The 72,089-nt window shown below is 45.4% G+C and overlaps 1 protein-coding gene across 2 annotated transcripts; it reads right to left on the reverse strand.

Annotated features, from left to right (window-relative positions):
* Positions 1–16,510: 16,510 nt before the first annotated feature.
* LOC123054983 (DNA-directed RNA polymerases IV and V subunit 2) lies at positions 16,511–28,032 on the reverse strand. Of its 2 annotated transcripts, XM_044478868.1 has the most exons (9): positions 27,832–28,032; positions 25,774–26,401; positions 24,965–25,171; positions 23,229–24,109; positions 22,816–23,107; positions 21,157–22,107; positions 18,359–18,630; positions 16,843–17,335; positions 16,511–16,792 (listed from the first exon to the last, which is right to left on the reverse strand). In XM_044478868.1, exons 2-9 carry the CDS (start codon positions 26,374–26,376, stop codon positions 16,676–16,678), a joined length of 3,816 nt encoding a protein of 1,271 aa, XP_044334803.1. In that variant the 5' UTR covers positions 26,377–26,401; positions 27,832–28,032; the 3' UTR covers positions 16,511–16,675. The 2 variants fall into 2 exon arrangements, with proteins under 2 accessions (XP_044334803.1, XP_044334802.1); XM_044478867.1 differs by having other exon boundaries at positions 16,511–17,335.
* Between the last annotated feature and the right edge of the window lie 44,057 nt (positions 28,033–72,089).

Raw genomic sequence — 72,089 nt, forward strand, 5'->3', positions numbered from 1 at the left:
AGCACGGATTGCAACAAGGAAATACAATCTATAAAAGAGCAATTATCATAATTAAATTCCTTGAAATCCAAAATAGTGGGTTCATTAATATCTAGAGTTTTGATCTCTTCAATCCCACTTTTACCAATTTTTGCATCAAGATCTAAAGACTCCGAATTTTTGGAACGCCTTCTAGGTAAAGGTGGATCATATTCAGTCCCTTCATTATCAAGATTCATATTGCAAAACAAACATTTAATAGGGGACACATCAATAACTTTTAGATCTTCATCTTTATTTTCATAGAAATTAGAAGAACACGCTTTCATAAAGCAATCTTTCTTAGCACGCATCCTAGCGGTTCTTTCTTTGCACTCATCAATTGAAATTATCATGGCTTTGAGAGACTCATTGATATCATGCTTAGGTGGAATAGATCTAAGTTTCAAAGAATCAACATCAAGAGAAATTATATCAACGTTCCTAACCAATTCATCAACTTTAAGCAATTTTTCTTCAAGCAAGGCATTGAAATTCTTTTGTGAATTCATAAACTCCTTAACACTAGTCTCAAATTCAGAGGGCATCTTATTAAAATTTCCATAAGCATTGTTGTAGGAATTACCATAATTATTAGAGGAATTACTAGGTTACGGCCTAGGATTAAAGTTTCCTCTATACGCATTGTTACCAAAATTATTCCTACCAACAAAATTCACATCCATAGATTCATTATTATTCTCAATCAAAGTAGACAAAGGCATATCATTAGGATCAGAAGAAACACTTTTAGTAGCAAATAATTTCATAAGTTCATCCATCTTTCCACTCAAAATATTAATTTGTTCTATCACATGCACTTTTTTATTAGTAGATCTTTCAGTGTGCCATTCAGAATAATTAACCATAATATTATCTAGGAGTTTAGTAGCTTCTCCTAGAGTGATTTCCATAAAAGTGCCTCCCGCGGCCGAATCTAAAAGATTTCTAGAAGCAAAATTCAATCCGGCATAAAAAAATTGTATAATCATCCAAAGATTTAAACCATGTGTAGGGCGATTATGTATCATTAATTTCGTCCTCTCCCAAGCTTGTGCAACATTTTCATGATCAAGTTGCTTAAAATTCATAATATCGTTTGTAAGAGACATGATCTTAGCGGGAGGAAAATACTTAGAGATAAAAGCATCTTTGCACTTATTCCAAGAATCAATACTATTTTTAGGCAAAGACGAAAACCAAGCTTTAGCACAATCTCTAAGCGAAAAAGGAAATGGCTTCAATTTAACAATATCATTATCCACATCTTTCTTCTTTTGCATATCACACAAATCAACGAAGCTATTTAGATGGGTAGCGGCATCTTCACTAGGAAGGCCGGCGAATTGATCTTTCATGACAAGATTCAGCAAAGCAGCATTGATTTCACAAGATTCAGTATCGGTAAGAGGAGCAATCGGAGCGCTAAGAAAATCATTATTGTTGGTATTGGTAAAGTCACACAACTTAGTATTATCTTGAGCCATTGTGACAAGCAAGCAATCCAACACACGAGCAAACAAGAAGCAAGCGAGAAAAAAGCGAACGGAAAGGAGAGGGCGAATAAAACGGCAAGGGTGAAGTGGGGGAGAGGAAAAAGAGAGGCAAATGGAAAATAATGTAATGCGGGAGATAAGGGTTTGTGATGGGTACTTGGTATGTTGACTTTTGCGTAGACTCCCCGGCAAAGACGCCAGAAATCCTTCTTGCTACCTCTTGAGCACCGCGTTGGTTTTCCCTTGAAGAGGAAAGGGTGATGCAGCAAAGTAGCGTAAGTATTTCCCTCAGTTTTTGAGAACCAAGGTATCAATCCAGTAGGAGGCCACGCACGAGTCCCTCGCACCTACACAAACAAATATATCCTCGCAACCAACGCAATAAAGGGGTTGTCAATCCCTTCACGGTCACTTGCGAGAGTGAGATCTGATAGATATGATAAGATGATATTTTTGGTATTTTTATGATAAAGATGCAAAGTGAAGAAAGCAAAAATAAAACGGCGCCAGAAATAGCTTGTTGTCGCGAGATTAAATATGATGGAAAATAGACCCGGGGGGCATAGGTTTCACTAGTGGCTTCTCTCAAGAGCATAAGTATTACGGTGGGTGAACAAATTACTGTTGAGCAATTGACAGAATTGAGCATAGTTATGAGAATATCTAGGTATGATCATGTATATAGGCATCATGTCTGAGACAAGTAGACCGACTCCTCCCTGCATCTACTACTATTACTCCACACATCGACCGCTATCCAGCATGCATCTAGAGTATTAAGTTCATAAGAACAGAGTAATGCTTTAAGTAAGCTGACATGATGTAGAGGGATAAACTCATGCAATATGATATAAACCCCATCTTGTTATCCTCGATGGCAACAATACAATACGTGCCTTGCTGCCCCTACTGTCACTGGGAAAGGACACCGCAAGATTGAACCCAAAGCTAAGCACTTCTCCCATTGCAAGAAAGATCAATCTAGTAGGCCAAACCAAACTAATAATTCAAAGAGACTTGCAAAGATAACCAATCATACATAAAAGAATTCAGAGAAGATTCAAATATTGTTCATAGATAAACTTGATCACAAACCCACAATTCATCGGTCTCAACAAACACACCGCAAAAAAAGATTACATCGAATAGATCTCCACAAGAGAGGGGGGGACTTTGTATTGAGATCCAAAAAGAGAGAAGAAGCCATCTAGCTAATAACTATGGACCCGAAGGTCTGAAGTAAACTACTCACACATCATCGGAGAGGCTATGGTGTTGATGTTGAAGCCTCCGTGATCGATGCCCCCTCCGGCGGAGCTCCAGAAAAGGCCCCAAGATGGGATCTCACGGGTACAGAAGGTTGTGGCGGTGGAATTAGGTTTTTGGCTCCGTATCTGGTAGGTTGGGGTACGTAGGTATATATAGGAGGAAGTAGTACGTCGGTGGAGCAACATGGGGCCCACGAGGGTGGAGGGCGCGCCCAGGGGGTAGGCGCGCCCCCCTACCTCGTGCCTTCTTGGTTGATGTCTTGACGTAGGGTCCAAGACCTCTGGATCACGTTCGTTCCAAAAATCACGTTCCCGAAGGTTTCATTCTGTTTGGACTCCATTTGATATTTTTTTCTGCGAATTCTGAAATGGGCAAAAACAGCAATTCTTGGCTGGGCCTCCGGTTAATAGGTTAGTCCCAAAAATAATATAAAAGTGTATAATAAAGCCCATTAATGTCCAAAACAGAATATAATATAGCATGGAACAATCAAAAATTATAGATACGTTGGAGACGTATCAGTACACCTTCTACCACAGATCCGAAGGCAAGATCTTTTTTGCCAAGAATGGAACCTTTCTAGAGAAGAAGTTTCTCTCGAAAGAAGTGAGTGGGAGGAAACTAGAACTTGATGAGGTAATTGTACCTTCTCTCGAATTGGAAAGTAGCACATCAGTGAAATCTGTTCCTGTGATGCCTACACCAACTAGAAAGGAAGCTAATGATGATGATCATGAAACTTCGGATCAAGTTACTACTGGACCTCATAGGTCGAACAGAGCACGTTCTGCACCAGAATGGTACGGTAATCCTGTCCTGGAAGTCATGTTATTAGACCATGGCGAACCTACGAACTATGAAGAAGCTATGATGAGCCCAGATTCCGACAGATGGCTTGAGGCCATGAAATCTGAGATAGGATCCATGTATGAGAACAAAGTGTGTACTTTGGTGGACTTGCCCAATGATCGGCAAGCCATTGAGAATAAATGGATCTTCAACAGGAAGACGGACACTGATGGTAGTGTTACTATCTACAAAGCTCGGCTTGTCGCAAAAGGTTTTCGACAAGTTAAAGGTGTTGACTACGATGAGATTTTCTCACTCGTAGCGATGCTTAAGTCTGTCTGAATCATGTTAGAAATTGCCGCATTTTTTATTATGAAATGTGGCAAATGGACGTCGAAACTGCATTCGTTAATGGATTTCTTAAGGAAGAGTTGTATATGATGCAACCCGAAGGTTTTTGTCGATCCTAAAGGTGCTAACAAAGCGTGCAAGCTCCAGCGATCCATCTATGGACTGGTGCAAGCATCTCGGAGTTGGAATATACGCTTTGATGAGGTGATCAAAGCATATGGTTTTATACAGACTTTTGAAGAAGCCGGTATTTACAAGAAAGTGAGTGGGAGCTCTGCAGCATTTCTAATATTATATGTGGATGACATATTGTTGATTGGAAATGATATAGAATTTCTGGATAGCATAAAAGGATACTTGAATAAAAGTTTTTCAATGAAAGACCTCGGTGAAGCTGCTTATATATTAGGCATCAAGATCTATAGAGATAGATCAAGACGCTTAATTGGACTTTCACAAAGCACATACCTTGATAAAGTTTTGAAGAAGTTCAAAATGGATCAGTCAAAGAAAGGGTTCTTGCCTGTGTTACAAGGTGTGAAGTTGAGTCAGAATCAATGCCCGACCACTACAGAAGATACAGAGAGAATGAAAGTCATTCCTATGCCTCAGCCATAGGTTCTATAAAGTATGCCATGCTATGTACCAGACCTATTGTATACCTTGCCATGAGTTTGGCAAGGGGGTACAATAGTGATCTAGGAGTAGATCACTGGACAGCGGTCAAAATTATCCTTAGGTTCCTAAAGAGGACTAAGGAAATGTTTCTCGGTTATGGAGGTGATAAAGAGTTCATCGTAAAGAGTTACGTCGATGCAAGCTTTGACACTGATCTAGATGACTCTAAGTCTCAAACTAGATATTGAACATGGGAGCAATTAGCTAGAGTAGCTCCATGCAAAGCATTGTAGACATAGAAATTTGCAAAATATATATGGATCTGAATGTAGCAGACCCGTTGACTAAACTTCTCTCAAGCAAAACATGATCACACCTTAGTACTCTTTGGGTGTTAATCACATATTGATGTGAACTAGATTATTGACTCTAGTAAACCCTTTGGGTGTTGGTCACATGGTGATGTGAACTATGGGTGTTAATCACATAAAGATGTGAACTATTGGTCTTAAATCACATGGCGATGTGAACTAGATTATTGACTCTAGTGCAAGTGGGAGACTGAAGGAAATATGCCCTAGAGGCAATAATAAAGTTGTTATTTTATATTTCCTTATTCATGATAAATGTTTATTATTCATGCTAGAATTGTATTAACCAGAAACTTGATACATGTGTGGATACATAGACAAAACACCGTGTCCCTAGTAAGCCTCTACTAGACTAGCTCGTTAATCAAAGATGGTTAAGTTTCCTAACCATAGACATGTGTTGTCATTTGATGAACGGGATCACGTCATTAGGAGAATGATGTGATGGACAAGACCCATCCGTTAGCTTAGCATATTGATCGTTCAGTTTTATTGCTATTGCTTTTTTCATGTCAAATACATATTCCTTCGACTATGAGATTATGCAACTCCCGAATACCGGAGGAATACCTTGTGTGATATCAAACGTCACAACATAACTGGGTGATTATAAAGATGCTCTACAGGTATCTCTGAAGGTGTTTGTTGGGTTGGCATAGATCGAGATTAGGATTTGTCACTCCGAGTATCGGAGAGGTATCTCTGGGCCCTCTCGGTAATGCACATCATAAGAATCCTTGCAAGCAAAGTGACTAATGAGTTAGTTGCGGGATGATGTATTACGGAACGAGTAAAGAGACTTGCCGGTAATGAGATTGAACTAGGTATGAAGATATCGACGATCGAATATCGGGCAAGTAACATACCGATGACAAAGGGAATAACGTATGTTGTCATTACGGTTCGACCGATAAAGATCTTTGTAGAATATGTAGGAGCCAATATGAGCATCCAGGTTCCGCTATTGGTTATTGACTGGAGAGGTGTCTCGGTCATGTCTACATAGTTCTCGAACCCGTAGGGTCCACACGCTTAACGTTCGATGACGATTTAGTATTATATGAATTATGTGATTTGGTGACCGAATGTTGTTCGGAGTCCCGGATGAGATCACGGACATGACGAGGAGTCTCGAAATGGTCGAGAGGTAAAGATTGATATATAGGATGATAGTATTCGGACACCGAAAGTGTTTCGAAGTGTATCGGGTATTTATCGGACTACGGGGGGTTACCGGAACCCCCGGGGGAAAGATATGGGCCACATGGGCCATAGGAGGGGAGCACATTAGCCCACAAGGGTGGAAACCCCCCCCCCCACCACCCCCCAAAGGAAGGAGGCAAAGTGGGGAAAGGAAAAGGAGGGAGTTCGCCCCCCCCCCCTTTCCTTCTCCCCTTCCTCTTCCCTTTTCCCTCTCTGGAAAAGGGGGGCGAATTGGAATAGGGCCCCAAGTAGGATTCCTCCTACTTGGGGCGCCACATGGAAGCTCCCCTCCCCCTCCCACCTATATATACATGGGGAGGGGGCGCCTAGAACACACACCAACAATGTTAGCCGTGTGCGGCGCCCCCCTCCATAGTTTACGCCTCCGGTCATATCTTCGTAGTGCTTAGGCGAAGCCCTGCGTGGATCACTTCACCATCACTGCCACCACGCCATCGTGCTAACGGAACTCATCTTCTTCCTCGACACCTTTGCTGGATCAAGAGGACGAGGGACGTCATCGAGCTGAATGTGTGCAGAACTCGGAGGTGTCGTACGCTCGGTGCTTGATCGGTCGCATCTAGAAGAAGTTCGACTACATCAACCACGTTGTCAAACGCTTCCGCTTTCGGTCTACAAGGGTACGTGGACACACTCTCCCCCTCTCATTTCTATGCATCTCCTAGATAGATCTTGCATGAGCGTAGGAAATTTTTTGAAATTGCATGCTATGTTTCCCAACACTCCCCACCGAGTGTCGCACAGATCCACCACGAGAGCACCACCAGATTTGGGCAACCCGACCACCGCGCGATAGGTGCGAGATTTGGACTGCTCGGAGACCCAGCACACCAGCATGTCGTATCCTGCTCCAGATCCACACTCCCTTGCCATAGCCAACGCAGGCCCGCCCCGCTGGTTGCCACGCGCAGGCTGGCAAGGGCCGTCACCCATCAGATTTCGCTGGGGATGCCTGACAGCCCAACATGCGTGCACACCCGTCGCCGCGGGTGTACCTATCGCCCTCGCGTCGTGCAAACTCGTGCCCGGCTCTGCCTGGTCGCGTCGCGCAAGCTCACGCACGGTCGCGTCTGGATGCGCTGGGCCTGACCACATCATGACCCCTGGTTGCGCACGCTCGTGTGTTGTAGTGCACCGACGCCACACCCATTATCCTCTGTGCACACCTTGCCACGATGTCGCGCCCTCCTGCCAGCCCCGCATCTCCAAGGTGAGTCGTCCTCACGCTGCTCGAGCTCCTCGTGAGATGGGAAAGGCCCCTCCATCACCAACGGCGCCGCGCGGGCTTTGCCCAGCGATGTGTGGCGACGGCGAGGAGGGTTCATCTGCAGTGGGACTGGTGGTGGTGATTTAGGGTTTCTCCCGGGCCACTGCGGGTAGCAACATGGGAGACCAGAGGTGGAAATTTGGTGTATGCTTCCTTTTCTCTCTAGTTTTCTTGCCCTGCAAGTCCTTCATTTTTTTCTCCAGTTTCATCTGGTTCTTTTTGGGTTGGAAACTAGGGACTCATTTTAGTTCCTTTTCAGGTCATTTTTTAGTCTTGCAAGCCCGTTTAATGGAACAGAAGGCGGGTGGGACAAGCACAGTGACATTCAGGGGACAGGAACAAAACAGAGGACATGTGACAGTTGTCAAACTCGATGTGGGCGAAACATCTAACTGAAAGCGAATTGGATTTCAGACGAATGTCAAACAGACAATCCTAATCGATATTAGGACACTTGGCGAGATAATGTCTCACTTTAAGAAATGAAAATAATGCTAAATAGTGGATTTAAGGATAGCATAATATATATTAGAGCACCTTGCGAGATTGAAGGAACCAATAGGTATAGAGTTTTCTTTGGACTCCTTGGCCCCTTAGAGCATCTCCACTCGTTCGGCCCCCAGGGGCTAGAAATAGCGCAGCCCTGGGGGCGCGCCGGCTGAAATTTCAGCTTGGGGCAATCGGGTTCCCAGCCGCTGCCCCAGGTCGCCCTCAGGCGCCGATTTCGGCCCATTTCCGGCGCAAATTGGCCCACTTTCCAGTCCATTTTCGGCACAAAATGGCTAACTATCGACGCAAATTGACCAATTTCAGCCCATATCCGGCGTGATTCAGCGTGCTTCGACATAGTTCATTATAGAAAATCAATAGAAATAAAATAGTTCAATACAAATTATATAGTTCAACAAATAGTTTAACAAATAAAAACTCATATTTCATCACACGTCGAGCTAGGCGTTGCCCTTGAGCCTCCATAGGTGCTCCACCAGATCCTGCTGCAGTTGTTGATGCACCTGTGGGTCTCGGATCTCCTGACGCATATTGAGGAAGGCAGTCCAGGTTGCCGGTAGCTAGTGATCAACTTGGGCAAGAGGACCCTGCCTGTAATATGGTTCAGTGTCAAACACTGGCTCTTCCTGCTCGCTCTCAGTGATCATGTTGTGCAAGATGACACAGCAAGTCATGATCTCCCACATTTGATCTTTCAACCAGGTCTGAGCGGGGTATTGGACAACGGCAAATCGAGATTGGAGCACACCAAATACCCGCTCGACATCCTTCCTGCAAGCCTCCTGAACCTTCGCAAGTGGGAGTTCTTGCCTCTTGGCACAGGGTTTGAGATAGTCTTCACAAATGTGGACCATCTCAGATAGATGCCATCTGCTAGGTAGTATCCCTTATTGTAGTGCCGCCCATTGACCTCGAAGTTCACCGGAGGAGAATAATCAACAAGCTTGGCAAAAGACAGGAGAGCACTGCATTACGTTGATGTCATTGTGAGTTCCTGGCATACCAAAGAAGGAGTGCCAAATCCAAAGGTCCTGTGTGGCCACTGCCTCAAAAACCACACTGCAGCCGCTTTTGGCGCCTTTGTACATCCCCTGCCAAGCAAATGGACAGTTTTTCCATTTCCAATGCATGCAGTCGATGCTTCCAAGCATCCCATGAAATCCTCTTGCTGTATTCTGTGCTAGAATCCGAGCAGTGTCTTCAGCATTAGGTGATCGCAAGTACTGCGGTCCAAACACTGCCACTGCTGTCTTGCAGAACTTGTGGAAACAATCAATGGTCGTGGACTCGGCCATGCGCCCATAGTCGTCGAGTGAATCACCGGGAGCTCTGTATGCAAGCATCCTCATAGATATCGTGTACTTTTGGATTGAGGTGAATCCAAGTGTGCCGGTGCAATCCTTCTTGCACTTGAAGTGGTTGTCGAACTCCCGGATGGAATCCACAATCCTGAGGAAAAGCTTTCAGCTCATCCGATAACGGCGCCGAAATACTTTGTCGCCATGCAGTGGAGCATCGGCGAAGTAGTCGGAGTAGAGCATGCAATAGCCTTCCAGCCGATGCTGGTTATTTGCTTTCAGCTGCCACGGCTTTACATTGCTCGTGAGCAGGCCGGCCAGGGCGGCAAGGACCATGATATGCTCTTCATCCTGGACGTCGGCATCGGCTTCCTCCTCCAGTAGCGCCGCGAGCGCCTCCTCATCGTTCGAGTCCATCACCGAGCAGGCAAATCGTCGAACACCTGGCGGGCGTGGTGGGCGCACAGTCGCCGGTATCCCGCCCTGCGAGGCCAGAGCGCCGGAAAACTCGTCCAGGAAGGTGGTGGATAAGTTGCCGCGGCGAAAGCCTCTCTCTTTTCCAGCGGGGAATGGCCTATCTAGCGGTGGTGGGGGGGTGGGCGGCGCCAGGATCGGCAAGGCGGCGGGAGGACGTGCGCACGGAGGGGGGATCTGGATGTGCAAGATGACTTTTTGCTTGACAGTGTGTCCCAGACGCGGTTTTTCCCTTCCGCCGAAGCCCCCAAGCGTCCCCCTGATACGTCTCCAACGTATCTACAATTTTTTATTGTTCCATGTTTTTATATTATCATTCTTGGATGTTTTACAATCATTTTATAGCAACTTTATATCATTTTTTTGGACTAACCTATTGACATAGTGCCCAGTGTCAGTTGTTGTGTTTGCTTGCTTTTTTACTTCGCAGAAAATCAATACCAAACGGAGTCCAAACGCAGCGAAACTTTTGGAGATTTTTTCTGTACCAGAAGACACCTGTTGGGCCAAATAAGTACCAGAGGGGGGCTCCGAGGGGAGCACAACCCACCAGGGCGCGCCTGGGGGCCCAGGCGCGCCCAGGTGGGTTGTGCCCACCTCGGTGGCCTCCCGCACCGCCTCTTTGCTCTATAAATATCCCAATATTCCAGAAACCCTAGGGGAGTCGGCGAAAATCAATTCCAGCCGCCGCAAGTTCTAGAACCACCAGATCCAATCTAGATACCATCACGGAGCGGTTCATCATCCTCATTGGTGCCTCTCCGATGATGTGTGAGTAGTTCATTGTATACCTACGGGTCCGTAGTTACTAGCTAGATGGCTTCCTCTCTCTCTCTCTTTTGATTCTCAATACAATGGTCTCTTGGAGATCTATTTGATGTAACTCTTTTTGCGGTGTGTTTGTTGGGATCCGATGAATTTTGAGTTTATGATCAGATCTATGTTTTTATCCATGAAAATTATTTGAGTTTCTTTGATCTCTTATATGCATGATTACTTATAGCCTCGTATTTCTTCTTTGAATCTTTGGTTTAGTTAGGCCAACTAGATCGATTTGTCTTGCCATGGGAAGAGGTGCTTTGTGATGGGTTCGATCTTACGGTCCTTGATCCCAGTGACAGAAGGGGAACCAATACGTATGTATCGTTACTATTAAGGATAACAAGATGGGGTCTCTACATAAATAGATCTTGTCTACATCATATCATCGTTCTTATTGCATTACTCCGTTTCTCCATGAACTTAATACACTAGATGCATGCTGGATAGCGGTCGATGTGTGGAGTAATAGTAGTAGATGCAGGCAGGAGTCGGCCTACTAATCTTGGACATGATGCCTATATAATGATCATTGCCTCGATATAGTCATAATTATTTTAAGTTCTATCGATTGCCCAACAGTAATTTGTTTACCCGCTGTATGCTATTTTTCTCGAGAGAAGCCACTAGTGAAATCTACGGCCCCCGGGTCTCTTCTTTATTATATTTGCCTTCGCGATCTATTTTTATTTGCTTTTATTTTCAGATCTATTAATCTAAAAATACAAAAATACCTTACTGCAATTTATTACTATTTATTTTATATCGCGTTCCCGCGAGATCTATTTATCCAATCTACTACAATTTTACCTATCCTTTTACCCGTGAGGGATTGACAACCCCTCTCTTACGTCGGGTTGCAAGTACTTGTTCTTTGTGGGCAAGAGCTGTTTACGTGGTGTTGCGTGGTTCTCCTACTGGTTCGATAACCTTGGTCTCATCACTGAGGAAAATACCTACCGTAGGTGTGCTGCATCATCCCTTCCTCTTTGGGGAAATACCGACGTAGTTCGGCCTGGGATTGCCGGGCCCAAAAATGGGCCGAGCCGGCGGATTTCGGCGTCTTGGGGGCGCGACTGGGGGGGGGGGTAATTTTGGCGTCGGCGTGAAAAAAGTCACCTTGGGGGCCTCTTGGGGCCGCGGCTGGAGATGCTCTTAGTAGCTTTATCCATAGTCTGCCCTTCATCCCTTTATTGTGCATACCACTCCTTCTTGTTGCTTCATCTAGGGTAGCTTTTCCTTGGCCATTTGAACTCTTGCAGCAACATCAACTAACTTCATTTTATTAGCATCATCTCCCACCCCAATATGATCTTGTTGATTATCATGTAAAGAAGCTTTAGTCCCTTTAGCATTGGAGAGATTTTTCTGTCAAATGTCACTCCCTAGGGTGTAGCAACTATACAGGAATTCATAGACACATGAATTTAATTTTCTTTATCAAGGTCAATTTGTATTTCATGAGATTCTGCAACAACCGTTTCTTTATCAACTTCTTCATTGATTTCATTAATCCTCTGTGCACCAACGCTCAGCCTATAACTACACTGAACTTGAAATGTTGCAATTGAAACTATTAGCACAAAGAAAAGGTTGCTATCAACTGTATGCAAAGCACCGACCTGCATGCATTGTCATGAAGGTCCCACATATATACTAGCAAGTTCTCAAGCCTCTCCTTCATTTGTGACTAAAACATGTGAGTGACAAAGAAGAAACAAACAGAAAATAGGATCGCACCCACTCACTAATGCACTTCAACCAGGAGGTGTGCACGGATGTTAAAAAATTATCTCTCCCTAACCCCTCTCATATTCGACAAAAGCAACTTCTCACATTGCGCCAAAAAAATTATTGAGAGCGACATTTTTATGATGCGATGTAAAGTTGTTGGAAGCAGCTCATGATGATACCTAACTGCTATTTCGATGGAACATCTCGTTTGATCATCTCAAACAACGCCCACCACTTGCTTTGTGATACCGAGAGTCCCCCCCCCCCCCCCCCAAACATTTCATAGTGGTCTTTCAAATGATGAGTCATGAAGTGCTTGTTTCGAACCTATGGTAAGACCAAACTTGCTTCCTATTGAGCATATCACTTGGTTCTTGCCCAACATTTATAAAAGCTTGGTGCCACCAAGAGTTCCCCCAAACACTTCACATTGGCATTTCAAATAATGCCTCGTGAAGTTCTTGTAGGGAACCCATGGTAAAACCAAACATACTTTGTATTGATCATTGTTCCTAATTCTTGAGTAAAGCTTGGCATCACCAAAACTTCCCCCAATCACTTCATAGTGGCATTTGGAGTAATCCATCGTGAAGTGCTTGCAGGGAACCCACGGTAAGACAAAACATGCTTCGTATTGACCATCTCAGCTAATTCTTAGAGCTTGGCATCACCAAGAGTTCCCGCAAACACTTCGCATGGTGTTTCAAATAATGCTTCGTCAAGTGCTTGCAGGGAACCCACGGTAGCACCAAACATGCTTCATATTGATAGTCCCTCCTAGTTCTTGGCCGACATTAAGTATTGGCATCACCAAGGGTTCCCCCAAACACTTCACAATGGCGTTTGAAATAAAGCCTCCTGAAGTGCTAGAAGGAAAACCCACGGTAAGACTAAACATGCCTCGTACTGATCATCTCCTCTAGTTCTTGGACAACATTGAATAAAGCTTGGCATCACCATGCTTTGTGATGATCATCCCCTTTGGTTCTTGACTGGCACTAAATAGAGCTTAGCATCACCAAGAGTTCCCCCAAACACTTCACAGTGGCGTTTGAAATAATGCCTAGTGAAGTGCTTGCAAGGAACCCACGGTGAGACCAAACATGATTCACCACTAGCACAACTCTTGTGATTCGCGCCGGTATCTAGTAAATTCTTGATTACACCGGGAGTCCCCCCCCCCAAACACTTCACATAAGCTCTTAGAAAGGTGCTTCATAAAGTGTTTGAAGGGAACTCTTGTGGTTTATGACCTGCAATATCTGTTAAGTGCTTGGTTTCACCAAGAGTTCCCCCAAATACTTTACATAATACCTGAAAGATGTGCTTTGTAAAGTGCTTTAAGGGAGCTCCCGGTAATACCAAACGTGGTTCTCGGATCTTGGTGACATTTTTGAATAATGCGTCGTGAAGTGCTTGCAGGGAACTCGTGGTAATACCAAACATGTCTTGTGTTGATCAGCTCTTTGGGTTCTTGTCCGGCATTGAGTAAAGCTGGTGGCACCAAGAGTTCCCCCAAACACTTCACGGTGGCATTTGAAATAGTGCCTCATGAAGTGCCTACAGGGAACTCATGGTAATACCAAACGTGATTCTCCATTGGTACAACTCTTGTAGTTTGTGGCCACTATCTAGCAAATGCTTGGTTACACTGAGAGCCCCCCCCCCCCCCCCCCCCCAAAAAAAACACTTCACGTAAGCCCTCGGAAAGGTGCTTAGTGAAGTGTTTGAAAGGAACTCCTGGTAATCCCCAAACGTGATTTGTAGTACATCTTGGTGTGGTTTATGACTTGCAATATCCGCTAAGTGCTTGGTTGCACCAAGAGTTCCCCCAAACACTTCACATAATACCTTTTAAAAGTGCTACGTAAAGTGCTTGAAGGGAACTCCCAGTAATATCAAACGTGGTTCTTAGCTCATTGGTGCATTTCTCTGGTGATATGTGGCCAATGTCTACTAAATGCTTGGTGGCACCGAGAGTTCCCCCAAACACTTCAGATAAGTTCTCGAAAAGATGCATCCTGGAGTGCTTGAAGAGAACTCCCGATGAAGCCAAACTCGATTAATCCCCATGCACCCAAGCGCAAACGCTCTCAAATCCTACCGATACCGCTGGTTGGCACCCAAAGTTCCCCCAAACACTTCACTATGCAAAACTCTATATCCCTGCATTGCGCACTTATAAAACAGTGCCAATGCAAGAACGAGGCAGAAGCTAGCTAGCAACTGAAGTGGTTTGAGGAGAACTCCAGGTGACAACCAACTAAACTAGCTAAGAGAGAACTCATGTTCATCTCCTGGACCACACTTCGCTTGTTTAATCTGCTCTGCTGATGAGCGCATACGCGGCTGCTATTTATAACTCTAGACGAAAGACTGGAGATCTGGTAGCAAGCTTGTTGTCTCCTGTGGACTGCGGTGCGAAATGCAATACATGGTCTTGGTGCTGGACGGATGATGAACCTGGCAATGAACCTAGCCGTGATGCAGCCTAGGTTAGAATGAAGCTGGCTAGCTAGAGCCAAGGGAATCTCGTGAGATGTGGCCTTCTATGCCCAAGATTGGCAATTCCGAATCGTACAAAAGCTTATGGTGTAAAGGTGCGTGCCCAGCCTGCAAATTCCTTATCTCCTCAAGCAGCTACCTAGCTAGTTAGAGATCAGTGTCGTTGCCGACATTGTTCAGTTTGTGTCCACGAACATTTCTGTCAGCGCAAAGGGGGTGCAGTGCAGGGATCACGCTATAATTATCATTATCATGCCATGCAACTGGTGCAAAGGTTGCGCCATTTGCAGGACAGGGGCTAACAATTTGTTGCAGGAAAATGTTCCATACATCTCATGGGTGGATGTTTTCGTTGCAATAGTGCTGTGGTGCAGTACCTTGATAAAGTCATGGCTCATAAGGAACTTAGGTAGAAGAAAATTAAAGCAATCAGGCACTTTGGTGGAAGAGAAAATGCATTTTTCGTGTGAACATTTCACACTGTGATGCAGCAGATCACAGTGTTTATGCAGAGTTTATTAAACAGTGGTTTCAGTACCTTGATGACCTACCAATGTACTCGACTAGTGCTGTTAGCACTACTTTTCACAAATACTAGTGTCTTTGAAATGTGCCATCAGTCAGCAGGAGAAGAGAATCCATGTTGAGAACATAAGCGGAGAGTGTGAAGATAATCTTGTACTCCTACTAGCTAGTGACTTTGCAACGAACTAAGCGTGAGATCATCATATACACAGCTAAAGTATTTTCACTTGCCGGTTGCATGTCGGTGGTCGGTGGGACTTCATGTTCATCAGTGTCAACTTTTTTTAGGGGATAAACAGTGTTAACAAAAGGGCAGCTACTACATACACAAATAATGCGAACTAGGACACATTTGGTAACCCAGATGCCAGAGCACATGGACCTAATCTGGTACTCCCTCCGTTCCAAAATAGATGACTCAACTTTGTATTAACTTTAGTACAAAGTTAGTACAAAGTTGAGTCATCTATTTTGGAACGGAGGGAGTATTTCACATTAGAAAACCTGTCCAATGGGCTGGCTAGTTGTCTCATTATGCGTGCGTGACTGTATAGCGTGGGCAGGCGGAGAAAAGCCACTGTGACACTGATGGCAACACACTATGTGAGGTGCCACCACAGGATCGATGGCTAATATTCCCAAATCCCAAAGGCCATACAACAGAGCGAAAAGCTAGCTACAAGAAGGTGTCCAGGTTCAATGCACTCGATCCCTGTCGTCGATCAAAGTTCAGAGACCCAGATGATGACTAGTTTCAAAGCAGAGGAGATACTTGGAGAGGGCATGAAGATGGATGGAGATACTTGGGGTATAAGTATCTGTATCTTTGGAGAAGCATCATTCGCAGAAGCGAGATGATGGCGATGCGGCGGGAGCTTCTCTTCTTCCTCCTGATGCCGTAGGAGGAGGAGAGGCCGTCGACGTCTCAATTGGAGTTCCCCCATTCACACTTCTTGGCTCTCTAGTTCGTCCAGGTAGGGAGGAGGGTTTTGTCCCTGTGATCTCCCTTGCGATGCTTGTACAATCATATGGTAGGGGTGATAGGATTGTTTCTTCTCCTTTTCCTCTTGCTGTTGCAGCTTGATTGTATGTTTGTTGTATCAGGGCATCTCGTCGGTTTTGGCCACTTTGTGTGTTCACAGTAATGTGCTCCGATCCACGGTGGTGTCGGCAGTTCAGCAGTCAACACGAACTCGGTTACACATTCGACAGCAAACACGAACAGCTCAAACCAACCAGGCATGCCACAAGCTAATTCTGTTCACTAGGATAAAAGTTCATTCCAGGGGCACAGTGAAACAGGTTCAACCAGCTAGCAGTGTTTCAACAGAATTTCTTCAGGCCAGAGGCACAAGACATCCTGCACTGCACGAGCAGCTTCGCTCCACATGAACACACCTGTCCAGGCTACGCAAACGCCATCGTCACAAGGAGTTTCACATAGCCACTACACATGTCCATAACCACGGAGGACCTTAACCAGCTACATGTCCATAAGTCACCATAGATAGATAGACAGATAACCTATATACACACACCACGAGCCAACGACGACGAAGCTCGGTCTAGCAGACCTCGGTCTGGAACTTGAGGCAGATGCCCATGCTGAAGAGCTCCTGGTAGAGCAGCTTGGCGCCATAGGGGACGGCGATCTTGACAATGTTCTCCGAGGACTTGCAGAACCCGCAGTAGGGGCCCCGGATCTTCCGCCCGCCCGAGACGGGCCGCATGATGACGTTCGCCCCCCGCTCGCACGTCTGGCAGATGCGCATCTCCGAGAAGTCGCTCAGCGTGAAGAGCCGCTCGTGGAGGTTGGCGGCCGCGCCGTGGGCCAGCAGGCAGTCGCGCTCCATCTCCCCGAACTTGACCCCGCCGAACCTCTTCCTGTCAGCGACGGGCTGCCTCGTGAGCGGGTGCACCGGCCCCGTGTTGCGGAACTTCACCTTGTCCTCGGCCATGTGGATCAGCCTCTGGTAGAAGTTGGGGCCTGCGAAGATCAGTTGCTGCATCCTTTTGCCGGTTTGGCCATTGAGAACGCTTTCAGCTCCCCCTCTTGAAAACCCAAGCCTGGAATACAACAAGATGCGTCAATTTTGGACATTTAATTACGCAACAACGTGTACTGGAATGTAGCCTGAACTGGTAGCTAAACTCAAAAGGTATTTCCTGCATAACTATGCAGTATGACTCACAGGGGGTAATATAGATACTACAACGCCTGGTGAGATTGAAGAAAACAATGGATATCTGATTATTGTGCTAAACAGTTCAATTCCTGCTCAATTGTTACATTTACTGGATTCTGTTCTTCTATGATGATACAAGAACAGAAGAATGTCATTTTACCGTTGTCAACGACCGGTTTATGATCATTAGAGGTGAACAGCGAATGTGAAAAATAATACTACAGAAGTGCATAATCACATATAACAAGATATGTCAACCGTAGGAAATCTAGAAGTCAAATGTCAAATCATATGCTGGTCTGTTTCAGACTCAGACAAGTATAAATACAAGGAAATGAAATGTCAGAAGCAGAAGTGTGGAACTTACAAAACATGTATCATAAGTTCTACCCAATTTTTAATCAGAACATGTTCATCCAATTGATCAATAGATCAGGAATAAAACTATCAGCACAACTATGCAGGTCATTATGTCCACTTGTAACATTACACTGCCGTTACTTTGCTCTATAACAATACAGTAATGAATATAACATTTCAGGATAGCAGGGTGCCCTTTTGTGATGTAGAAAAATTCACAAAAGATTTAACTTAATCTGTACAGGCAATTAAAATATTCAACTAATAGAAAATAACAGCAAAAATGGAGAGGTGGCCGTCATTCAGGAGAAAAGATTAAATACAAAGAGGGGAGTGATTTTCTTGCTAAGGCACTTATTGGCACTTAGTATGCAGTTCTAACTTCTATAGATTGCAATATTGAGGGAAGAGGGGGAGGGGGGCTATGGCCCATAGTGGGCAAGACACAGCTCCACCCCTGTGCTCAAGCATTGAAATCAGTAAATATCTCTCTGGTGTATCCATGTTCAAAAAGGGGCTGGTTTGGAATTAAGGAGACACTTACTTGTGCAACTGTTCCGAGATCACTTCAACTGTTGCTGTGGTGAATGGTGTTGCATATCTGATTTTACCACCAAGAGCGATTCCCTTTCCCAAAGCAGCTTCAAGCAGCTGGCCTGGAGTTTGACGGGTAGGAAAAGCGTGTGGATTTATCACGATGTCCGGAACTATTCCTTGGCAGGTAAAAGGGAAGTTCTCCTGAGATTCCAGAAAACCAACAACACCTTTCTGTCCATGCATGCTAGAAAATTTATCTCCAACACAAGGTGATCGAACCTGAAAATCCATGTCAGCAACATAAGTTTATGGCTATCAAAAGGAAACACATGCTCAAAGACATTGCAAAAAGGATAGGGAATTCAAGATTCCAAAAAAAGGATAGGGAAATAGATGATATGAGACCGGTGGCCAGCTGGATGTCTGGGTAGCGGGTATCACCTAGCTGACCTTGATCATGTTATATAATAGTACTCAACAGCAAAATAAATTTGTGAAATGGAAAAAAATGAGACTTGGGCAGCACATTTGCCTATTTGTGACCATCACCACCAACTCAAACTGCCAGCGACAGCAAAGAGGTAGTGTGTCACTGGCATCGGTCAGGCACACCTTAAGCCCAGATCAAACCCCCCAAGGTTCCCCTCCATCTCCCTCTCCTGGCAAAGATTAGGCAGATCAACCCAGAAAGGTTTCCCTCATCTCTTCTCTTAGCAAAGGCTAGGCAACCATGTCCGAACAATGTTCTACACTCAATAATAAGTGTCTCAACTTTGTACTAACTTTAGTATAAAGTTGTACTAGAGTTGAGACACTTACTTTGAGACGGAAGTAGTAGTATGTACACCTCAAGTTTTCAAAAAACGATACTAGATGTACCTTTGGGAATAAAATGTGCACTTTCAGTTTTATGTGAAAATGTATATTTTTGTATCGTCGAAGAAAAAAATGGGGAACATGTGAGGCTCGGTGTTCAAGAAAGCGCTTTTAAGCGACGCTTAAGCGCTGAGCGATGGCAAGGCGCTTGCTTCGCTTTTGCCCTAAGCGGTAGATTAAGAATTTTAAAAAAATTGGCCATAATTTGGCTGTTTTGGAACTACTGGTTGTCTGCTTGCACAATAATGGCATTATGCCATTTATCTTATTAGTAGGCTCTGTTCGGGAACTATTTCCTTCATATTCTGGCTACATGATCTTTATTAGGCTATGTCTATTTGAACTGAACTACATTTTAGTTGTTATTTTGCTTGCTATTTGAACCTGATGTGTATTTGCTATGGTTTGAACTGTATTTCAGTTACCCATGTGCCATGTTTCCTAATTTTCCTGTGTATATTATTCAAAATCTGTCAAATTCTAGCCAATTTCAAAAAATATTTAAGCACCCATTGCTCTAAGCTGTGGCCCTCCGCTTAGCTTACGCTTTCCGCTGTTTTGAACATTGGTGAGGGTGATGCTACATTAGCTTTGCCCTTTTGTTTCGCACAGCACACATGCACACACATTTTTTGCGAGAAATTATATCTGTGTATATCTATCACTTGCTTAATCAGAAAAGATTAAGACCATGCACCAGACAGTTAAACACCATATGCATTGATTCCAGCACTTTAGTATTCCAATACTCCATTCACATATATTTGCTTAAGAGTTTGAATGCAACTATGACAAGTACTTTCTGTGATGAAATGTCAGTAAGCGCTATAAAACTGTTAGTGCCGTGAGAATCTTAGTAATACCTTCTCTATATCAACAAATGCACTTGCGCTCCTAGGTAAAGTTGAAAATTTTGCTTGCACATTCCCAAAAAGTTCTTTTTTGTAAACTGAGTACTGACACATTTATGATAGAAATAAATGCACTGGGAAGAAACTTAGCTGATATACAAAGAGGTGTTTTGTTGGATTACCACACATAACTAGTGTTCTCTTACCACCAACCATTCTGCTTAAACTAATTTTGAATTGCTACAAGAGTAATTGTATACTACTACATATTTTAAGCACAGGCATATTAATTATGTATGATAAGGTCACTTTGCACCAATTACTTCTCTTGGGTATCATGAGTGCACACTGATGATTAACTTCCTAATCTCCTGTTTCCCTCTTATATGGTAGGAAAGTAGGGTAACCAATTCTGCTTCACAAATGGGAAGATGAATATATACAACAGTATTCTCTTGAGACCTAGATAATTACTAAACCGCCCAAAAGCAGCCCTCCTCCCCAAAATAAGTGTCGCTGATTTAGTACAAAGTTAGTACAACTTTGTGCTAAACTTATTTTGGGGCGGGGAGAGTACTATATTATTAGGCGTACGAAAGGAGAGCAAGCCCAACTAACAAGCATTTTAGTTGCAGTTGGCTTCTGTTGGTGTAGAGCAGAAGGCAAACATTCAGAGAGTTCTACTGTTTATAAGGTGAATACAATTGCTAGTAGTAAAGTTCAGTGCATGTAATGTGCTAGATACTCCCTCCCTTCCGGATTATAGGGCTCAAATCTCATCAACCAAGGCATTTTGTGAGTGGAGGAATGTATCTCGTACTTTACAAAACTACCCCAATTAAACTCATGCATTAATTTGGATTAATTACAGTGCATGCATGCTTGGCCACTAGATGAGTAGGAACATTACATGCATTGGTGTGTTCCTTTTTAATTCTTGCATGCAAAGATTTAATGCGCATTGGAAACTAAAAATGAGATGGAGATGAGCCCTCTAAATTGGAAAAACAAAAAAGTTAAGATAAGCCTTATAAACCGGAAAGGAGGGAGTAATAGTTATTCTTTACTGAACGTATACCTGTCTTAAAGATACAACAGCAAAATGCTTCCCCTCATCATTGGCTGAGAGCAACACTCTCTGGACCATTCCCTTCTCTGTATGCTTCAGCTTAATACTATGGTCCTCACCAGATTCTGACACTTTCCCAATTATAATGTCACCAATCTGAAGACTTGAACCCACAAAAGGTAATCCATCATCATCAAGATTGTCAACTCGTCCTCTCTTGCTTTCCATTTTGCCGAAGTTTACTTTCTCCTTCATTTTCAGTCGTTTGCTGGGCCCTTTGGTCTCTACTTCTGCCTTATAGCTCCGCATGAGCTCAGTTCTAAACATACCACGTTCAAGAGAAGCTCTATTCATAACCAGGGAGTCCTCTTGGTTAAATCCCTGATGAATATTGACTGCCACTATCGCATTTTGTCCATTGAAATATTCAGGCCTAGCAAAGTCATCTTTTCTTCCAAAAGTATAATCTGATCTGCCGATGCAATCAGCTGAAACTGTTTTGAAAAGGGGTCTCTGAGGGTAGTAAAGCTGATGAGAAAGAGTATCAACTCTGGTAAGTGGATTTGTTGTGGAGTATCCAATAGCTTGCTGTGAGTGCTTTTCTGCTTGGTACAGCACCCTTCGAGCAAAATTATGATTTGCAAAAGGGATAAGACCACAGCTTAATCCCAACAGAAAAGAAAGATCCAGCTCACAGTGAGTATAACCAGAAACCTCCTCTCCACTACTCTGAAATAGGTACCTGATTCCCCAGGCACATTGTATATCTTCCTCCTCTTCAACACCAATGAACTCAATAATTTCTTGCTGCATTAGTGCCTGAAAAGAGTACGGAGAGCCCTTCCGTTTTGTAATTTTATTTAGGTTCTCAACCACAAGAAGAGGCCTGAGTAATCGCCCTGCATCAGAAAACACCCGTACTTCTCCGGGAGATTGGTGCTTGTCCCTTTTGATTTCAACCTGATCAGACGGAACATGAAGCATAAGCAATACGACAAATGACACTGCTGCATAAAACATTAGCACATAGTGCGCAAATAGAAAACATATGTAGCAACAGGTATCTCCATTATTGTGCGTCAGATAAGGAAGCAATCTAAAATTACATTACTCAAATACCAAAATTTTGGAAACACAACAGAAATGCATAGTAGGAATTATAGTGGGCAAATAGAAAACATATGTAGCAACAGGTATCTCCATTATTGTGCGTCAGATAAGGAAGCAATCTAAAATTACATTACTCAAATACCAAATTGGAAACACGACAGAAATGCATAGTAGGAATTACAAAAGGAAAAATACATTTAGGGAGATAGTACCGACAAATTAAACATGACAATAATTACAAGAACTCGATAGAACGATTACAGAGGGAGTACAAAATATAGAAAACAGAGCATCATGATGCTAGATTGCATGGTAGAAGTAAGAAGGCATGCACTATGGAAACTGTTATATTCAAGCAGATTGGATTTAACTTGCATCGATCTATGATTAACCAAGCATGCAAATTAGACCTGTCCAAGACTTACGACACATCATCAGCAATTCTTCTTAACTAAACATGGTACGTATGATGTATCACTGAACCTAGACACCAAACATCTAGATAAAGGACAATGTATACTCGGCCAAATGCTTCTAACCATGGGAAAGAGAGCAAACCTGTGGATCGATCAGACCACCGCGTCTCATGCACCTTAAACGCATGACAAATGAAGCTGGATCAGCACAGGATCCTACCCAATCACCATTCAGGAAGATCTTGTCCATTTGGGGAATCTTCTTAGCAGGAATTTCATCCAGTTTATTCATTCCACAAGAAACAAATCTGTCAATCAATGGCTGTGCCACTCTAGAGCTAACAATAGCAGTAACAGCTAGATTTTTCACAAGTCCACAGTTTTCACCATCAGGAGTGGACATAAAACACATCTTTCCCCAGTAAGATGGATTGCTGCAAGGTTTTTTCTTCAGGTTAGTTCGCATAAGGGCATAAAAAGCAAAAAAAAAAAAAGGGGGGGGGGGGGGGGGGGGGGCATGTAAGTGTGCAGCACTTGGTTTAAGAAATTACTTACGGATATCTTGCATCACCAGCTTTCCCAGCATAAGCAACCTGCTGGCGACTTTTCCTCAAGTCTGACATCATTTGAAGAGGATTTGTTCTCCTGAGCGTTGCAACAATTCCTGAGCATCTTTCATTTCTTCTGTAGGGATGGCACCAAGAACCAGTAGCGAAGGCACGATTTATACCATTAGTAATAATTGAAGCATCAAGATAGCGCATTGGAAATTCTAGATCACGGTCACTATTCAAATCTCTCTGCATGGCCTTAACCATGAGCCTCTCTGCATGCCTAAGATGCGCCCGAAGTTCTCTTCCAAGCAGTTGACCAGGTAACTCCAGCCTCTTGTTCCTGAAATCATCCTTATTATCACATCTGCGCTTCCCAGTAAAGGCCATTAGAAGGCATTTGACCATGTAACCTAAGAAAAGAGCTTTATTCCTATTCCCCTTTATACCAGGAAAGAGATATTTAGCGATATAATCATCAAATGACTCTCCTGGAGGAAATTTTGAACTCTTGACCTTATCATCAACACACTGTCGGGCTTTATCAGACTTACGAAAGCCTTCACACAGTTCGTCAGATTCACTAATAGTTGCAGATATCGCGTTGATAACAGAAGCATCACAGTCTCCCATATCTATCATATCAAATGCTTCCTTATCAGATGATACGCCTAGCGCAAAAAACATTAGCCAAATCGGCAGATTGGCATACAAGAAGGAAATGGAAATGATTTTGCTGCCACTGAAATCATTATTCTTTGTAGAATCAATCAGCTTCACATATATGCGTCTTCGTTTGATTTCAGACAAATAAGAAACAGTCCAGACAGGCCGGTCAGCAATCCAAATCCTAGTCAAGCATCTTTGCTCTTGGGCAATAAATATCTGCAGTGTTCAACAATGGAACCACAGTGACCATAGTGAGATCCAAGAAGCACAGCACATATGTTATGAAAAAAATGCCTTTTTTAGTACAGTTATTACTCTAAGAGTCACACCCCAGGAGAATATCTAACTGGACCAACAAGATCACGAACTGAGTCCGCACATGTCAGTGTTATCAGCAGAAGCTCATCTTCATTTAAAACATTGACCTAACTTTGGAAAATCTTCACTAGTATGTTACATAGGCTGGAGCGGATGACGTGTGGTTCATCCAAACCTCCTACCTCAATTTCCCACATTATTAAAAGATCTCTAACAAGATGTAACAAAGTAACCAACTAGACACTGCCACACAAACTAAGGTAACCGCCTCTTAAAGATCTAAAGATAACAAGGAGCACAAATGTGCCTGCGTGACGCTGGTCTAGGGTGAACTCAGGTAGGCATGACGGTGTTCCTAAAGTATGTAAGAGTAGGCCAGTAAATAATGGCTTAACATGATCAATCATATTATTATTTTATCCGTAGCAAGGCATGGCTATTTAGCTAGTTTGGTAGAATTTTATCATACTGTTCTAATAACATATTGTAGCTTTTTGAGATCATATTTGCGGAACAGGGCTAACACACAAGAGTTCAACATATGGAAACAGACCAATTCACATGGTACTCATGTAAACTCTCTTTTCTCAGAATGATTTCAGTAGCATATATAATTAAAAGAAAACTAAGAAAGCTCACAAGCTCTGTACTCCGTCTTAGTGACAAAAGAAGTGTTTAAAACATTTGATAATACAACACTCCCTGCATGATGCATCAACTAAAATAAGCAAAGAGAGATCAATAGAATTATACCTTCTCCATTCCCCTGATCAAAAAGTATCCACCAGAATCATAAAGGCAGTCACTTTCCCTGAGTTCACGCAACCAGCATAAATTTGAATTAACCATAACTGGAAGGCGGCCAATATTCACCACATGAGTTTCATCCATAAGAACTCTCTTGTGACCAAAAGGATCTTTCTCTGTTTTAGACTTGTCACTTTTCTCCATAGAATAAATCTGTTAACAGTTTAGAACACGTCAGTTAATTGAGTGACTCAATGACTGTAACACCTAAGTGCACAAATATGAGTACACACCATGAGACATCTTAGCACATAGTTTACTAAAGTAAACTAACATACCAACACAACAGTTCAATAGGATCAAGCGCATAAAGCATTAGCACACGTGAGTGATATCTACAACTACGTATGTTGCTGACTGCTGAGCTAATCTGGGAACATCAAGCAGCCATTTGTTCCTTGACTGCTCCATCTCATGTTCTGTCAATGGACTATTTTGCTATATTAATTAGGGTACCAGGGAATAAAACAACTAGCAAATTAAATGAAGATGACGTCAGCTTCACAAGATCAGTAAATAGACAGCCAAGGTCTCGTGTCTTTTTACAGGATTAACTTACAAGAACAGGATTGAAAATGTGTGTTGTCAACAGCATAAAAACAGGGTCATGACATGCATGTCACAGCATTTTACAGTTCCAAGTAATTTTAGGGGCATCGATTCTAAAGATTGCGTGCATGTGTTCAACACTTCATAAACAGACAACAGCATAAAAGAGTAAGTAATTGGCAATAAAGAACATGGAGACTGCTGACCTGAATATGCACTTCTACTTCCATTTTGGAGGAATATGTCATATTTTGGAGGCGAGCATGTCTAGGCTTGAGCTTAAGTGACTCCTCATCAACATCATCTCTGCCAGACCAAAATACAGGCTTTTCCAGTTTCACTCTACCAAACCTGATAACAGCATGCTTCCAACCACCGGGCCCTTTCTTTGACAAATCATAACTTGGCTCGACAGTCACTTCTCCAAGTGAATCAAAAAGCTCTTGGAGCCCATGTGAGACAAACTCATTGTAAGAATTTATCTGATGGCTAATCAGACCAAACTCATCAAAAAATGACCTTGATGCTTCCTTGCAAAACTTCTCTAGGCTTCCCAGGCTCATGTCAATTGGAACTTCTGCATGTGACTCAGAAGAGTACTTTCCCTTACCATCACCATCCGAGGATGGTTTCCCATTCATATCAGCATCAATAGAAAGCTGTTCTCTGTCAACATCCATAGAAGACTGTCCATTTGAATCATCCACGGTATGGGACATGCTCTCTTCATTGTCATCCAATTGCATAGAGTCCAGCTCAGGCTCAGCGCCGTTTGCTGATTGCCCACTATCGCTTTGTGGATCTTCCATTACGCAAGCACAGGCAGTTAAAACCCTGTCAAGTATCGCGATTCACGACGCCGTCATAAAACAACAGGTTAGATATTGATAATTTGAATTGAAAAAGGCAATATAAATGCCATATATGGTACAGCATTAAATATTGGAAATTGAATTATCGAAATGATACACGTGGTACATGTACACACGCACGTGTGCAGTGTTCTCTCAAAAAGGTGAATACCTCAATCCCAGCAGGTTAATAAATGAAGCATGTGGCGTAGAGTGCGCTACGTAGCACAGAACGTCCAGTGACGGATTGCACAAATGAAAATAAACCCTACCGTAACTTACTCCAACGCCGCTACAGAAGTAGAAAACGATGATGTCGGCTACCCTAACACCAAACAAGTCACAGTGTTGACACCCCTGGCTCACAATTATTACCGTTCACGAACAGATGCCGTGCACTGCAAGCCATTCAACATCATTTGTCAAAGCAACTACAAACAGAGATCCTACCCATCTACTACCTATATTTTGGCAGGGAGGTAGTATGTCGCTTACAGTGCGGTACATAGAACAGAACAACTAGTAACCGATTGCACAAACAAAAAGAAACTCTAATCTAACTTACTCCAATCAAGTCACCAATTGCCACTACGTAAACAGAAAACAATGATGTTGGCTACCCTGACCCAAACAAGTCATGGTGTTGAGACCCCTGGCTCACAATCATTACCGTTCGCGGACAGATGGCGTGCATTGGAAGCCATTTAACATTCGTCGAAGCAACTACAAACAGAGATCATCCCATCTATGTGTCTTACAGTGCGCTAAGTATCACAAAACGACTAGCAACCGATTGCACGAATAAAAAGAAACCCTACCCTAACTTACTCCAACGTCGCTAGGTACGCAGAAGACAATGATGCCGGCTACCCTAACACCAAACACAATCATCACCGTCGGCGAGCCGAGGAGGTGCATTGGAAGCCAACGAACGCTTGTCAAAACAAATACAGACAGATCGTCCCGTCTATGTGCCCCAACAATCTCAATCCCGTCAATCAATCAATAATACAACGCAAGCAGCAGTGCTTAATCACAGACGGGGAGATCTAACAAGGGGGGCCTTCGGCATGCGTGTAGGTGACTGAAACCCCAAACTTTCGTCAGTTACCGTCTTCTCGTTGAAGAGAAAAAAAAAACAAGCTTTTTGGGGGAAATAATCTTTTCTAGGGTTCGTCGCCGACGGAACGGATCCGTCCAGCCCGGGTAGGCCCGCGCCAGCCGGGCGGAGCGAAGGAGAAGGACGGCAACGACGACGACGAGTGCCGCGCAGGGGCGGAGGGAGGGAGGGTGGGCGGGCCTGGAGGCGCGGCGAAGGGGAGGGGCAATCGAAGGATCTACGGCGCCGGGCTACCAGCGAGGCGCGAACGGGAATGTTGGGTGGGAGGGGGGAGCGGCGGTGCCGGGCCGTACCTGCGGCGGGGTGGGGCCGGAGGCGGGGGCCGGAGGAAACCCAGGTGGCCTCGGCTGGACGAGGGGGGGCTCCGGCGGTCGATGCTCCCGAGGGTTGGGTGGGTGGCGGTGAAGGGGGGGCTGGCCGGAGACGGAGGGGTTTAAATGGGGGAGAGTGCGCCGGAGGACGGGGAGGGGGAGTGAGTGTCGAGGGAGGCGAGGCCGGCGCGGTGTCAGTGGGGACTGGATTCTGCCGCTGTGCTGTCCGGGGACGGGGAGGGAGGCACGGCGGCCGTCCAGAGTGCGCTCAGCCCCAGATCCGACGGCTGGGGGCGCTGCTCCGCGTGGATCGAGGGCACGCCGCGGGATCTTCTGTGCGGACACGCATGGCTCGTTGCAACGGGGTCACAGGTGGCGGCTCAGGTGGTGCCGCGGCCGGACAGGCGTGCAACAGAGGCGCAGCGGCGGTCACGACCCGGTCGCGGCGGGTCACGGCCCGTACGGGTTGGGTTGGATCCATCTTCTTCAGGTGGGCTTGATCGTCCTCAACCAACTCAATAAGGTTTAGTACTCCAACATACATGTCTGGTTGGGTCACCCTCGAGATCTTTTGTTCGCCCTTGTAAACTGTGTGACGGTTGAATAAAGCTGTGTTGGTTTGTCTCAAAAAAAAAAGTACTCCAACATAATTACCATAAGAAAAAAAAAAGGTCGGTGCTCTCGTCGGTTCGCCTCAGCCTTGTGAAAACCTAGCCACCGCAGCCGACCCGATGAGCGGAGGGGGCGGGCGCCCCGGACTCCGGTTTCATCGGGGTTTCTTTGCCTCTGTCGGCTGCTCCGGCAATAGAGGAAAGGGGGTAGAATCTCGGAACCTTATTAAGCGGTAGGTGATGGCGGCGTGAGATCGGATAGGCTCTGTGTAAACCCTAGCCCTCGTCGCCTATATATGACGGGGCTAGGGGGTAGCCGTTCTCATCTACTCTTGTAGATTAGACTCTCGGTAGTCATTCCCATCTCGAAGCAGCGGTTGCCTCGACTATCGGTGTTGGATCCGATAAGCAGTGTCATCTCGGGTCCTTTGGATTTGGGCGGACGCTTGATGTGTTCTCGTATCGGACAATTATACATGTAATGATCCTCTTTTTTCCTACTCTTTTGTGGTCGTGGTGTTGCCGACAACAAACGAAGATGATGACGGAAGGACATCCCTTGGGGATCAAGGTAATGTTCCCCCGATGTTTTTTGCGCTAGCAGTGTGGCTGTGGCCTTTCTTCTCACGTTGATTGTTTTACTGGGTAACAGATCACTCTATGGTGATCCGTGCTCCCTTTTCGGCGCCATAGTGAATCTGGCAGAAGTTTGTTCAGGAGGTGGTTCGGCTCTACGATTTTTTATCGGAACATGGCTTCTATGATATCGGCTTCATCTTTCGTGTGTTCGTCCAGCTATACTTAGCACACAACTTATCGGCATCAGGGTACAATGCCAGGCCATCTCTTGTGATTGAGCGGCAACAGTGGCGCATATTCAGCTAATGTTGGAGTTTGAATTTGTTTGGCTCTCTAAGGACCTAATTGCAATTTTCTTGTGTTTTTAGGATGTCTTATACCGTTAAAAGTCTTCAACATAACTCCAATGCCATATTTGCATAAGAAAAAAAGGTTAGCTCCATATTGACATTAGAATTGTGCAACTAAAAGTATAATTAGTGTTTGGAGTTATCACCATAGACCCTCATCGTAGTCGGTTTTGATAAATAGTACCTATATCGACTCTCGGAGTAGGTTTTGATAAACCAGTAGCTCTGCTGACTATCGGAGTAGGTTTTGAATAAAAATGCACCATACAATTACAAGGGCACGTTCATATGATAATCAGAGTCGTTGTTGATACACACATATCTATACTGACTATTGAAGTAGGATTTCTTTCTTGTTTTAAACAGAATGAATGCAGGCTATACTCTTTCCCTGTTATTTTAGACGCAATTAATTTCCTTCCTTATGCACCGTAATTAACACGAATTTCTTTCTCGTTTTAAACAGAATTAAGGCACGCTATTTTCTCCCTCCCATTTTAAACGCAATTAATGTTGATCTCTTTAAGAGCAAGAAAATCAAAAACTTACTGGATAGCGTGGTAATCGAACACACGAACTGAACATTGATTCTCAAAGTACCAACCAATCGAGTTAACTAATTGTTTTGTTGTGAATTTGGAAAGGGCAGTGGTGTTGTCAGATACCTCATCAACAGTAGCTAATATTGTTGAATTGTTTGATGGGAATGAGAAGGACCCTAGTGCTACCCCGCAGAAGAATGCACACAAAAAGAAATTGAAAGGGGTAGACGGAGAAGCAGTGGGAAGTGGCACAAGCACGAAACTTGTAGCGGGATCGGCGGCACCCCTCGAGGGTGACTGCCGGAAGCAATGAATGCCTTGGCTCTGAACTGTCGGGGATGCGGGCGGCCCGAGACAGTTCAAGAAATCCGCAACTTGATTCAGTTGCTTTGTCCGAGTTTGATCTTTCTCTCGGAGACCAAACTATCAGCTACGAGAGCGCAAGATCTAAGATTTAGACTGGGATTCAGACACGCGTTTGCTGTCAATTCTGAGGGGCTCAGCGGTGGCCTCATTTTGTTCTGGAATGATGACTCGGTGGTCAGTTTGAAATCTTATAGCAGATCTCATATTGATGTCTTGATCCGAAATGAAAATACCGGCGGTAGGGAGTGGAGATTCATTGTGTTTTATGGTGAACCAGTGAGAGTCAGAAGGAAGAAGAGCTGGGAGTTGCTTAATTATCTGAGAAGAGAGTATGATAACCCGTGGCTTTGCGTGGGGGATTTTAATGAGGTACTAGAAGATAATGAGCAGTTTGGTGGGGCACAAAGGGAGGAATGGAAGATGGAGGGATTTCGGGACGCGGTTAATCAATGCCGGTTCACTAATTTGGGCTATACGGGGTTACCCTATACTTGGGATAACCGGCAGCAAGGAAATAGTAACATTAAAGTTAGACTGGACCGCGGCCTCGGAGATGATCGTTTTATGGAGCTGTTCGATAATACTCGGGCAACTCATGTGCAAATTACCGAGTTTGATCACTGTGCATTGGTGGTGGATATATCTAAATCGGACTGGGCATCTGGCAAAGTAACAAACATGCCTTTTAAGTTCGAAAATGCTTGGACTAGACATGAGAACTATTCTCAAACAGTTGAGAATTTATGGGTCCCTTCGAATGGGAACCTGCAACAAGTAACAGAGGCATTGGCTATTGTTAAGAAGGGACTCCGGAAGTGGAATAGAGAGGAGTTTGGCTTGGTGCAGAAATAGCTTAAAAACATTGAGGACCAGGTTAGAGAATCTGAGAGCAAACTCCTTATGGCAAGGTCCATTGACTGAAGAAAAACATCTTGTGAAGAGGATTTCAGAGCTTTTGGCTAGAGAGGAAATGATGAAAAAACAACGCTCCAGAGTTAATTGGCTGCGGGAAGGAGATCGCAACACTGAGTTTTTTCATGCTCAAACTAAAGAGAGGGCTCGAGTAAATAAAATTAAGGCGCTAACACTGGATGATGGCAGCACGGTCACGACGCAGCCTGAACTGGAGAGGCAGCCATTAGTTTGTATAGAACACTCTTCACTGCTCAGGAGGAGACGTTTCCGGAGGAGATCACGACGTATGTTGATACTAAAGTGAGTGATGAAATGAATGAAAGGTTATGTGCCCCAGTTTCTGATACGGAGATAGAAAGTGCTCTTTTCATGATGCATCCGAATAAATCGCCAGGAGTTGATGGTTTTACAGTTGGATTCTATATTAAGCATTTGCACATCCTAAAGAGCCCGGTGTGTCATGCAATCCGTGAGTTTTTTGTAACAGGAGTAATGCCATATGTGGTTAACAGTACAGTGCTGGTTCTTATTCCCAAGATTAAAAACCCTCAAAATCTTGCCCAGTACCGACCGATCTCACTTTGCAAAATCTTGTATAAGATAGCTTCTAAGGTACTCGCACTCAGGTTGAGGCCTATATTGGATGAAATTATTTTGGAGGAGCAAAGCGCCTTTGTCCCCGGCAGGCTGATATTTGACAATGTGTTAACTACATATGTATGCATACATTACATGAAAAGGAAGAAAGGGAAGAGTGTCGATTGTGCAATGAAGCTTGATATGACAAAAGCGTATGACCAGGTGGAATGGTCGTACCTGAGGGCAATTATGCATAAACTGGGGTTTGCGGATATGTGGATTGATAGAGTTATGGCATGTGTGGAAACTGTTACCTTCTCAGTCAGAGGCAATGGTGTTATTTCTCAAACTTTCAAGCCAACTAAAGGTATCCGGCAAGGGGACCCCATATCTCCTTACCTATTTTTGATTTGCTCTGAAGGTCTGAATTGTATGCCGAAGAAAATTGGAGAGGGGCACTTAACCAGAGGAATTAGAGTTGGGATTCATGCACCGTGGATCACACATTTGCTTTTTGCAGATGATTTCTTAATCTTTACGCAGGCCACTGAAGCTGGAGCAACTAGAATACATGATATACTAGAAACGTACAGGAGGGGGTCTGGACAGTTAGTAAACAAAGCAAAGTCTGCAATTTTTTCAGCTCTAACTGCGAGGATAATATGAAACAAAAGGCACAGCAGATTTCTGAAATTCCAACTGAGGCATTGATGGAGAAATATCTAGGACTCCCTACTGCCCTAGGGAAGTCTGCATACTCACAATTTGAAGGTGTTGTATCTTCCATTAAGAAACTTTGCAATGGATGGTTACCATTGTTACTGAATAGTGCCGGCCGAGAGGTACTAGTAAAATCAATTTGCCAGGCCATCCCCACCTTTTCCATGAGTTGTTTCCGTCTATCTAAAAACATGTGCAAGAAGATAACGAGTGTGCTAACTCGGTTTTGGTGGGGAGGAGATGGCAAAAAGAGGAAGATGCATTGGAAGAAATGGATTGATATTGCAATACCGAAAGGGGAAGGAGGCATGGGATTCAGGGACATACAACTATTTAATCAGGCCATGCATGCTAAACAGGGCTGGAGGTTATTAACAAAGCCTAACTCCTTGTGTGCTAGGATCCTGAAAGGTAAATATTTTCATGACAGGGATTTTATGGAAGCTAGAAAGAAACGGAATTCTTCTCACACTTAGAGAGCGATATTACATGGCCGAGAACTCCTTACAGGGGCTTAATCAAGCGAGTGGGGGACGGCAGCAGTACTAGAATTTGGGACGATCCTTGGATCCCTGAGAGTAACAGCAAGCGACCTCTGATTAGGCGGTCGAATACCAATGTGTCCCGAGTGGAAGAACTGCTACAACCTGACTTGAGTGGGTGGGACATGGAGAAACTGGAAGCAAACTTTTTTGAATCGGACATTTCTATGATTGCTAGAATTCCAGTGGGTAGAGTGCAGGAGGACTTCTGGGCATGGCACCCGGATCGGCTGGGAAACTTCACAGTAAGATCAGCCTATAGACTAAGTGTGCAACTTAGAAGAAACGATGAAATACCAGTAGGCTCTGGTGGACCCGACAAGACATTCTGGAGGAAAATGTGGAGGCTTCCTGTTCCTCCCAAAGTCCAAAATTTTTGGTGGCAAGTAATCAAAGGGCTTTGTCCCTTCCAAAGGGGTTCTATGCCAGAGACATATTGAGCATGTTGGCTTTTGCCAAGCCTGCGGACAACATGAAACCATTCGACACACATTGTTTGAATGCACATGTGCAAAATTGTTTTGGCAGGAGATCAAGAAGTTGACATCAACCAAGATACCAACTTTGCACCCTGAAACTTGGGCGATGGATATAGTAGAAGGAGAGGAGGTGAACTAAACAACGGCATGTATCATCTTATGTGGATCTTGGGCTGTCTGGACAGAGAGAAATGCATGAACCCATGGAGAAACTACTCGATCCATAGCACAATCTGTAAAATGGACAATCGATGTAGCCACAGACCTAGCAGTTACAGGATCACAACATGCAGTCCGCGCGAACAAGGAAATGCAGAAGTGGAAGCTTCCAGAGGAAAGTTTCATCAAAATTAATGTGGATGTTGCTTTATGTGAAGAAACTCATGAAGGGGGTACTGGTTTGGGGGTGCGAAACCATGAAGGTAATTTAATCAGAGCACAATCCATATGGTATGAATCGGGTCTCAATGCAAGATCACTTGAAGCATATGCCATCACAGATGGCATACAATTGGTGGCAGACTTGGGGTATCGGAAAGTCATTATTGAATCTGATGTTCAACAAGTTATTAAACAGTGCAATTCTCCTGGGCTAGACCGATCGGAGATAGCGACCACTGTGAACGAGATACAAGAGCTTGCGGGATTTTTGAGGAACTTCAGTTGGTTTTTACACATAGAGAAGCAAATGAATTAGCGCATCTTTGCGCTAGGCAATGTAGTTCCTCTAGGAGAAGATGTATTTGGATAAACTATATCCCATCCTTCCTTACTGCTTGTGTAATGAAGGAATGTAATCCCGCTGTTTAAATCAAGGGATAATTGTATTTATACCCTTAGTTGTGTCCCCCTCAACCGAATTGCCCCTAGTTTTTGAAAACACGTGGTCTTGCCCGACCCACTTTGTCATCTTGTGCTTTTGCCCTTTGACCTTTTGACCATCACTTTGAAAACTTCATAACTAATTCATACTAAATCAGAAAAATGCAAATAAGATACCAAAATGTTCCGAAAAACATCATGTATATGTCAATGTCACTTGCATTCATGACAAAAGTGTTGGTAAGTGCCCATCCGAGTTTTAGCTCTTATCATACCCTCGTGAAACTTGGCAAGCACTTAAAACATTTACAATTCTTTGCCACCAAATTTTTCTTGAATTTTTTGAAGTTTTTTAGATTTTACTATTCATGGTGGTATGATAAGAGCTAAAACTCGGATGGGCACTTACCAACACTTTTGTCATGAATGCAAGTGACATTAACATATACGTGATGTTTTTCGGAATATTTTGGTATCTTATTTGCATTTTTCTGATTTAGTATGAATTAGTTATGAAGTTTTCAAAGTGACGGTCAAACGGTCAAAGGGCAAAAGAACAAGATGACAAAGTGGGTCGGGCAAGACCACATGTTTTCAAAAACTAAGGGCAATTCGGTTGAGGGGGAGACAACTAAGGGTATAAATACAATTATCCCTTAAATCAATAAAGGTCTTGAATTCCAAAAAAACTAGTTGTTTTGTTCATAATTTTTTTACGCAGTACTTGTAATTTCTTTATATGACGTCAAACCCAAAATAAAAAGGTGAGTAGGGGGATTGAAAACTGAACGGGTAATCTCATCGGTCTGCTTTTACAATTATGCGTTCAAATTCCGTTCCACTTCGTTTAAAATTCTGGTAATTTATGCATCACAGACTTGATAACTTACATACAAACACATTGATAAGTTTTCATCTGGGAAAAAAATATTGAAACATACCCCGATAATTCTATATAAATATCTTGGTAATTTATGCACCACATACTTGATAACTAACATATAAGACATTGATAACTATTCCAGCGTAGGAAAAAGTTGTTGAAACATACTCCCTCCGTCCGGTGAAGAGTGTATGTTTGGCTTTAAAATTTGTCCACAAAAGAGTGTACTTCTATCTTCCCAATGCACATTAAAATAAAAAAAATGCTTCTCTCTCATCACACAGTAATCAAGACCAATAACATTCTACACATGGTCTCCTTAATTTCTACATGCACTTAGTTTATTGGGGGTTGGGTAATTAAAGAGGAGAGATGGTGATTTGCACCTTTCCAATGCATTTTTACTCTACTCCATAATTTGTTCTAAAATTTCTATATGTGCACTTTTCACCGGACGGAGGGAGTACCCTGATAACTTCTTTGTAAATAGCATCATATTTTACTCGCCATAGACATGATAACTTACGTACAAACACCACGATAACTTTGATTCAGAAGATTTTTTGTTGAAAACATACACCAATATTTTTTGTGTAAATAACATGGTAATATGATAACTCACGTATAAACACGAGGATAAAATTTGACCCCAGGATATAGGTTGTTGAAAACATACCCCGGTAATTTCTCCGTAAATAGCAAGGTAATATACATACAACAAAGTTGATAACTCACGTACAAACGTCGCGGTACCTTTGACTAGGGGTATGTTACCCTCGATAACTTCAGTGCAAATAAAATGGCAATCTACATATAACAGAGTAGCTAGTAAGAGGGGGGTTAAATGCATGCTTAGCTAAGAAAGAAAAAAGGAACTTAATCAACCGTTCGGATTTGTCCCAATATTCCAAACGTTTGGACATTGTCACAGTCCCGCCTAATTCCACAAATTGGGCGGTTTTTGGATGGGCCCGGTCTTACCCAATATTTTCCGGCTGGAGGGGCCTTTTTTGACTCGCGGCACAAATATATAGGATTTAAAGGGGTTTTAGGAACTCAAAAAAAGGTTTTTTAAGGAAAAAGTTTTGGTTTGGAAGTTAAAAATGTTTTAGGAGCCCCCTTACTACATGTGTAGGAGTGATAAAGAGTTTTTCTTTTGCGGGAAGATAAGGAGTTTTCTTTAGCCAGTATTACAAATCCTTACCTTTCTTCCCATAATCAAATCTCTGCATTTTTAACATACGGAGTCCTCCGAAAAAGGGTTTCCCCCCGCTTTATATTATAAAGCAACCGACCAAGCATCCAACACAAGAGTACAAGTACCAATCAAGTCACCAAGTCATCAAGTCATGCTGGGGGCACAGCGGAACAAGCCCCAAAAAGAAAGAAAAAGAGAGCTAATCCGGCTCGGGTGGGGGTGGCGGTGGAGGTGGTGCTGGCGAGAAGGCTGCTGCCGAGGATCAAAGGCCTGCAATGATGTTGTCAAGGATGTCCCGATCGCGCCGCTTGCTAAGCGGTCTCCAGAGCTGTAAGAAGCCACACATTTTATAGATAGCGTCAGTCGCACGGTTGGGAATCACACGCTTGATGACAAGCTTATTGCGGATACACCACAGGGTCCAAGCAAGGGTCCCTAAAGCCACCCAAGTGGCGGCTTTCCGGGGGCTAGGGAGCCTAAAGGCCTCCCCAAACAGGCCCGGGAGGTTATCGTGGCACCAGTTGCCACCCACGACCTCCCGGAAGCAACTCCATAGGAATTGAGCTGCAGGGCAACGGAAGAAAATGTGGTTGCAATCTTCCGGAACCAAACAAAGGGGGCAGAGGCCATTCCCAGGACCGCTACGCTTGCGAACCTCCGTGCCCGAGGGTAGCCGGCCTCGAACCCACTGCCATAGGAATATGCGGATCTTCAGGGGGAGTTTGATTTCCCAAAGTACGGATAATTCCGCCGGTCACGGAGTGGGGACAATCGCCTGATAAAGGGACCTAGTTGAGAAGCGGCCATTTGGCTCAAGATGCCAAGATAGCGTATCCGGCTCGAGGGAGGGGGAGCGGAGTGCAATACATTCGACTAGCTCGTCCCATTGTTCGCGTTCCCCTGCCCCGAAGGTACGGCGGAAGGCAACAACCCCCAAGTCCGCTAAGGCTACCGCAACCGATAGGAGTGGGCGGGTGCATATCGAGAATAATGGGGGGAAGCGCTCCACAAATGAGCGGGGCCCAGCCCACCTATCTAGCCAAAAGAGGGTACCAGAGCCGGACCCTCCAGAGATGGCAGTCCCAATGCGCAGGACAGGCATCAGACGGATCACCGATTGCCAGAATTGGGACCCGCCTGATCTAGAGGCAAAAGCCAATGGTTGACCACGAAGGTACTTAGCGCGAATAATCTCTAGCCAGAGACCGCCCTCATCAGTCTGGATCCGCCAGAGCCATTTTGAGAGGAGGGCAATATTCATCCGCTTGGATGAGATGACCCCAAGACCACCCTGGTCTTTAGGCTTACAGATCTCAGACCACTTCACCATGTGGTATTTATGTTTATTGTTCTCGCCAGCCCAGAAGAACCGGGAGAGGATTTTGGTCACCTCCTGATGGAGGGATTCATGTAAACTATAGAATCCCATGAGGTACATCAGGAGGCTAATAAGGGAGGAGTTCATCAGGATCACTCTAGCGGCTTTGGAAAGCCATCTCCCTTGCCAAGGCTCCATCCACGGTTGGAGCCTAGCAACTATAGGGCGGAAGTCTTTCTCCAGTAGACGGTTGTCACTAACCGGCAAGCCAAGGTAGGTGGTCGGAAAGGACCCCAAACGACAATTCAAGCGGTTGGCAATGCGCTGGGCTTCCGACGGAGAATATCCGAGCACCATGACCTCACTTTTGGCAAAGTTGATCGTGAGGCCCGACATCTCCTGAAAGCAAAGGAGAAGGAATTTGAGGTTCTGGATATCCTCATCCGAACCCTCCACCATCATAATAGTGTCATCAGCATACTGGAGATGGGTCAGGCCTCCATTGGCCACAAGATGGGGTCCTACTTGGTTAGTTTAGCTTACGCCTTGTACCTAAATCATCATCAATAACACCGAAGCTAATCGGACGTGACCTTGTAAGCGGCTAGTGGCTCCGGAGAGTGGATTTTCAGCACCCGGGTGCCTAGGCACCCACTTATCAGCACCGTTCGTCGAGATTCCAGCGCCTAGAGATGTGTGCCGTGTACTGTAGCGAACATCTGGTTAGCAGTCGTTCTGTTTGTTAATCGCGGAGTCTGCTCTTTTTTCAAAAGTGTCTAGGCCTAGTATGTCACTGTTCCTTGTAGGTTGATTCCCCTAGTAACCAAGACGCGGGTGGATATGACATGTCGGCCGTACTAAAGAAAATGTGCAAACGTGTCGGTATCTGAGGAAGAAGAAGACGATGCCTCCCCTAGAATCTCTTCTGATGCTATCAGCTCCCGTCACCCAATAAAGCTGACACAATAGACCAAACTGAAAGAGCACGTGACGACTTGGAATCCCTTGTTATGCTGGTGGGCGCATGCACTCTTTATATGTTGTCACTTCAACCATTTCGTGTACCGCGTAGACCTACTGTCACACCTGTTTCTGCGTGGTGCCTCCTTCTCCCGTCGCTTGTCTGCTTAACAAAAGCTGCCTAATTACTCTGAACCTGCAAAACGTCTGCAGTTGTACAGAGGCTTGCACGAATCTTACAACCGCTGGACGAACAGGATAACCGGGTGCCTAGACTCCCGGGTGTTGTCACACCTTTCTGAGTGGCTCCGTCGTCTCCACGTAGACGAAAGTATGGTTCCGGCGGGCGATGTAATTACCCGCCATGGTGATCAGCGTCCCCTGCTCCGTGTGGCTAACTCTCACAACGTCGGACGACGAGTCGCCTGTACTCGCGTAGTGGCCGTAGATCGACGAGTCCCTGAGCGCCAGGACGTACTCGCCGTACAAAAATTGGGCCGTGGGATGCTCCGCTGGCTGAATTTGTAGCGGCGATTCCACCGCCGTCCCTTGTCCAGAACCCACACATGAGTCGTCTCCATGCCTAGAAGGTCACGGTCACGGATGGCAACGCCCAAGCTCCCGTGCACCTCCGTCAGGTGGTAGCGGGCAGCCTCGTCGGAGCACACTGGCAGCTGGGGTAGCTGCGCGGTGGAGGTGATCCGCTCGTGCTCGAGGTCAAACGACACGACCTCGGCGGAGCATCTCGCGTGACCCAGTACGTCGTGCCGTCGATGCTGACGATGCCTGGACCGAGGCGGCACCCCGCCCTGCCATTGATGCCGGTGGGCACCTTCCGCCATGACGCCTCGCCCAGCGTGAGCACATGCACGACTTCCGGCTCAAACACCCGGTCGAAAATGCAGGGGACGCGCACCACCTTGTACCGCCCGGACGTCGGGTGGTACGTGAAGGTGTAGGTCTCGTTCCAGTTCCGCCAGTGAGAGCTCTCGGAGAAGAGGCCGGCGTACGGCATCGGGGGAAGTGCCAGCGCCTCGCCGGTGGCCGGATTGACCAGTGTGAGAGCGCCACCGAGCCTCTCCTGGTTGTTGCAGAGGCAGAGGAGGCCATTGCAAGTGCCGACCAGCTGCACGCCTCTCTGCGTGTCGCTGCCGGCGCTCCACAACACTCTGGCGCTCCCTGTGGACGACGACGACTTGTCATCAACGACATAGGCGATGGTGTTGTAGGGGTTCCAGACGAGGGCCATGGCACGGCTCTGCATCTCGGTTGTGCGCTCGCTGATGAGGTCGCGCCAGAGCCGGCAGACGAGGCGGAATCGGCGGCGGGAGCTTGGGGGCAGCCGCAGCAGGATCTCCACCAGGACGTCGGTGGAGAAGTCCCACCATCTAGAATCGCCAATGGCCATCGGCCGCGGGCGCTGTTTCTTCTCTTCTTCCGTTTCTCCCGTCTGCCCACCGCCACGACGGGTTGACGTTAGCTAGCAGATCCCCGTTGTCTTCAATCAATGAGAAAAAGGAAACTAAAAATAGTTCTCCGGTGCAGTTTAACCTGACAGAGTCCAATTTGGCCACCACAAGTTCTTCCTTTATCGTATCTGGAATTTCCTGTGCTGTCAAATAGAGTATAGATGAACTTTGGATGGAATTGGAGACCATGACGATTACGGCAGACGTTTCAGGAAAACAAGCATGCGCAGAAGTTTGTCTCGGGCTACAGTTTTGTAAAATCTGTTCTAATTTTTTTTTGTAAAATCTGGATTAATACTTGGCTATACTCGTCACTTGTTTTCCCACAAAAAAAATACTTGTCACTTGTTATTTATTGGGAATGAACAAACGCAAAATTCCGGTATGGAATGCAGCTTATTAGTAAAAGGGAGCCAGAATTTCACCGGTTTAAGATTTTGAAAATCCAACTATGTAGTATATGGAATTAGGGATAGACTTTCATAATATACAATGCCGTTTATAGACCAGTTCAGAATATACAACAGGTAATTGAAGCTCTATAAATCACAAGGACTTCATGCAGACAGTATTCAGTAGTAGTTCGCAGAGCCCGTAGAAACATAGCACAATGGTGGATGTGGAATCATACTATAGTAAAAGCTCATAAAACATCTGCAATTCTCAGGATTTTGGGTATAAAAGAGGGCTACAACATATTGCCAAAAACCAACGAACGTTCTTTTTTGAGTAGAGTGTTCTTGATCATTGGTGAGAGCAAACCTGTAGAAACACACGCAAAGTTTTATTTTTATGAAGAGAAAATTCTGGTCAAAATAGACTGAGGACCAAAAATGCATTTTGCTCCTTTACTTTATCAATCATCCATTAGATCGACTTTCGGATGGTCTGGATTTTTGTTTTAGAAATGGATAGTCATGATTTATGGTTGAGAAGAAGGCTTTTGGCATACTTTCAGGGAACCCTCTAGAATACTTCCAGGAAACTAAATGCCTACCTGGTTTAGCCTATGTGGTGAAATAACTAAAATTTCCATGAACAAACAAACATTCTAATTATACAAATTAATATTTATTGGGCTCATAAACACTTAGTGGTTCGGTTGTTTGCACGTAGGCGAATGTCCTATACTGACTGTGGGAATAGTTGACCTTTAGCTCCGCAACCAGCGTCCCCTGATCCCGATGCCCGACTTGCACCACTTCGCCGGACAATGATGGGCCTTTCTTTCTGTAGTGAACATACAATGATGACTCCTCTCGTGTGAGAACATACTCGCCGTACACGAAATGTGGCCGTGGTAGGTGTTGCCGTCTGAAGCTGTATCGGCGGCTCCATCGCCGTCCCTTCTCCATAATCCAGACCTCCGTCGTGACAGAGAGGTCATGGATAACAATGCCCAGCCTCCCGTGTACCTCCGTCAGGTGGAAATGACAAGGCCCGGCCGCCCGTGTGGGCAGCTCTGTGATGGAAGTGATGTGCTCGTCTTCGAGGTCAAATGACACGACCCTCGTGGTGGCGCCCCGTGTGATCCAGTGTGTTGCGCCGTCGATGCTGACAATGCCAGCTCCAAGGTTGCACCTCGCCCCGCCCTCAGGGAGGGTCGGCACCTCCCGCCATGATGTCTCCCCCAGCGTGAGCACACGCACGCCATTGAACTCACACACGTGGCCGAAGCTGCATGGGACGTGCACCATCTTGTACCGCCCCGACGTCGGCTGGTACGCAAAGCTGTACGCCTCGTGCCAGTTCATCCAGTGGAAGCTCCCGATGAACTTGTCGGCGGATGGCAGCGGTGGGAGGGGCAGCATGTCACTGATGGCCGGGTTGACAAGGGTGATAACGCCACCTGGCATCCCCTCGTTGTTGCATAGGCAAAGAAGGCCGTTGCACGTGCCGACCAGCTGGACGCCCCTGACGCTCCTCCACAGCTCCCTGCAGCTCCCGGTGGACGACGAGGACAGGTCGTCGACCATGCAGGCGACGGGGTGCCAGGGGTGCCAGATGAGGGCCGTGGCGCGGCTCCGCATCTCCGCGGTGCGCTCGCCGACGACGTCGCGCCAGAGCCGGCAGACGAGGCGGACCCGGCGCCGGGAGCTCGGGGGCAGCCGCAGCAGGATCTCCACCAGGATGTCCGTGGGCAAGTCCCAGCGGACCGCGTCGTCCATGACCGCGAATGATGTTTCTTCCGGCCGGTTTCCCCACCGCAACGCCGCGCACCGTCTTCGTTTCAATCTATCACCGGATCGGTGGGGGTTCCAGTCCGACTTGGCTGTCAAGTTCTTTGTTTGTTATGGACTTATGGAACTGTTTCTCTTCTTGGCTGCCAAGTTTTTTTTTTGAGGGTTTCTTGGGTGCCAAGTTTGCTGCGTTTCCGGAGCAGTTTTGGGTGGGAACGCTGTGCGGCTTCGTTTGAACAAGAAAAAAAGGAAAACCATTGTTTTAAACCGGATGATTACAACGAGACGTAAGCCTCGTCCAGCGATTGACACGCGTCCTGGCTGGGCCCAGCGCGCCGCTCCCCATCTCGGCCTTATCCCACGCAGGGGAAGCCACAGCCACACATTTTTCTCGCTCGGGTCGTCTTCTTCACGCCAGTGCATCCCCTCCTACAGATCCCTCCTCTCTCTATCGCTCTCTCATGTTTGCCACTCCATGACCGTGATTTGCTCTACTCTCTGCACAGAGCTCCCTTCTCTTCCTGCTCCCTCTCACCACCGGAGCGACGGAGCGTTGCTGCTGCAGGCGACGATGCTCTGCGCGACGACTGCTGCTGTCATGTATCGAGGGAAACTTCGACGCGTGACCACCGCCCGTCATGGCCGTCGGAGCTATTGCTGCTGCAACGGGGCGCATCTGCACATGGCCTCCGGAGCTGCGGTTTAAGCAATGTGCGTGCCTCCCTGAGCTGCAATGGAGCGCGTCGCGCTGCGACGGTGACCGCGGAGAGTGGCCGACGGGGGGTGCTGCAAACTCCGGCGATGTTACCGGGGGGGGGGGGGGAGGGGCTGCAACTCCGGCGATGTTGCTTGGAGCTTGTTGGGAGCACCGTCGGTGTTGCAATGGAACAACGCCGGGCCGCCGGAAGCACGGCCGGCGCTGCATTGGAGCTTCATCAGAGTTGCAATGGAGCTGCGTCGGACGCCGTCGGTGCTGCACTGGAGCTCTGCCGGAGTTGCAATGGAGCTTCGCCGGAGCGTCGTTGCTGCGCTGGAGCTCCGTCGGGTTGCAATGGAGCTCACCGGAGGCCGTCAGTGCTGGCATTGAAGCTTCGCCGGAGCGTCGTTGCTGCGCTGGAGCTCCGTTGGGTTGCAATGGAGCTCACCGGAGGCCGTCAGTGCTGGCATTGAAGCTTCGCCGGAGCGTCGTTGCTGCGCTGGAGCTCCGTCGGGTTGCAATGGAGCTCACCGGAGGCCGTCAGTGCTGGCATTGAAGCTTCGCCGGGGTTGCATCGAAGCGCCGCCGAGGCTGCAATGGAGCGCCGCGGGGGCGCCGTCGGTGATGCGCGGTGCTGCCGTGGGCTAGCGCTGTGTGTGTGCTGGCATAGGAGCTGCTGGATCCTGCGGCTGGGTGCGACTGAATCGGACGGTTCTAGAGGCGGTTTAAGTTTGCCTAAAATAAATCGGCTGACGCCTAGCAGCGGCCAGAAAAAAAGACGGGATGGATAGCTAGCCTGACTCATTGGTTCCTGCGCGCTCGTATCGCTTCAGGGGGATGTTAAACCAGGACAGAGGTAGTACTTCGTTTGTACTTTTGTCACCTGTCATTTGTTGGGAACGAAACACAAATTCCATCAAGGACAGGCATTTTATTGTAGTAAAAGGGAGCCAGAATGTCGCCTGGTTTAATATTTTAAAAATTCCAACTATGAATAGTGGTAGAAGCTCATAATACAAATGAGACCAGTTCAAATACAGCTTAAAAGTAAATGAAGCTCTTCACCCGCAAAAGAGAAGTAAATGGAACTCTGTAAACAAGGACTTCATGCAGACAGCATTCAGTAGTAGATCGCCGAACATGTGATAACATAACACAATGGTGAATGCGGAATCATAATAGACTCAAAGCACATCAACCATATGCAGTTTCAGGATTTTGGACATACAAGAGAGCTACAACAAGTTGCCATGAAGCAACTCCTTTGAATATTCTTAATCATTGGTGATAGCAAACTTGTAGTATCACGTTCAAACTCTTATTTTTGCGGAGAGAAAAACTGGTATCTTAACTATTGTAGGTGTAAGTTTCATTTCTCAACTCTACCAGAAATTATTAGTCCCTTCAGTATATCACCGTATTATTTCTTTTATTATTCCACTTTTTTTTGTTATCTTGACTATTTTCTTATTCAGTAGATGATGTTACTAAAGATATATTGGCTGTAGTTTCACACATGTTAGCGCAAACAAGAGAGAGAGAGAGAGAGAGAGAGAGAGAGAGAGAGACTAAATTTAGAAGACTTCCATTTTTTGTGCCAAATCTATGGAAGGGACCAAGAGTTTGGTACTATTAGAGTTGAGAAACTAAATTTATACTTTGGATCTTTCGCAATAGATTGAGAACAAAAAATGCACGTTGTTCCTTTATTTAATCGTCCATTAATTAGATCAACTTTTGGATAGTCTGGATTTTTGTTTTATGGATAGTCTGGATTAAGTGGATCAAATAACTCATGTTTTTTTACACTGGTATAGATGATGATAACCTAGGAAGTTTACTAAAGAAATGCTTTTGTCCTGAAAAAGAAATGCATTAACCGATCTTTTTCTCTCTCTTAACGAAGGAAAAAAATAGTCGCACTTTCTAGGTCTTACGCTAATAATGCTAGAAATCCACACTCTTTCTTCCATATTTTCTTTATAGAATTGAAATGTCTCAACTCATAAGAGACACAGATACTATGTCACCACACATTGCATACACTAGGCTGCCAAAAAGCCAACCACGGATAGACATTTTTTTTTCCGAAACACTAATATGTTCTTACTTTACATCATTGCCTACATTCAGATCTCATTTTCTATATATTTTGTTAGATATCCGGAATGTATAATACTATATATTATGGGTAAAAAGAAGGCTTTTGGCTTGTACTAAATCCCTACATGTCTTGAGGGAACTAAATGCCTACCTGGTTTAGCTTATATGGAGAAATAACTAAATCCATGAACAAACAAACATTCTAATCATACAAATTAATATTTATTGGCCTCATAAGCACTTAGTGGCTCTGTTGTTTCGACGTAGGCGAATGTCCGGCACTGACTGTACAAATTAGCACCCTTCATATTTGCAACTAACGTCCCATGATCCCGCTGGCCAACCTGCACCACCTCACCGGACAATGACGGGCCTCTCCTTCTATGGTGTACATGCAACGATGACTCCTCTCGTGTCAGGATGTACTCACCATACACGAAATGAGGCCACGGAAGGTATTGCCTCCGGAGGCTATACCGGCGGCTCCACCGGCGGCCCTTCTCCATAATCCACACCTCGGTAGTTACAGAGCGGTCATGGGTGACAATGCCCAGCCTTCCATGTACCTCCGTTAGGCGGGCATGATCAGGCCCGGCTGGCTGTGCAGGGAGCTCTGTGAGGGAAGTGATGAGCTCGTCCTCGAGGTCAAACGACACGACCCTCGTGGCCGCACCCTTCGTAACCCAGTGTGTTATGCCGTCGATGCTAACGATGCCAGAGCCGAGGTTGCACCTTGCCCTACCCTCAAGGCTGGTCGGCACCTCCCGCCATAACGTATCCCCCAACGTGAGCACATGCACACCGTTGAACTCGCACACGTGTCCGAAGCTGCATGGAACGTGCACCACCTTGTGCCGCCCCGTCGTCGGGTGGTACGCGAAGCTGTATGCCTCGTCCCAGTTTCTCGAGCGGCTGTGCCCGATGAACTTGTCGGCGCAAGGCAGCAGCGGGAGGGGCAACGTCTTCTTGGTGGCCGGGTTGACCAGGGTGATGGCGCCACCTGTCATCTCCTCGTTGTTACAAAGGCAGAGGATCCCGTTGCACGTGCCGACTAGCTTAGAGCGGCCGTCGCTCCTCCACAGCTCTCTGCAGCTCCCCGTGGACGACGAGGACAGGTCGTCGACGACGTAGGCGACGGCGTTCCACCAGAGGAGGGCCTTGGCGCGGCTCCGCATCTCCGTGGTGTGCTCGCTGACGACGTCGTGCCAGTGCCGGCACACGAGGCGGGCCCGGCGCCGGGAGCTCGGCGGCAGCCGTAGCAGGATCTCCACCAGGACGTCCGTGGGCAAGTCGCAACATCCCGCCGCATCGTCCATGGCCATGGGCTCCGTTTCTTCCGGTTGACCCACATCAACGCCGTGCGTCGTTTTCGTTTCAATATAACCGGAGGGACCGGCCGGGTTCGAATCCGACTTGGATGTCAAGTTCTCTCTCTCTTTTTTTAGTGGTAAAGTTCCTTGTTCGTTATGGAACTATATCTTGCCTGCCATGTTTGCTGTGTTTTCGGCGCAGTTTTGGACGGAACAGTCTTGGTCCCCAAAGGTGCAGCTTCGTTTTTTTCTTTGACGTCAGGTGGAGCTTCGTTGAAACAAAAACAGTCTTGGTCCCCAAAGGTGCAGCTTCGTTTTTTTCTTTGACGTCAGGTGATGGCGTGTCGCTCCCACCCTCCCCCTTCCCCTTCCTCGGGCGACGAGAACGAAGCGAGAATAAATCCCCAATCTACTCGCCTTCCTCACCTACCTCGCATCAATTCGAGCTCTCCCCACCCCCAGCTTCCACCTACCAGCTCTCATGGCAGGGGCGCGCCGTTGTGGGCTGCGGATCCGACGGCTTGTGCCGACGACTCGGGTGGCGGAGCCACGGGCGCTCCCATCTCCGGGGGCGGCTCCCCTCCCCGAGATCGACCCCAACTCACCGGAGGCTCAGCGGGAGATGCGGCGGGTGGTGCGGGAGCGGTTCCCCAATCGGGAGGCGTGGGGGGACATTCACCTCGACATCCTTCGCTATGCGAACTTCGCCGAGCGCGCGCGCTTCATCGGCGACGACGGCTGCATGGATGTGGAGCTCCTCTTCTGGGCGATTCAGGAAGCCGAGTCGCCAGATCCTGCACAAGCGGCGAAGTGGGCGTTCTTCAAGACGGCGAATCCTTCTCGACTCAACATCAGGCCGCCGTCGGTGGAGGGGATTGCCAGCATTCCGCCGGAATTCCTCCCCCCGGGGGTGGAGCTGCCCCGCCGTCGCCAGTAAGAGATCCGACGCCTCGCCTGTCCCAACACCGCGCCATCGATCCCCCTCCCTGGCCTGGTGAGGGAGGTATGCATGCATTTCGCCTTCCTCATACATTTCGTTCGCGTTTGTTGGCTCTGCGTTCGCGGAGGATCCAGTACAAGGTGTTGATGGATTGTGTATCGTCTCGCTTAGTTGATTCGGACGAAAATAGGATTTCTCCTGTCATGCGCTTTGAACCACCTGATGTTACTGCCATTTCTATGGCCTCTGGACATGCGACTAAATCAAATTTGGATAGAATTAGGGGTTCCCCTGGTGCGTTGATTGCATCTACTAATGCTGTTGCCGTTTCTACGGTCGGTAAATCTATGAACAATTTGAATTTAGGCGATAGCCTGCTTAACAGCACGAGTGTGACAGGTAAAAAGCTGTCCTCTGTTCCTACTCAGATTGCGACAGGCCCTAGTTTCAAAATTCGTGATCCTGGTAGGAAAACGTATTCTCAGGGGACGCGTTCACGTGGGCAGGGTGACCTAGAAACTATAGAAGAGCACTTTGGCCAACTCTGGCTTATCCCCTCCCCTCCCCGCCGCCGCCTACCTCCTCCACAAACATCCCCTCGTGTTCATCCCTCTCCTTCTGGGTTCACTTGTTGGATCCGGAAGGATTTGATCTCCTCCCACTCGTTCATGGCCGCTGATTGGAATCCTGCGCCGCGTCGTGCTTTTGATCCAATTCCAAGAACCATCAAGGTTTCGAGGGAGGGTTTGGGCCCTGGATCTCTTTCGTTTGCGACAGTTGTGAAGCAATGGATTGCGATGGCTGACCGGAGGGTTGCTGGCGTGGGCGGTGTTGGGGAACGTAGTAATTTCAAAAAAATTCCTACGCACACGCAAGATCATGGTGATGCATAGAAACGAGAGGGGAGAGTGTTGTCCACGTACCCTCCTAGACCGAAAGCGGAAGCGTTAGCACAACGCGGTTGATGTAGTCGTACGTCTTCACGATCCGACCGATCAAGTACCGAACGCACGGCACCTCCGAGTTCAGCACATGTTCAGCCCGATGACGTCCCTCGAACTCCGATCTAGCCGAGTGTTGAGGGAGAGTTTTGTCAGCACGACGGCGTGGTGACGATGATGATGTTCTACCGATGCAGGGCTTCGCCTAAGCACCGCTACGATATTATCGAGGTGGATTATGGTGGAGGGGGGCACCGCACACGGCTAAGAGATCCAAGGGATCAATTGTTGTGTCTCCAAGGGGTGCCCCTCTCCCCGTATATAAAGGAGTGGAGGAGGGGGAGGGCCGGCCCTCTCTATGGCGCGCCCTAGGAGGAGTCCTACTCCCACCGGGAGTAGGATTCCCCCCTTCCAAGTAGTAGGAGTAGGAGTCAAGGAAACGGGAGAGAGAAGAGAAGGAAGGAGGGGGCGCAACCCCTCCCCCTAGTCCAATTCTGACTAGGCCTTGGGTTGCGCTCAGCCTCTCCTCTCTCTTTCCCCTAAAGCCCAATAAGGCCCATATACTCCCCGGCAAATTCCCGTAACTCTCCGGTACTACGAAAAATACCCGAATCACTCGGAACCTTTCCGATGTCCGAATATAGTCGTCCAATATATCGATCTTTACGTCTCGACCATTTCGAGACTCCTCGTCATGTCCCTGATCTCATCCGGGATTCCGAACTACCTTCGGTACATCAAAACACATAAACTCATAATATAACCGTCATCGAACTTTAAGCGTGCGGACCCTACGGGTTCGAGAACAATGTAGACATGACCGAGACACGTCTCCGGTCAATAACCAATATCAGAACCTGGATGCTCATATTGGCTCCCACATATTCTACGAAGATCTGTATCGGTCAAACCGCATAACAACATACATTGTTCCCTTTGTCACCGGTATGTTACTTGCCCGAGATTCGATCGTCGGTATCTCAATACCTAGTTCAATCTCGTTACCGGCAAGTCTCTTTACTCGTTCCGTAATACATCATCCCGCAACTAACTCATTAGTTACAATGCTTGCAAGGCTTAAGTGATGTTCATTACCGAGTGGGCCCAGAGATACCTCTCCGACAATCAGAGTGACAAATCCTAACCTCGAAATATGCCAACCCAACAAGTACCTTCAGAGACACCTGTAGAGCACCTTTATAATCACCTAGTTACGTTGTGACGTTTGGTAGCACACAAAGTGTTCCTCCGGTAAACGGGAGTTGCATAATGTCATAGTCATAGGAACATGTATAAGTCATGAAGAAAGCAATAGCAACATACTAAACGATCAAGTGCTAAGCTAACGGAATGGGTCAAGTCAATCACATCATTCTCCTAATGATGTGATCCCGTTAATCAAATGACAACTCTTTGTCCATGGCTAGGAAACTCAACCATCTTCGATTAACGAGCTAGTCAAGTAGAGGCATACTAGTGACACTCTGTTTGTCTATGTATTCACACATGTATTATGTTTCCGGTTAATACAATTCTAGCATGAATAATAAACATTTATCATGAAATAAGGAAATAAATAATAACTTTATTATTGCCTCTAGGGCATATTTCCTTCAGTCTCCCACATGCACTAGAGTCAATAATCTAGTTCACATCGCCATGTGATTTAACACCAATAGTTCACATCATCATGTGACCAACACCCAAAGGGTTTACTAGAATCAATAATCTAGTTCACATTGCTATGTGATTAACACCCAAAGAGTACTAAGGTGTGATCATGTTTTGCTTGTGAGAGAAGCTTAGTCAACGGGCCTATCATATTTAGAGCCGTATGTATTTTGCAAATATTCTATGTCTACAATGCTCTGCACGGAGCTACTCTAGCTAAATGCTCCCACTTTCAATATGTATCCAGATCGAGATTCAGAGGCATCCAGATCGGTGTCAAAGCTTGCATCGACGTAACTTTTTACAACGAACTCTTTATCACCTCCATAACCGAGAAACATATCCTTATTCCACTAAGGATAATTTTGACCGCTGTCTAGTGATCTACTCCTAGATCACTATTGTACTCCCTTGCCAAAAGCAGTGTAGGGTATACAATAGATCTGGTTCACAGCATGGCATACTTTATAGAACCTATGGCTGAGGCATAGGGAATGACTTTCATTCTCTTTCTATCTTCTGCCGTGGTCGGGCATTGAGTCTTACTCAATTTCACACCTTGTAACACAGGCAAAAACTCTTTCTTTGATTGTTCCATTTTGAACTACTTCAAAATCTTGTCAAGGTATGTACTCATTGAAAAAACTTATCAAGCGTCTTGATCTATCTCTATAGATCTTGATGCTCAATATGTAAGCAGCTTCACCGAGGTCTTTCTTTGAAAAACTCCTTTCAAACACTCCTTTATGCTTTGCAGAATAATTCTACATTATTTCCGATCAACAATATGTCATTCACATATACTTATCAGAAATGCTGTAGTGCTCCCACTCACTTTCTTGTAAATACAGGCTTCACCGCAAGTCTGTATAAAACTATATCCTTTGATCAACTTATCAAAGCGTATATTCCAACTCTGAGATGCTTGCACCAGTCCATAGATGGATCGCTGGAGCTTGCATATTTTGTTAGCACCTTTAGGATTGACAAAACCTTCTGGTTGCATCATATACAACTCTTCTTTAATAAATCCATTAAGGAATGCAGTTTTGTTTATCCATTTGCCAGATTTCATAAAATGCGGCAATTGCTAACATGATTCGGACAGACTTAAGCATAGATACGAGTGAGAAACTCTCATCGTAGTCAACACCTTGAACTTGTCGAAAACCTTTTGCGAAAATTCTAGCTTTGTAGATAGTAACACTACTATCAGCGTCCGTCTTCCTCTTGAAGATCCATTTAATCTCAATGGCTTGCCGATCATTGGGCAAGTCAATTAAAGTCCATACTTTGTTCTCATACATGGATCTCATCTCAGATTTCATGGCCTCAAGCCATTTCGCGGAATCTGGGCTCATCATCGCTTCCTCATAGTTCATAGGTTCGTCATGGTCAAGTAACATGACCTCCAGAACATGATTACCGTACCACTCTGGTGCGGATCTCACTCTGGTTTACCTACGAGGTTCGGTAGTAACTTGATCTGAAGTTACATGATCATCATCATTAGCTTCCTCACTAATTGGTGTAGTAGTCACAGGAACAGATTTCTGTGATGAACTACTTTCCAATAAGGGAGCAGGTACAGTTACCTCATCAAGTTCTACTTTCCTCCCACTCACTTCTTTCAAGAGAAACTCCTTCTCTAGAAAGGATCCATTCTTAGCAATGAATGTCTTGCCTTCGGATCTGTGACAGAAGGTGTACCCAATAGTCTCCTTTGGGTATCCTATGAAGACACATTTCTCCGATTTGGGTTCAAGCTTATCATGTTGAAACTTTTTCACATAAGCATCGCAACCCCAAACTTTAAGAAATGTCAACTTTGGTTTCTTGCCAAACCACAGTTCATAAGGTGTCATCTCAACGGATTCAGATGGTGCCCTTTTTTAACGTGAATGCAGCTGTCGCTAATGCATAACCCCAAAACGATAGTGGTAGATTGGTAAGAAACATCATAGATCGCACCATATCTAATAAAGTACGGTTATGACGTCCGGACACACCATTATGCTGTGGTGTTCCAGGTGGCGTGAGTTGCGAAACTATTCCGCATTGTTTCAACTGAAGGCCAAACTCGTAACTCAAATATTTTACCTCTGCGATCATATCGTAGAAACTTTTATTTTCTTGTTACGATGATTCTCCACTTCACTCTCAAATTCTTTGAACTTTTCAAATGTTTCAGACTTGTGTTTCATCAAGTAGATATACCCATATCTGCTCAAATCATCTGTGAAGGTCAGAAAATAACAATACTTGCCGCGAGCCTTAACACTCATCGGACCGCATACATCAGTATGTATTATTTCCAATAAGTCAGTTGCTCGGTCCATTGTTCCGGAGAACGGAGTCTTTAGTCATCTTGCCCATAAGGCATGGTTCGCAAGCATCAAGTGATTCGTAATCAAGTGATTCCAAAAGTCCATCAGCATGGAGTTTCTTCATGCGCTTTACACCAATATGACCTAAACGGCAGTGCCACAAATAAGTTGCACTATCATTATTAACTTTGCATCTTTTGGCTTCAATATTATGAATATGTGTCTCACTATGATCGAGATCCAACGAACCATTTTCATTGGGTGTGTAACCATATAAGGTTTTATTCATGTAAACAGAACAACAATTATTCTCTAACTTAAATGAATAACCGTATTTCAATAAACATGATCAAATCATATTCATGCTCAACGCAAACACCAAATAACACTTATTTAGGTTCAACACTAATCCCGAAAGTATAGGGAGTGTGCGATGATGATCATATCAATCTTGGAACCACTTCCAATACACATCGTCACTTCATCCTTAACTAGTTTCTGTTCATTATGCAACTCCCATTTTGAGTTACTACTTTTAGCAACTGAACCACTATCAAATACCGAGGGGTTGCTATAAACACTAGTAAAGTACACATCAATAACATGTATATCAAATATACTTATGTTCACTTTGCCATCCTTCTTATCCGTCAATTACTTGGGGTAGTTCCGCTTCCAGTGACCAGTCCCTTTGCAGTAGATGCACTTAGTCTCAGGCTTAGGTCCAGACTTGGGCTTCTTCACTTGAGTAGCAACTTGCTTGCCGTTCTTCTTGAAGTTCCCCTTCTTCCCTTTGCCCTTCTCTTGAAACTAGTGGTCTTGTCAATCATCAACACTTGCTTGATTTCTACCTTCGTCGATTTCAGCATCACGAAGAGCTTGGGAATCGTTTCCGTTTATCCCTTGCATATTATAGTTCATCACGAAGTTCTATTAACTTGGTGATAGTGACTAGAGAACTTTGTCAATTACTATCTTATCTGGAAGATTAACTCCCAATTGATTCAAGTAATTGTAGTACTCAGACAATCTGAGCACATGCTCACTGGTTGAGCTATTCTCCTCCATCTTATTGGCAAAGTACTGTCAGAGGTCTCATACCTCTCGACATGGGCACGAGTATGAAATACCAATTTCAACTCTTGGAACATCTTATATGCTCCGTGGCGTTCAAAACATTTTTGAAGTCCCGGTTCTAAGCCGTAAAGCATGGTGCACTAAACTATCAAGTAGTCATCATACCGAGCTTTTTGTCAAAACGTTCATAACGTCTGCATCTGCTCCTGCAATAGTTCTGTCACCTAGCGGTGCATCAAGGACATAATACTTCTGTGCAGCAATGAGGTTAATCCTCAGATCACGGACCAAGTCCACATCATTGCTACTAACATCTTTCAACTTAATTTTCTCTAGGAACATATCAAAATAAAACAGCGGAGCTAAACGCGAGCTATTGATCTACAACATGGATATGCTAATACTACCAGGACTAAGTTCATGATAAATTTAAGTTTAATTAATCATATTACTTAAGAACTCCCACTTAGATAGACATCCCTCTAATCATCTAAGTGATCACGTGATCCAAATCAACTAAACCATAACCGATCATCACGTGAAATGGAGTAGTTTTCAATGGTGAACATCCCTATGTTGATCATATCTACTATATGATTCACGCTCGACCTTTCGGTCTCAGTGTTCCGAGGCCATATCTGCATATGCTAGGCTCGTCAAGTTTAACCTGAGTATTCTGCGTGTGCAAAACTGGCTTGCACCCGTTGTAGATGGACGTAGAGCTTATCACACTCGATGATCACGTGGTGTCTGGGCACGACGAACTTTGGCAACGGTGCATACTCAGGGAGAACACTTTTATCTTGAAATTTAGTGAGAGATCATCTTATAATGCTACCGTCAATCAAAGCAAGATAAGATGCATAAAAGATAAACATCACATGCAATCAATATAAGTGATATGATATGGCCGTCATCATCTTGTGCTTGTGATCTCCATCTCCGAAGCACCGTCATGATCACCATCGTCACCGGCGCGACACCTTGATCTCCATCGTAGCATCGTTGTCGTCTCGCCAACTTATGCTTCTACGACTATCGCTACCACTTAGTGATAAAGTAAAGCATTATAGGGCGATTGCATTGCATACAATAAAGCGACAACCATATGGCTCCTGCCAGTTGCCGATAACTCGGTTACAAAACATGATCATCTCATACAATAAAATTTAGTATCATGTCTTGACCATATCACATCACAACATGCCCTGCAAAAACAAGTTAGACGTCCTCTACTTTGTTGTTGCAAATTTTACGTGGCTGCTACGGGCTTAGCAAGAACCGTTCTTAACTACGCATCAAAACCACAATGATAGTTTGTCAAGTTGGTGTTGTTTTAACCTTCGCAAGGACCGGGCATAGCCACACTTGGTTCAACTAAAGTTGGAGAAACTGACACCCGCCAGCCACCTATGTGTAAAGCACATCGGTAGAACCAGTCTCGCGTAAGCGTACGCGTAATGTCGGTCCGGGCCGCTTCATCCAACAATACCGCCGAACCAAAGTATGACATGCTGGTAAGCAGTATGACTTATATCGCCCACAACTCACTTGTGTTCTACTCGTGCATATAATATCAACGCATAAAACCTGGCTCGGATACCACTGTTGGGGAACGTAGTAATTTCAAAAAAATTCCTACGCACACGCAAGATCATGGTGATGCATAGCAACGAGAGGGGAGAGTGTTGTCCACGTACCCTCCTAGACCGAAAGCGGAAGCGTTAGCACAACGCGGTTGATGTAGTCGTACGTCTTCACGATCCGACCGATCAAGTACCGAACGCACGGCACCTCCGAGTTCAGCACACGTTCAGCCCGTGACGTCCCTCGAACTCCGATCCAGCCGAGTGTTGAGGGAGAGTTTCGTCAGCACGACGACGTGGTGACAATGATGATGTTCTACCGACGCAGGGCTTCGCCTAAGCACCGCTACGATATTATCGAGGTGGATTATGGTGGAGGGGGGCACCGCACACGGCTAAGAGATCCAAGGGATCAATTGTTGTGTCTCCAAGGGGTGCCCCTCTCCCCGTATATAAAGGAGTGGAGGAGGGGGAGGGCGCCCTAGGAGGAGTCCTACTCCCACCTTCCAAGTAGTAGGAGTAGGAGTCAAGGAAACGGGAGAGAGAAGAGAAGGAAGGAGGGGGCGCAACCCCTCCCCCTAGTCCAATTCGGACTAGACCTTGGGGGCGCCCAGCCTCTCATCTCTCTTTCCCCTAAAGCCCAATAAGGCCCATGTACTCCCCGGCGAATTCCCGTAACTCTCCGGTACTCCGAAAAATACCCGAATCACTCGGAACCTTTCCGATGTCCGAATATAGTCGTCCAATATATCGATCTTTACGTCTCGACCATTTCGAGACTCCTCGTCATGTCCCCGATCTAATCCGGGACTCCGAACTACCTTCGGTACATCAAAAGACATAAACTCATAATATAACCGTCATCGAACTTTAAGCGTGCGGACCCTACGGGTTCGAGAACAATGTAGACATGACCGAGACACGTCTCCGGTCAATAACCAATAGCGGAACCTGGATGCTCATATTGGTTCCCACATATTCTACGAAGATCTTTATCGGTCAAACCGCATAACAACATACGTTGTTCCCATTGTCATCGGTATGTTACTTGCCCGAGATTCGATCGTCGGTATCTCAATACCTAGTTCAATCTCGTTACCGGCAAGTCTCTTTACTCATTCCGTAATACATCATCCCGCAACTAACTCATTAGTTACAATGCTTGCAAGGCTTAAGTGATGTTCATTACCGAGTGGGCCCAGAGATACCTCTCCGACAATCGGAGTGACAAATCCTAATCTCGAAATACGCCAACCCAACAAGTATCTTCGGAGACACCTGTAGAGCACCTTTATAATTACCCAGTTACGTTGTGACGTTTGGTAGCACATAAAGTGTTCCTCCGGTAAACAGGAGTTGCATAATCTCATAGTCATAGGAACATGTATAAGTCATGAAAAAGCAATAGCAACATACGAAACGATCAAGTGCTAAGCTAACAGAATGGGTCAAGTCAATCACATCATTCTCCTAATGATGTGATCCCGTTAATCAAATGACAACTCTTTGTCCTTGGCTAGGAAACTCAACCATCTTCGATTAACGAGCTAGTCAAGTAAAGGCATACTAGCGACACTATTTGTCTATGTATTCACACATGTATTATGTTTCCAGTTAATACAATCTAGCATGAATAATAAACATTTACCATGAAATAAGGAAATAAATAATAACTTTATTATTGCCTCTAGGGCATATTTCCTACAGGCGGCCCCTCAAAGGCTGCTACCCAGAGAGCCAACCCGCAAGGAGGGAGGAGGCAGCCATCTGCCACTACCTCGAAGGAGCTGATGCCAGCAGCAAAACCTACCAGATCCACAGCCTCTACGGCTGCTTCATCCCAAGTGCAGTCTTCTCAATCAGTAGAGGTAGAGATGGAGCAAGTTTTAGATCCTGGATACAAGGACATGATCTGTTTCAACTGCGGTGGTCCAGGGCATTATGTTGGGAATTGTATTAAGCCGAAAACATGCTTCATATGTCAGCAAAATCACAACGTGAATAACTGTGCTGCCTGGACTAGGGTTCAACCAACTGCTGCCTTTTTGGCAGTGGAACAAGTGGTGTTGGTTTTTACCATGTGGATGTCCCTGTTGCTAATGAATCCAACTGGCTGAACTTTCAAAACTGTGTTGTGGTTAATATTCTCAAAGGTGATGTGGACAAGGAGTTGCTGTTAAGTCTTTTGACTGCTACCTTCTGCAAAACTAGACAGTGGCCTTGGCAGATCAGGGGGCTGTCCAGTAAGACATTCCTGCTGAGATTTCCACCATGGAAGAAAGTGGAGGATCTCATCGAATTGCTTGGATTCTCTTTGCCTCAAGATGTCTCTGTTACACTTATTGAGTGGAAGGGGGCATGCGAACCTTTTGGAGAGCTTGTTTAGACTTGGGTTCTGATTGAAGGAATTCCTCCTAAATGGTGCACATGGAAAGTTTTTGCTCAGATTGCTTCCCTGTTTGGGGTACTGACTGATGTAGACTGGAATGGCATGTTCAGGACCTTTTTTGAGAATGTTAGGATTAAAATTGCTTGCAGGGACCCCACAAAAATCCCATTTGAAAGGCTCATTGAGATGAAGAAGAAGTTGTTTTTACTGGGCTTCACTGTGGAGGGCTTTGAACAAGTTGGTGGGGTTGACTCTGTTATTGATATTGAGGATGATGAGGAGTTTGAAGGAGAGGGTGATGCTGAGAGACAGGAGGATGAGGGTGGAAATGTTCAGAAGGATGGCTTGGAAGACTTACTTGATAGTGAGGGGGCAATTGATGAGTTAGATAAGGCTAATATTACTAGTTAGATTAAGAATAAACAGAAAGGGGCACAGGCTGACATGTTCTTCTCTGATTCTGATCATGAAACTTTTATCCTAGAGTGTGTTAATGCTGATAAAGAAGAACATCTGGTGACTGATAAAAGAACTGACCATAAGGATTTCTGTCCTTCTGCTTTGATGGATTCCACTCCATCCAGGCCATTGGTGAAGATTGTTGAGGGAACCACTAGTTCTGGAGGGAAGCTTGAAAGCATGGAGTATTGTGAGAGTATCCTTAAAAATGTTGACTTTTCTGAGTCTGAGGAACAGAACTCCAAGGATGATGATCTTGAAACTCTTCCTCCTGAAGCTGTACAGGCCATTCAGAACATTTCTCTGAAAAGATCTCTGCTAGAAACCCTTGATCAGGCTCATGATCCACCAAAAGTTGAGAAGACCAAGTGGGGGCCTGTACTGGTTCAGAAACCTACTACTAGGGGGCATGGCAACTTGAACATCATGGAGAAAGCTGCTGCTTACAAGAGGAAGCAGAATCTGGAAATTCCAAATTTTTTTAAAGGTAAATCATTCACTAATACTGATCATGACATTTTATTTGAACAAATGAGTAAAATTGATATTTGCATTGGGGGGGATGATGCTAATAGACATGAAACCATTGACATGTTGGTTGATGGGGAAAAAGAGAGATGCTTGGCCTTTGCCAATAACAACCCTGAAATTGTCCTTCCAGATAATATAGAGTTAGATCATGATGATTTGGTTGGGAGACCTTTGGATGATTACTCACTCAAGCCAGTCGGCACTGCTGATGCCTTGAGGAGAACTCCAAATGTCTTAACTAAAGCTAGGCCTTGTGGCCTGTCTCATCCTTTCAAAGTTGCTTAAAATGATAGGTCTCATTTGGAATATTAGAGGGCTTGGTCAACCTGGTAAAGTTCAGTGCCTTTGTGATACCATTGCTAGAGCTAACCCTGATTTTATTGGGTTTCAAGAAACTAAGAGAGAGGTTATAGATAGGAGTGATAGTTTCTTGATTGGGATGCCCACTTCCCAATGTCCTCCCTAACTGCCCTTCCCAGGGTAGGGAGTGACCATACCCCCTTGGTGTTAGACACTGGAGGGCGCCGGTCTTTGAGTCCTAAGATGTTCAGGTTTGAGAAGTGGTGGTTGTCCCAATCTGGTTTTCGCCAGATGGTCCATGAAACTTTGTCGTCTGTTTCCTCATCCACTTCTTCGGTAGATAACTTGCTGTCTAAAACCAGGTTACTTAGGAAGAAGGCAAAAGAATGGGCCATTAATATTGAGGCTGCGATGAAAAGAAAGAAAAAATCCCTCCTTATGGAGTTTGACCTGCTTGATGTTCTATCTGAATCCCAACAGTTGTCTGCTGCTGATCATCATAGAATGAAAGCTGTGAAATTAGAACTAGAGGAGATTTGGAAAAAAGAGGAGATTGCCTTCTGGCAGAAGTCTAGAGACAGGAAAATTCTTGAAGGGGACCGTAATAATGCTTATTTCCAAGCTTTAGCAAATCATAGACATAGGAAGAATCATCTTTCTGAGTTGATAGGCCCTTCTGGGCCTGTGACATCCACTGAAAACATGTTGGAAGTAGCTACTGATTTCTACAAAAACCTGTTTGCTTATGAACCTAAACCTGATTTGCATTTGGGGAATGGTTTTTTGTCCGAGGCAGAAATGATTAGCGAGGAAGTTCGGGGAGACCTGGAGAGACCCTTTTCTGAGGATGAGATCAAAGAGGCGATTATGAGCTCATATGCCAGTGGGGCCCCAGGCCCTGATGGCTTATCTTTTCTCTTTTATCAAAACTTCTGGGACCTTATTAAGAATGACTTGACTATGCTATCATCACTCTCATGCCTAAGATCCCCCTGGCGAGAGAGATGAAAAACTTTAGACCTATTAGTCTTAGCAATTGTGCTGTGAAAATATTTTCTAAAGCCATGAATACTAGGGCTTCCCCTATCTGTGATAAACTCATTTCACATAACCAGACTGCTTTTATTAAAGGGAGATTCATCTTGGAAAGTGTGGTTATGGCCCATGAAGTGATTCATGAGGTTCATAGATCTAATTCTAGTGGGTTGATACTTAAACTTGATTATGAGAAAGCCTATGATAGGGTCAGCTGGGATTTCTTGGAGGAAATGCTTCTTTCTAGAGGCTTTGGGGTTAAGTGGGTCAGTTGGGTGCTTAGCACCTTGATATATGGGACATTCCAAGTTAGGATTAATGACACTAATGGGCCACACTTTGTAGGTGGGAAAGGGCTGAAGCAAGGTGACCCTCACTCCCCATTACTTTTTAACCTGGTGGCAGATGTCTTTTCAAAAATGCTAGTGAAAGCTGTTAATAATGGTTTGATTGGTGGGCTTCTCCCACATGCCATCCCTGGTGGAGTAGCTAGTTTACAATATGCTGATGATACCATTCTGTTCATCCAGGAGTCTGTGGACTGTGCAAAAAATTTGAAATGGATCCTGACTTGTTTAGAGAAGCTTTCTGGCTTAAAAATCAACTTCCATAAAAGTGATTTGCATACCATTCATGTTTCTGAGCAAATGTCTAGAGAGTTTGCTCAAATTTTTTGCTGCCAATTTGGTGACTTTCCCTTCAAGTATCTTGGTGTGCCTCTTCACTTTGAAAAACTGAGAAGGGAAGACTTGCAACCTATCATTGATAGGATTATTAAGAACATTGCTGGTTGGCTGGGCAAGCTTTTGTATTATAGAGGCAAACTGATTCTACTGACTACTTGTATTGCCAGCATTCCCTCATATCTCATGGCTATGGTGAAATTCCCAAAGTGGGCTATTGACATGATTACTTCCCAAATGTCTCATTTCTTTTGGGGCAATGTGGGTGAGGTTCACAAATACCATCTAGCTAATTGGGGCCTTGTGGCTAGAAGGAAGGAATTTGGTGGCCTGGGTGTCCCCAACCTTAGGGAATTCAATATGGCTCTCCTGGCCTCATGGGGTAAAAGATTTTATGATGGGAGGGAGGGAGATTGGAAAAAACTTCTCTGCTTTAAGTATGCTACTGATAAACCTAATATTTTCCATGCTAAACCTGCCTCGGGGTCTCCTTTTTGGAAAATCATTTCCTGGGCTTTTTCTGCTGCCAGAAACTTTTGGAAATGGAATCATGGGAATGGGGATAACATTGCCTTTTGGCATGATAACTGAACTGGGGGATGCTCCCTGAAAACTGCTTTTTGGGATTTATTTGATATATGTCATCATCAGGATGCTACTTTGTCCCAGGTGTGGGATGGGGTGCACCTGTGTCTCACCTTCAGGAGATGTGTGGATGAGGTTATGATGCACAAATGGGACTTATTAGTTGACTTGGTTAAACAAACTACCCTTTCCGATCAATCAGACAACCCTATCTGGGGCCTAGAATCAAATGGTCAATACTCTGTAAACTCGTTTTATAAACTGATTAACTTTGGTGGGATACCTTCTGAGATTAGAGATTTTATTTGGAAAATCAAAGTCCCTCCAAATATCCATGTCTTCTTATGGCTGATGTACAACAACAAGAGCCTGACTAGAGACAATCTGGCCAAAAGAAGACATGTAGAGGATAAAACTTGTGTTTTCTGTACCGAACCGGAATCTATCCAACACCTTTTGTTTGATTGCATTGTTGCATCTAATATCTGGGCTGTGGTTGCCGAAGCACTTGACATTACCCCTCCTGTTTCTTTTATATCATTCACTTCTTTCTGGAAGAAGAAAAAACAATGTGAAGCTATAAATATTGCTACATCTGCTACCTTGTGGTGCTTATGGCGTTTGCGCAATGGTTTTGTTTTCTAGGGGAAAAGATGGCGAGATATACGCTGTGTGCTGGGGCAGGTGGCGACAACAATCAGGCAGTGGAAAATCCTATCTTCAGAGGCCCAGGGTGCTCTACTTCTCCGGTGCTGGGGCAGGTGGCGACAACAATGGTGTGCTGGGGCAGGTGGCGACAACAATGTAATGAGTGACTTATCACCTTCAGTGGCTGTAAGAATGACGCTTCTATGGAGAGATGTAATAGGGATGTAGCTTAAAACCCTGGTGTTTGTTCTGTGGCAGCTACTTTTGGTTGTCGCCGAGAGCTATTCAACAGTCTAGTTCTGTCGTTGCCTTGGCTTAATAAAAAGTTGGGGCGGGGGGCGACCCCTTTCTTTCAAAAAAAAGAAAGAAAAAAAATCAGGATGGCTAAGCAGTTTATTTCAAGAAGCTTCTTTAAATAAAATGTGATAGCTCACCAAGTCACCATCCATGAAGCTTCTTCATTTCTGACCTTGGTGGATATGGCAACTTCGTTGCAGCTGTAGTGAAAGAGAGCCAAAATGACTCTAGGTTTACGATTTTTGAAATTTGACTATATGTATATATAACATAGATATTAGAAATGCAATTTCTTTCATATCTATATCTATACCTACTTCTATATCTACTAATAAAGCAAGGTTCGTTTCGCCAATTTTTTCATCCGTTCACCTATATTTTATTTTACTTTTTATTACTATATCCGAGGTGGTACTAATTTTTTGATTGTGCATGGGCTGCGCGTAGTTATCGGTTTTTTTGTTGGGCCGTCCGTTTGTCAATATGTGGGCCATGACAAAAAGATTGCTTGTCGAGAGGATCTAACTCAGGACTTGAATCTGTTGTCCCGAGAGTTGCAACCATCCATGATTAAAATAGTTTCACCTCATATTTTTCATGAAGTTATTACAATTTTTATACCCTGTCGAGTTGCTTGCAAATCAACTAGCCAGTTTGAGGATCAACAAACATATAAAGAAAATGGCCGGGTCGGGTGGGGGCCTGGTGGTGGTTGCCGGAGGTTGGATCTGGCCGGGTCACACTAGTAGAAAAAGGGCCATTTGTCCCGGTTTGTAAGGCCCATTTGTCCCGGTTGGGGAACCGGGATTAAAGGGTCGGTACTAAAGCCCTACACCTTTAGTCCCGGTTCTTACACCAACCGGGACAGATGGGCCTCCACGTGGCCGCTGCGGCGAGCCCTGGCAGGGGGGCCTTCTGTCCCGGTTGGTGGCACCAACCGGGACTAAAAGGCATCCACGCGTCAGCATTTTAGGGGCTAGGGTTTTTGTTTTTTTCTGAAGGGGGGGGTGGGTTTGGGGGTTTTGGGGGGTTTTGTATGATTAATTTTGGGGGGTTTCACATATTGTGTTAGGTAGCTAATTAATTAATAGAGAGAAGTGTCCTCTCTTATCTCCGTGCTTGGTCAACGCTACGTACTATACATATAGAGAGGCCCTCGACACGCTAGCTAGTAAGCAAAGGAAACCATTAAGTACAGAAGTTCGTCATGAACATATTCATACAGAGAGAAGTGATATCGACCTCTCCTTCTCCAAGAGATTGGTTGAACAACAAGTTTTCGTATATCTATCCAGCGCTACTGGCTACATATATACAATATTAAGATCTCTTACAATATAATCCCCTAATTATATATGAACTCAGCTTCCAGATGGTATTCTCTGGCTTTATTGATGACCTGGTCAAGAAAGAATCCCGTCAATTCCTCTTGAATTGCTTTGGTGCGATCTTGTGGTAGAAGTTCATCCTGCATCTGCCACATCTAATTTGAAGAAGGGGGGTCAATACATATATATGAATGAAACTTAACACAAATGATGGTAATATAATGAAATCGTGAATAATTGTCTTTTAGAGTAGCCCCGGATTTTTTTGCAAGTCGCGTTGTAGATGAACTCGCAAACGCAGTATCCACATTAATCATTCCCTTATTCCTGCCACAAGCACTTTACGAGAAATAGAGGTCACTCAAACTGATAATGAAGCATTATAAATGGCATTGATGAAAGTAGCTAGAATCAACAGGATCGAGATGCGCGGAACTAGCTAGCTAGTACTACTTACTTTCGGGTATGTCCATCGCAGCTCCCCCGGCAGTCCCAGAGATTGTGCGGTGAATACTTTCCAAGCCCCGCGAGACAAAGAAAACAATTACTTGATATCAGGAAATGAACAAAAAGTTGCCGATATGGTGCGATAATGATCGATTGAACTTACTTCTCGAGCATTTTAGTCATGTCCGCATAGGTCTCGAGAGATTTTTGTCTCGAGTCTAAGACGGTTACTAGTCCCTGCTCAAGCTTAATCTCTAGGAGAATATTGGAGAAGCTGCGCACGCATGCATAACTCATCAATTACATTACTATAACCTCGAGTAATAAGGGAAACTGAATATGCACAAGACAGTAACACGCACTTGAAGTTGTAAGGAAAGAGTATTTTATCTTTGTTTTGATTTATTATCAACGATTTGAGCAAGTTGGCCTCGGTTTCTTTGGCATCAAATTTAACTGTATATTCATCAACGAGATTTGTGTTAATGAACCCAATATCATAGATTTCTGCTTTTCTGCATTCGACGATCTTCAATCTGCATAATATAGTGAGGATAATTATATATACATGCAATGAAAGAGCTGAGCTATATATATATAGAGACTTAATGACAGAAGTAGTACTTACAGACAGTAGCAAGTGACAGTTAATTTATCGAGGGCCTTTTGATTGAACCACTGGAAGAACTCCTCAAATGGAACAGACAACAGTTCAATTCCAACAAGGTCGTGCTCCTCTTTAACTCTCAGCGTCAAAGTATTCTTCCCCCCAAACTCGCTACATGTTTTCATGTACCAATCATGGAATCTTCGCATCATCGTTGTCAGAGTAGTTCCATCTCTGACGAGAGGCTCCCCATACTGGTATTTGTGTTCGTCCACCTCCATTATATCAAAATTTGCATGGTCGGGCAGGTAATCTCCAAGATTGGTATAACCGGGCACCATCCTCGGAACATTAGTGACGATATCGCTAGACACCTTGAGCAGGGGGCACGATTGGTTCGCTTGTTCGCCAAGCTGGGTAATTTTTTTCCCAGCTCGTCGTTCTGCTAACATTCGATCACTGATAGTACTTCCCAACCGCTCCGCTTCGATAAATGACTTTCCAATAATGCGCTCATAGTTGGTTTTCGGCGGAGACGGTGGATGTTTCTTTGCTTTCACCGCTTCAAAGAAGTCCCTCACTTCGGCTTCCACGATCTTCTTGTTTTCCTCCACGGGCCTCTCGTATGGTAACTTCTCTAGAGGCTTTAGAGATGGACCGAATCTGAATTGCCTCCCGCCTCTGGCTGTACTGCTAGATGCCGGAGCAGATGGAGCGGCTGCGGCTGTCTTCTTTGCTTGCTTACGAGGCGGAGGAGAACTAGTACGATGCACCGGAGCGGCAGCGGGTCTCTTCCGCCCTTGCTGATGAGGCGGAGAAGGAGGAGGCTGGCTGCTCGGGCACGCCGGTGCAGGCGGAGAAGGAGGCGGAGTGCCGCCACGCGCCAGAGAAGGAGGCAGAGTGCCCTGATCACTCACCGGAGGAGGAGGCGGAGGAGGAGGCAGAGTGCCCTGACTCGTCGCCGGAGGAGGAGGAGGCGGAGGCGTCCAGTTCGGAAGGTTGATGAGCTCCTTTCGCCATAGGCATGGAGTCTTTAGAGCAGAACCCCGCCGAGTCTCCCCTTCACCAGTAGGGCGGTCAAGCTCGAGGTCCTCAAATCCCTTCGTTATTTCGTCCACCGTCACCCTAGCATATACTTCTGGAATTGGACGGCAGTGAAAAGTTGCGCCGGGTTCAGGAGGTCGAACAGAGCCGACAGCCGCCTTGACTTTGAAGTTCTGTCATTCTGTCATAAGGTGGCAATGTTGAGACTCCGTGATAGCATCCACGGGGTAGCTAGCAGGAACCGTGAAGACAGGCTCCAGCTGAAGCAGCTCGGTGGAAGCCATGCTGCTTCTCCACTGAGATGGCGGGGTAGCTACGGGGGTAGCTTCGTTAGGTCGCTTGCTGCGAACTGCTTCTCGTTCCTCTATCGCTTGTACCCTTGCGTGCAGCGCCTGCAGTTCGGTCTGCTCCACTTTCTTCCTCCTCTCCTGGCATTTGTAACCGCCTGTGTCCAGAAACCCAGCCTTCCACGGAACAGAGCCTGGCGTGCCTCGTGTCCGTCCAGGGTGCTCAGGATTCCCGAGGGCCATTGTGAGCTCGTCGTTCTCTGTGACTGGAATGAACGTCCCTTGCTGCGCTGCGGCGATATGGTACTTAAGCTTCGTGACGGGTATTCGCATTTGCTCGTTCATCCAAACGCACTTCCCTGTTACAGGGTCCAAGCTTCCGCCAACCCCGAAGAACCAAGTCCGACAACAGTCTGGCCAGTGCAATGTCTTTGGTTCGACCCCTTTATCAAGCAGGTCAGTTTCAGCCTTGGCCCACAACGGCCGGGCTTTGAGGTAGCCACCTGATCCCGTGCGATGGTGGTGCTCCTTCTTCGCAGCATTTATCTTGTTTGTCGCTTACATCTTCTTACTCTTGTCCGATGTCTTGTGGGCCACAAATGCGTCCCAGTGATCTCTGATCTTCTCATACCGGCCGGTGAATTCTGGTGTCTCTTCTTTGTCAACAAACGTTGTTTTCAGCTCATTCTTCCACCTCCTAAATAGATCCGCCATCTTCTTAAGAGCATGAGACTTGATCAATGGCTCTTTAACTGGCTTCTCCGGATCCTCCTATGGCGGTAGGGTGAAGTTTTCCTTCAACGCGGTCCAAAGATCATCTTTCTACATATCGTTGACATAAGACACCTCAGGGTCTCCCTTCTTAGGCTTACACAATTGCTGGATGCTGATCGGGATCTTGTCCCTAACAAGAACCCTGCACTGAGCAGCAAATGCTTCCTTGGTCCGGATGGGTTCAATCGGTTGGCCATCGCGCGTGATTGCTGTGATAGTGAACCTTTCATCCGGGCGCAACTTTTTCTTCGGGCCTCGTTTCTTTAACGAAGTTGTGCTTGATAAGTCCATTTTGCATCATGCTTTTATATCAATATTTATTGCATTATGGGCTGTTACTACACATTATGTCACAATACTTATGCCTATTCTCTCTTATTTTACACGGTTTACATAAAGAGGGAGAATGCCGGCAGCTGGGATTCTGGGTTGGAAAAGGAGCAAATATTAGAGACCTATTCTACACAACTCCAAAAGTCCTGAAACTTCACGGAAGTTATTTCCAGAATATATAAAAAATACTGAGCGCAAGAAGTACCAAAGGGGGGCCACTCACTAGCCACGAGGGTGGGGAGCGCGCCCTACCCCCCTAGGCGCGCCCCCTGCCTCGTGGGCCCCCTGGTGGCCCTCCGATGCCCATCTTCTGCTATATGGAGTCTTTCATTGAGGAAAAAAATCATAAGAAAGCTTTCAAGACGAGACTCTGCCGCCACGAGGCGGAACCTTGGCGGAACCAATCTAGGGCTCCGGCGGAGCTGTTCTACCGGGGACACTTCCCTCCGGGAGGGGGAAATCATCGCCATCGTCATCACCAACGCTCCTCTCATCGGGAGGGGGCCAATCTCCATCAACATCTTCACCAGCACCATCTCCTCTCAAACCCTAGTTCATCTCTTGTATCCAATTCTTGCCTCTAAGTCTGGGATTGGTACCTGTAGGTTGCTAGTAGTGTTGATTACTCCTTGTAGTTGATGCTAGCACTACAAAAAAAAATACACTACCGTGATGATACATGTTTGTCACAGTAGGTCGCGTTTTCTGTCATGCATGTACATCCATGACAAATTTATGACAGAATCAAGATAGTCATACCTGTGCTGTCGTAGAAGTGTTCCATGACATTGCCAAAATTATCATCACGGAAGTGTCCACTTCCATGACGATAAATCACGCGTCACACAAGTGCTTTTGTCAAGGGTGACCGACACATGGCATCCACCGTAACGGAACGCCGTTAAGCTATCGGGTCGGATTTTGGATCCGATAACCCGTTAACAGCCCTGACCAATGGGAAATTTCCACGTGTAAAATTCTGATTGGCCGAAGGGAACACCTGTCAGCTCGTCAGTGGGCCAGATGTCGCCCGTCCATTGGAGGAGACATGCCTATGATACGTCGACACGTGGCTGGGCCCAACACAGGCCCATATAGGTTAAAAAGGCCGGCCCAGTCAAAGGCCCGTAGAACTTAATCAGGTACTAGTGGGCCAGCCCAATAATGGCCTGGTCTGGTTAGGAGACACTGGCGCTCAAACCAGGATGACAATCTATGCCTCATTTGCAGTGAGCTGGCGTATGAGGATAGAATCCATCCGTTTTTTAACTGCACCTTCAGCTGTAGAGTCTGGAGCTACTTGGGCATTGATTGATCTGGAGGCTCAGATATTCTGCAATGTATCATGCATGCTAGGTCCAGCTTCATGCACCCTTTCTTCGTTGAAGTTATGCTAACAGTAGCATGGAATATTTGGATTTTGAGAAATGGCAGAACCTTCAGAGCTGAGAGAGCTACTTTCAGTGCTTTGAAGTGTAAATTCATCCATGATATTTCTTTGCTTGCTCATAGGGTGAAGGATTGTACAAAACCAAAACTCTTGGCTTGGGTTGCTTCTTTGTTGTAAAGCAGGTAGAGTTGTTTAGCCATAGGTAGAATCTTTTCCTTTTTCCTTCCTTGTATAGTCTGTAATTTGTTTGTACAGTTGTGCTTTCTTTAATAAAGGGCTGTGGGGCTTTGCCTCACAGTAAATATTCAAAAAAAATAATGGCCTGGTTAATAAAGGCCCATTTACGGCCCGAAGCCAGATCTAGCCCGTTAATTGTTCGCCCAATATTTGGGCCCATTTACGGACCGAAGCCAGATCTGGCCCATTAATTGTTCGCCCAATATTTGGGCCCATTTGCGGCCCGAAGCCAGATCTGGCCCGTTAATTGTTCGCTGAATATTTGGGCCCAACTACAGCCCAGTGACTTTCGGCCTGTTAGAGGCCTGATGTAGACATGGGCCCATTTCAGCCCGGTGTGACTTTCGGCCTGGGAATGGCCCGTGCTTCCCATGGGCCATATATGGTCCGGCGGGACATCGCGCCCACTAACGGCCCGTGCTAAAGGTGGCAACAGTTAAGCCCAACGTGACTTTGGGCCTGTTAAAGGCCTGTCGCGTAATTCGCCCCGTTGATGCCTGTGCTAAGCTTTCGGCCTCTTAAAGGCCCATGATATCAGTGGGCCAACTAAGGCCCGAGATATGTTTTGGCCTGGTAAGGGCCCGTGAGCTAACTGGGCCCAAAACGGTCCGGTCTACATTTCGGCCTGCTGAAGGCCCGTCGACGACTAGTGAAAATTGAGGCCCAACATGCATTTTGGCCTGCTAAAGGCCCATGGTTTCATCTCGGCCGTAACAGGCCAGTACAATATTCACCCTGTTAATGGCCCAACGCTACCTGGGCCAAACTAAGCGCTGGGTCGACAAAAGGCCCAAATGAAATATAGGCCGGTGTAAGTTTGGGCCTGGCGCAATGTGTGAAGGCCCCAATCATTCGGGCCCAAGAAAGACGCAGGCCGGCCCAATTGTGGCCCGCTAAAAACCTGGCCCGTTAGATTCGAATGTTTCGGTCCGGTCGACTACATCTGATTTTTTTCAGATAGCGAATGATGGCAGTAACTAGTAGGAATTAAGAACAAACCTACTCTATACAATAAAGAAATTACGGCATAGTAACTAAGAATAAACGTACACTATACAATAAAGGATTTAAGGTATATTACATCCACTGGGCATCCAAGTTCGCCACCAGTGATCATGAAGCGCAACGAAGAAGCAGATTACAAAAACTGGGCACCATTGCAGCGTAACAAAATAATACTGAACCGAGACCACTTCCAAGACAGTTCAAGAAAGGTTAGCCTTGCGGGGGAACTGCTGCGCAAGCTGCTGAGCAAGGCTGTGAGACCGGCCTAGCATGTCGGTCATAGCTTCCAGGTGTAGCTGTTTAGCGATGAGGTTCTCATTGGTGTTCTCCACAATCTTTCTTAGAGATAGGACTTCAAGTCGAAGTTGAGTTGCAGAATGCCTTTCTGCTAGAACTTGGGACTAAAGAAGTCGAACTGATTCAGACAACGAATTCTGTGAGCTTGTCTGACTGTTAGTCTCAAGTAACTTGAACACTGCATCAAGACAAGACTCTGGGGTTGTCTCGCTATCTTCAAGATGTTTTGCCTTCTTTGCTGCAATATATGTTGGGTTTGTCTCACAGCCTTCAGCAGACTTGTGCATGCCATCAGGCATATCACTCTGAAACAAAGCAGAGAGATGACAGGTTTTGCACGTGTATAAACAAAGATGATAACTGTTCTGTCAATTCTATCCAATTTCAAATTAGAAAATAAAGAGTAAGTTCAAAATATCAATAGCACAATTTGGCATTGTTCATAATGCGGGGAGCTTCACCACACTACTGGATTACCATGTCAACATAACAAGCATAGATGAAGGGCAAAGAAAATCATTGTATCTATTTTGGATAATGTGCATGGCATGTTGTTCATATCATCAGCCACATCAGTAAGATAAAACAGGAGATGACAAGGTGCAAACGTGGGCTGCTTCACCACACACTGGATTATAGATCCACAAAAACAAGCATACATATAGGGAGTATTAAGTAATGTGCATGGTATGAATAAGGAATTTGGTTTTACAAGTAAAACTTAGAACTTACGGTTCTTACGAACATGCATTTTGGTAGAAACAGCAAACTAAACAACAGTAAACAATAGGGAGTATGAGCAAATTAAACAACAGTTGAGGATAAAGGCTTTAGAAGGACTGACTTACATTAACAGTTAACACCGGCTTTATAATGCCCTTCTCCATGTCAAGGGAAGGATAACTCAAGAATTTCAGCACATAATCTTCTTCATAAGCATTGCCTGTACTCTACATTTTGTAGAGAGTAATTATAGATATGATAATACTGGAAGGGATAGAGGATAATGAAGATAAGATGCAGATTGATGCTACATAATCAACTAACAATCCCTGGAAGTACAAGCGTTACAGGACAAAATGTACTCACAAGAGCAATGGGCTACACTTCTGCACTGGCGTTGTCTGTGTATTCTACTTGTTGGTAAGATTAAATATAGATCTGATCTTTTTAGTAAATGGTGGGCGAGGGAGATAAGATGCAGAATGCTACAAAATGAACCAATCCCTCTTCCCATAATACAAGAGTGTTTTGAACACTGGTGTACTGTACAAAACGTTCTTATATTATGGGACGGACGGAGTAGCTGTTAATATAAGTACAGTGATAGGCCACGTTCAGTCCTTACAAGAGGACTGCAGACCTAAACCTCTTCAAAAGCATTGGGTTGATTCTAAATTTATGTAAGAGTCCATACAGATCTTATAATGTCCACCAAATGGATGATTACGAGGCTAACATGTGCAGCGATGCTACATAATCAAACAACTATGAAAGTAAGTATGGTCATACAGGGCAAGAGGTACTCACAAGAGCAATGCAGTGTGCAGTATAGTTGCAAGATTCTATGGTCCCTTGAGAACGAATGTTCTTCTGCTAACAGTTTTCGTACAAGTGAGACATTAAGGCAAATGCAGAAATGTAGTTCCAATTGTGATGTGATATCATAGACAGTACCTTACGCTGCAGCCGAGACCAATGTGTAACAAGATTATTCCAGTCACCGTCGGATAAATGTAGCACCGGAGACTTTACAGAAATTTCGTTCAGAGGCTTGCCATCGAAGTGCGCTTGCCTCAGGTAGGAACGATACTTCATCAACGAGTGCTTGAAAAGCGCAACCAACCCTTGCTCATCATCACAATCCAGTTTGCTCCTCGCCTATTTAAAAGAATGAAATCTTGTGTCTTCTATCAGCAGAAACATATGCAGTAATGACCATGAATAACATTAGTACATTACTTACGCGTAAGTTGCGGAGGAAGACTGGAAATTGTTCTGTGTCTGCGGTATAATCTTTCCATGAAGGAAAGATGCGCACAAAGTTCCTGACAACAACATAAGCTTTGTCTTCTAAACTGGGAAGAAATGGAACAGTGGTCCTATTTGCTGCAATTGGGGCTCTCTCTAGTTCGAAAAGGGATTTGGCAACTGGATTTGGTGTACTCTTTGCTGGAATGGGGGTTTTGCGTCGTACAGCTGGTGCTATGTCAACTGGCATAATCATACTGTTTGCTGCAGTTGGGGTCTGCTGAGTTGGGGCATCAGAAATGACCAGTGTAGTAGGGCTAGAGTCTGCTAGATTTGGGGTATTTTGTGGGTCAGGTGATATTGCAACTACACCTAATGGGCTATTTGATTTATCAGGTGTCACTACCTTTTCCAAATACTTTGCTTGT

This window comes from Triticum aestivum, chromosome 2D (assembly GCF_018294505.1).
Source record: "Triticum aestivum cultivar Chinese Spring chromosome 2D, IWGSC CS RefSeq v2.1, whole genome shotgun sequence".
Taxonomy (NCBI): domain Eukaryota; kingdom Viridiplantae; phylum Streptophyta; class Magnoliopsida; order Poales; family Poaceae; genus Triticum; species Triticum aestivum.

Excerpts from the sequence above, each read along its gene's own strand:
- LOC123054983 (XM_044478868.1), bottom strand. The coding sequence starts at position 26,376 with ATGGAAGATCCACAAAGCGATAGTGGGCAATCAGCAAACGGCGCTGAG. Across the intron at positions 22,108-22,815 it reads GTGGTCTGATCGATCCACAG|GTTGAAATCAAAAGGGACAA; the intron begins GTTTGCTCTCTT and ends CCGTCTGATCAG. Across the intron at positions 17,336-18,358 it reads ATCTCGGAACAGTTGCACAA|GCTTGGGTTTTCAAGAGGGG; the intron begins GTAAGTGTCTCC and ends GTTGTATTCCAG.